The sequence below is a fragment of the Vipera berus genome, assembly GCF_964194415.1.
Source record: "Vipera berus genome assembly, chromosome: 1".
NCBI classification, from domain to species: domain Eukaryota; kingdom Metazoa; phylum Chordata; class Lepidosauria; order Squamata; family Viperidae; genus Vipera; species Vipera berus.
In genome coordinates, this window is record NC_138202.1 from 221,974,447 (window position 1) to 222,041,602 (window position 67,156).

General features: G+C 37.7%; 1 protein-coding gene and 1 long non-coding RNA gene across 2 annotated transcripts; both read right to left on the reverse strand.

Moving 5' to 3' along the window:
- Positions 1 to 7,445: 7,445 nt before the first annotated feature.
- LOC308659347 lies at positions 7,446 to 17,381 on the reverse strand. The gene is made up of 3 exons (XR_014024505.1): positions 17,242 to 17,381; positions 8,290 to 8,421; positions 7,446 to 7,631 (listed from the first exon to the last, which is right to left on the reverse strand). It is a non-coding gene; the product is annotated as an uncharacterized lncRNA (long non-coding RNA).
- A 14,839-nt stretch (positions 17,382 to 32,220) lies between these two features.
- Positions 32,221 to 54,893, reverse strand: DCDC2C (doublecortin domain containing 2C; the record flags this gene model as incomplete). Its single annotated transcript, XM_081345457.1, has 7 exons — positions 32,221 to 32,388; positions 34,426 to 34,474; positions 42,043 to 42,180; positions 44,844 to 44,975; positions 47,005 to 47,081; positions 48,651 to 48,702; positions 54,592 to 54,893. The coding sequence occupies 7 exons, from the start codon at positions 54,891 to 54,893 to the stop codon at positions 32,221 to 32,223; spliced, it is 918 nt and encodes a 305-aa protein (XP_081201583.1).
- Between the last annotated feature and the right edge of the window lie 12,263 nt (positions 54,894 to 67,156).

Here is a 67,156-nt window from a genome sequence, read left to right on the forward strand (position 1 = left end):
CTACAAGATAAGGGGTTAAGAGGAGAAGAATGGAGTCTCTTTTGTTTTTCAGCTGTAGGTGAGCACTGATTGGGATGTGATACTTTGAGCAGTTTGAGGTAAGTAGGAAATATTCTCAGAATGTATCTGTATTTGTGTGCCTGCAATTCCAAGATGTATATGTAGGTCTATAAAATCTGCCTCAAAGTAAGTAAAAAACAATGTGATCAGCAGGAGAGAGCATATAGTTGGACTTTATATATTCTAGTGCAGAGGGCCCCAACCTAAGGTCCGTGGCCCAGGATCAGGCTGTGGGCTCTTGGCCAGTGGGCCACAAAAATGGCTGGCCAGTGTGCGGACATGTGGGTGCGCATTTCCCCCCCACTCACGCTAGCGCCCGCAGCCCTTTTTGTGCATGCATGCACACACCAACAGGAATGCTAGCGCGGGGCGGGTCTCACAGCCCATTTGCACATGCACTGCTAGCCCAGGTGGTTTGTGCAGCCCATTTGAAACATGTGCAAACAGGCCGCTAGCTGCTGTGGGAATGCACGGTGCCAGCATATGCCACATGCACAAACAGGGCTGCTAATGCCACACCAGTGTGTGTGGCCCTGTGTGCGCACGCACACACACACAACAATTTTGAAGCTGCTCTCCTTCCCTCCGGTCCTCAAGCCCAGAAAGGTTGAAGATCTCTGTTCTAGTGGGTTACACTGTCTGTAAGTAGGCTAATTTTTCCTCTGCAAACTGCCAATCCAATTGCAGAATCAAAATTAAATTAAAAGCAGAACAGTTCCTTGAAAACTAGAAATGAATTAGCACCAAACTTTGATTAAAAAAAAATCAACGGAGAGAAAAGCTGAGCTACCTGGCTAGAAGAAAAAGAAAATTTAGTTAAGACAGATCCAGTAGTGCAAGCACTAATGTTATTTCGATTTGTGAATGCTGTATACTTAATAAACTGTCTCTGAAGTAAAGCACATATAAACACGTTTGTTGATGTACCTAGACTTGTTTCCCTTCTAAATGCAACTCAGAAGATCTCCACGCTAAAAATTATCCTTCTGTAGAAATAATGCCTCATATTTTATGTATGTAAAATGCACTGTTATTTCTATATTTCTCAAGGGAGGACCGTATTTCTGGTACGTTATTTGACCTGACATCATCCTTTTAAAAAAAAGTAGTATTTGAAATTTCCCCATCACTGAGCAAGTAAATTTTTAGTACACTTGGCAAAACCCAGAAACCTCACACCAAACAAGTCTGTATTCCCCCAAACTTGTAACATTTTATTTTTAGCAGTATCCTCCTGCTGTTTATTTCTTTTCTCTGTAGATAACATTTTGGTTTAGACTTATCCAGACTTATTTGTCTGGAAGGGAGCTAGATGACTTGACATTAAGCATGTGATGATGTAACTGGTTTTAATCACAAACTGACAGTGTTATCAGTCACCCAGCAGCCAGCAGTTTGAACTGGATAGGAATGAAAGACACACACCTCATTGAGAAACGATTGTTATGCCTTACAATTTAGCAGTTTTATCATCAAGACTAATTGACCATTTGCTGAAGGTGCAATAAAAAAATGAAAATAGATCCTGCTTCCCTTTCTACTATGACATGAGTATTCCTACTGGGTTACTGGTGACTCATGTTTATTTGGCCCCTCACTAATATTATCCGAATGTATGACCTATACAATAAGTTATGAGCAATGCTCTGTTTTATCACATCTTCTCAAGGGAAGTTCCAGAAATTGCAAAATAAAAAAGACATTTCAATCTTTCTCTTCAAGAATCACAACACAGAGTGGGCTGGCTCAATCAAGAATAGAAAGATTCGCTGGGAAAGTATCATTCAGAATAAATGAGGGGAAAAAACTAAGACATTTAATTTGTCACCAAACGAGGGCCCAATCTTTGGAAAATTCCCCCATCCCCAATCATTCTGAGACAGCCTGGGGGAGGGCTGCAAAAAGGATCAAGGAAAACACATTTTGCATTCCTGAGATAGAGCATCAATCTCAGAATGGAAGATTGCAAGGAAGTTTTAATGTATGTTTTTGCAGCCTGTGAAACTGCCAACCAGCCTTTATCTTTCCCACCCATTTTTAATACAGTGCTTAGCATAGCTCTCAGGCGTTTGGAATGCTAGCGGCTACTTGGAGCTGTCTGGTACAGGACTGCATTCATACATGTGTAAACATGTATTTACAGTATGCACAAACTTCAACCCATGGGCAATTACTGCATATGGCTGAAAAGACGGCCTCCTATTCCTAGAGAAAGAGAGATCCGGGATTGCTGACTGTTAACACAAAAACCAGCAGCCTGGTAGCACCTTTTCAGATTAACACATTTTATTAAAAAGGCATAAGGTTTGTGATCTGCAACTTACTTTATCAGATTAACTAGTCCAGGCTAGTCTAGAGAAAAGAAGCACTAGGGGTGACATGATAGCAGTATTGCAGTATTTGAGGGGCTACCACAAAGAAGAGGGGGTCGACTTATTTCCTAAAGCACCAGAAGGCAGGACAAGAAACAATGGATGGAAACTAATCAAGGAGAGAAGCAACCTGGAATTAGGGAGAAACTTCCTTACAGTGAGGACAATTAACCAGTGAAACCGCTTGCCTTCAGAAGTTGTGGGTGCTTCATCACTGGAGGTTTTTAAGAAGAGACTGGACAGCCAATTGTCTGAAGTGGTATAGGGTGTCCTGCTTGAGGAGGGGGTTGGACTAGAACACGGGTCAGCACCCCGCGGCTCTGGAGCCACATGTGGCTCTTTCAGCCTTCTCCTATGGCTCCCAGTCGTCCTCTGCCATTTGCAGAGAGACGAGACAGAGAGAGAGACTTGCACTTCCCCTCTCTCTCTCTCTCTCTCTCTCTCTCTCTCTCTCTCTCTCTCTCTCTCACACACACACACACACACACACACACACACACACACTGAGTGGGGGAAGAGGACTGGCAGACCAAGGGCAGGAGAGCCAGCCCAATAAGAATGTGTGTCAGCTTGTCGGAGAAGAGAATGAAGCCAGCTTGCCAGGTGAGCAAAAGATTGGAGAGAAGGAGGGAGGGAGAGAGGGAAGGAAAGAGAGGGAGGGAGGGAGAGAGAGAGAGAGAACTCATGCACAGCAGCCTCTATTTCTTTTTAATTAAACTCTTCAATCAAGTTCCCCCCTCGCGCATGCACGTGGGTTTTGTGGCTCTCAGTGTTTTCTTTTCTCTGGGAAAAGGGTCCAAGTGGCTCTTTGAGTGTTTAAGGTTGCCGACCCCTGGACTAGAAGACCTACAAAGTCTCTATTCTGATTGACTGATTGAAAGATTGAACTGGATTACTAAGTAATCCACCTGACCAATCCACTCTAACAGACAGTATTAGCTCTGTTAGAAAAGGTATGAGATTAAAAAGGATAATGCGTTTAAAAGAAAGGGGTTCTAGAGATGACATAGGAAGGTGAATGATAAGGGAGCTGAAAGAACTATCTCTCTATTGATTAGTGATCTTCCTAAAGTTAATTTCTTACTGTTATTTTTGGCAGTTATAACAATGCTTCAAAAGATTAGGCTGCTGAAAAACAATGACAGAACATTAGAAATTTCCAAATATTTCAAGAGGTCAGCAGCAAAGCTAGAAAAAAATTAGATCAGCCTGTCTCTCATTCACATATATTTTATCTTCTTTTTTAAAAGGAAGCACACTGACCTTTCATTACAGTTCAGTTTTACACATATCAATATTTCAAAATGCTTTAATTTGCCAGTGAACCATAATTTCAAAAATCCATTTCAGAAATGACTGGGAGCTATCTTGATAGTCATTCCTCAGAAACCAGATGTCCTTGTCCTGTTTCTCTGGATCTGTCAGCAGTTACTTCGTCAAAGCAAAAACGCATCAGGCTAGACCAAAGATTGCTCGCTTATTGCTAAATATATTTTCAACAGTCACGGGGAATAAGGGATATCAACACAGCATGGCAGAAGCTATCCTGTAGTTTGTAATATGTATATGTAGGATTCCAGCCTTAATCTTTTCACAGGTTGCCATATGCAATACTTGATAAGGAAATAGAAATTTTGATGCAACTGGAAAAACTGACAGATCAATGAAAGATGATACATGAAAGGAGAGCTATAAAGGTTTATGGGATATTTAAGGAGCAGAACATTTCAAGTCTATTATTTTTCACCACTGTATTTTTAACTCAGAATTTATTCCGCTGTTCATAAACAGCTCTGTGGCTTATTTCTGTCTATAGTACTTACGCAAATCTTTAGTTCTTTTACTCATGTTCAAACTTTAGCCCGTGCAAGTGAAACTGTCAATGTATTGACCCAATGACTGGAGGCTGTTTGCATATGGATGGGAAGAAACAGATTTTGGCTCAATCCTCACAAGACTGAGTGATGGTGGCTCAGTGATATTTGGCTCCCCAGGAGATATTCCTACCACTGATCTTGGATGGGATAGCATCCCCCCACATTCAAGACCGGTATGCATACTTGTGGGAACTTCTGGACTCACAGCTATTGCTTGAAGATCTGGTTCCAGGCATGACCTGAGGGTTCATTTATTGCACCAGATGCGCCCTTTCCTAGGAGATCTGTCAGGCATTCACTCATGCTCTAGTCTAGTCACTCAGGTATCCCTTAGTATTACCTTGGCTGTGGTCCCTTCTCTTCCTCTTCAAGACCATTGCCCACCTTCTCCTAAACTTTTGGACGCTTCCTTTAAAATATCCTAGATCCCCTAAACTAGCCCTCCAACTCATGTAGATGATACAATTTTATTGCCAATGTTAATGCAACAAGTTCACCAGCTGACTTCCTGTTGCTGCCCAGCCTAAAGAAAAATTGGGTGGGACAGCCAATATCCTGGAAGACAAAAATAACACTGACAACATTCCCAACTAGTGAGCAAAGTAGGCTGAAAGTAACATAATATAACTGTTAGAGGTGTGCTAAGCACATTGATTTGTGCTTCTTAGATTGTAAGCCGCCCTGAGTCTTCGGAGAAGGGTGGGATATAAATAGGATTAAAAAAAAACATTTAGGAAACATAAAGCAGGCCAATAGGGGAGGTAACGTGCTTGGCAGTTGTACTTGTCACAAAAATCTTGAAATCACCATTTGACAGTAAACTGGATGTGAGCTAGAAATGTGATATGGCTGCTGAAGAGGCAAATACAATTTTAACCTGAATCCAACAAAATGTAATTTTCAAGACATTGGGAAGAAATGATTATACTGTGTTCTGCTTTGTGCCAAAACCACAGCTACATCTTAAAAGATTCAGGGGAATTAGAACATGTTTGGAGAAGACCAACAAGGATGACTGAGGGTTCAGATAAGAGATTAAGCCTTGGAAAGGCCACGGAATATGCGAATATGTGTAGCCTCATGAAAAGATTACTCAGATGCCAGCATTCTTCAACTATCTGAAAGGCTGTCACACAGAAAGTCAAGAGCAGGCTCTCTGGCAATTCCAAGGTTCAAAACCACAAAAGTTAAGATTTAAATTTCAGAAAGGCAAATTCCATTTGAGCATTAGGACAAAAAATAAATAACATCCTTGTAGTAAGAGGATTTGAGCATCTAGTAGAAACATCTACACACATAGGTGGCTGTTCCCTTTCATCAAATGTGTTCCAAGGAAGACAGAGTCATCGGCTGGAAGGACTGGAATGCTTCAATTTAGTGCTTTTAATCACCAGCCAGCATTAAAGCACTGCTTTAATTTGAATGCCTGTGAAGAACAGAGGCCACATGACAGAGAGTCAGGTTCTGGTCTGCCCCAGACAAGGACGCTTTAAGAAATCTACTCATTTGGATCAGGCACACACTCTTAGCCCAGCCCACATCACAGGACTGTTATTATAGATCAAACTAGGAGGAAGTAGTTCCATGTGCGCCACCTTGAATCTTTGAAAGACATGATATAAACTGAATTCATCCATCCACTCACCCACCCACCCACCCACTTAACCATCTGATATGATAACTTCAACATGTCCAATCTTTTCACCTGGGTTATCAAAAAGCCACTCCCTCCACACATGCTCATGTTTCGTGGGACTTTGCCTTGCTTTTGGGCCTCATATACCATATATGAGATGTTTGCAGCCTTCAAACACAAATATATTTAGGGATGGCGCCAAAAAAAACCCTGGAAGAGTATAGAGACATAAGTTAAGTAAGGCAACTTGACTATTTGTGACATATCTGAAAAAAGGTGATGTTCAGTCATTAATAATTCCATACTCTGCCAAGTTTATCAGAGATAAATCTTTAATTTTGTTGGACGGTCAAATAAGCATACATGGGCAGTACAAAGTATATATAAAGAGTGCTTTTCTTCAAACTATCACAGGGGGTACAGAAAGAACATGAGATCCTCCCCATACTCCTCCCTCAAATTTCTTGGCTTTGGCAATAATAAATGTTCCTCCCATAATTATAATATTCATGAAAAAGTACACTCAATTGTGATTTAAATGCTATATTTATAAATTGGGGGGGAAAGGCAGAGGAAGGTGTGTTGAATATGTTCACAGCCTTGAGTTACTTGTAAAAATAATAAAGGCAGGATATAAATAGAATAGAAATAAATAAACGAATAACTGAACCAGGGTAAGAGTAGATGTTTTCAAAAATATTCTAACAATGAATAGCTCCAAAAGTTGCCCCATGTTGCTAACTTAAGCTGTCTTAATTGGATTTGGATGGTTGTACAAGTATTTGTAATTTATGAGAGAACAGCTATGGGTTCAAAAAACAATGTAATATGTTAAAACGCAATAGAAAGAAAAATACCAACAGCTATTACTGGAAAAAAACTGTGATTAAGATCTGCTTTTCAGGGAGAGAGGGAGGGAGGGAAGAAGGAAAGAAGGAAGGAAAAGAAAAATGATTCTGTATAAATACTTATATAGAAGTCTGTTTTTTTTCTGATATGAATTGGCAGGGTATAATTACATTTCAGATACAATTTTGGAATTAGATTTAACAGGATATCTTTCCTTATTAGAACTGTATTTTGTTTCTTAACATTTTGTGAATATTTTTTAGCCCCCTATCAAGACTGGTATCATTATTTTTAGTGATGTGAAATTTATTTATTCTTCTAAGAATATAGCTTTTAAAAATTCAGATGTTATAAATTGCATCAAACTAGAGTACTCCTAAAACATTGATGTGTTCTTTAGAAAAATCCTCAAATCACAGGAAAAAAGAACAGCATGGTATTCTGTTTGGATATTTGAATGTTTTTTTTTTGTCAATCTATCAGATTTAATAATGAAGTTTATTCATTTCATGAAGTGGTAATTCTCTTTCAAGTGCAATTATATTACACAGCAGGCTTGCTGATTATGGAAACATAGATAGTTCATCAGGAAATTACAAAAGAATTAATCATCAGCAACTTGGATAGTGAAAATCACTGTATGTTGCAGTTTTGTTTAAGTATTTTACATCCCATTCTTACCAAACCTTTATGCAGAAATGCACCAAAAAATATAAACCCATTGCTAAATTTACATCTTTAATTGTGTTTGAAAGATGAAATAGTTAAAACTTTTAAATGAAGGTGTAGAATATATCATCAATAAACATGATTTTCAAGGGTTGTAAGATTAGAAACCTAAAAAAAGAAAAGAATGAATTATTAGTTCATAATATTGTGATAGTAAATACAAAGTCAACTGTCGTGTAATATTTCCTGTCATATTTATTACTTACAGCCTAATGAATATGCTTCAGCGACAAGAATGATCAGGTTAATTTTGAATAATGCACTAATAATTTTAACCTAAAAGAATATGCAAGTGCAAACTAATTAGCGTTAAAAATATTGCACTATCCTTTAATACCAACAGGGCAATCTTATATGCTATTATTTCAGAATAAGTCCTCATTAATGAAATGTGCTTATTCTGGCTGATTATTATAGCTCTCTAATTCTACAGCTACTTAACTTGCAGTGAGTCCCATGAAACTTTTAAAAATATAACCTAACATAACATATATAGGAATGTACTACCTACTACTAATATCAAACCTAATTTCTATTTTTATTAAAGATTAAAGTTTTATCTAGATCATTTTCTCAGGTATGTGCTAAGCATGTATGAAAAGAGTACCAGACTTGAGTTGCAAAAAGTCTGTTGACTAGAACATAGCAGTAGAGTTTTCCACATCTCACTGCTATCTTGTTAATAATCAGGACTTCTGAGGGCAAATCTGACAGACTTAGTACACAAGAAAATATGTGTCAAGTATCTTGACACCTAAAAGAATACCTTTATAAGGACAGGTGGCAAGATGTTTAACATAGTTTCTTCAGTCATAACCATAGGCATCCCAGTATTCATTTTCTGGAGGGTAATCCTTCATTTCTTTCTTTCTATCTTGTTCATCATTTTCCTTTATATCTAAAAATTGTGTGCACGTTACTTCAATAGTAAAGCAAATTCTATTCATTTATATGGCAAGACACTGTTTCTCTTATGTGAAGAAACAATCAGCACAATTGTGAAATTGTTCACTGCTCTTAAAATGTTTTACATTTATCAATAAGAATGAAAAATAAAATATGGCACAACACAATACCTCTCAGTAAAAGCGCGTCATAATTTCATGAAATAGCACGGCCAATACACATTCAACACTGTCTGTTGGAGGTACACAGAATTTTGGGATTTTTTCAGTCTTCTATGACTGAATCACTGGAAGTAAGTATTATCACTCCCATTTCAGAGGTGCTTACTTAACTGTTGTAGAAAGCTATGGGGGGGTAGTGGAAAAAATGCTTGGGAGTATGTAATAGGCAATAATAGATAATCAATATGATTTCAACATCTAGATTTAGGAATATTCAATGTTGCAAGAGAATCAAGCCTACAGGAAGCCAAAACACCCAGAGAAAAACTTGAAATATAATCCTCCTATATTGTGCACATGCTCTGGAATGTTTATTTAGCCGATAATCTCAAGACCACATGCCCTTCTTCCAAGAAAGTTAATGGAATTGAATGTGGAATTATCCCATTTTAGCCTTGAAACTATGTTGTGGACACGGTAGTCTAGAAACATTTCCAGGTTAAAAGTCATCACTAAGATTAGAATTAATGTTTCAAGCAGGATGATCAGGTTTTGTGAAAGAGTCTGCTGCCAGAAATGTCAGCTGCCTGTCTGGTTCTCTCTTTAATGTCTAACACTACCTACTATCTGCTGTGACATCATAAGATTCCTGCCCCTTCTCTGCTTATTACCTAATACTAGGAAATGAGAAAAAAATGCTACAGGTAGTCCTCAACTTATGAACACAACCTCTGTTGCAAAATGAGACATTTGTTAAGTGAGTTTTGCCCCATTTTACGACTTTTGCCACAGTCATTAAGTGAATCACTGCAGTTGTTAAATTAGTAACACAGTTGTTAAGTGAATATGGCTTCCCCATTGACTTTGCTTGTCAGAAAGTTGCAAAAAGTGATCACATGACATCCAGGACACCACAACAGTCATACATATGAGACAGTTGTCAAGCATCCAAATATAAATCATGTGATCACTGGGATCATGCAATGGTCACAAGTGTGAAAAATGGTCATAAGCCACATTTTTCAGGGCCGTTGTAACTTCAAACGGTCACTAAGCAAACTATTGTAAGTCAAGGACTATCTATATACGAATACTGAGGCACTGGCTAAGCTGAACTGCAAGATAACACACCCCAAAAATTGTCAGTGGCAACCCACTGCATTTTTAAGGCCTTTAGGACTAAATGAAAAAGCCTGGATTTCTGTCTCCAGTTTTCTAGACTGACTACCAAAATAGCTTTAGAAGAAACATTTTAATACAGTTCTGCATGATTGCATTATCACTGATTTACACGTAGTAGAAATTTTTCTGACCACAGTCTCCTTCTTCATTTCCTACAAACCTTTTACCAAAATAAGCAAACGAGGCAGAATCCTACATCTGACAGCTCATGACAAAATTCTATTTTATTCCCAGGCTCTTGTTTCCATAGTTTGCTGAGTATCTCAGCGCTCCATGTAGCACAAGCAAACATGTGATATCATAATTAAATACATTTTTACCATACATAGAGCAAGAAAATATGTAACCCCTTAAAGATGGCATGCATTTCTAGTACCAATTTATGCTTACAAATAGATATTCTGATTTCCAAATAGGGTTTCCTTATAGCTAAATACTGCACAATTTTAGAATTTAGGGTTTATTCTGCAGTAAGTATGCACCTTTTGTATATATTGGCACAAGAAGCAGGATATAATAAAATCCTCTTTATAAAAAGGCAGAAACCCGCATCCTAGAGATTGCACAGAACAGGAAATTAAATGAAATCAATTAACAACCCTGATCTGGTATACAGAAGTCTTAAATCTACATAAAAGAAGGCATTTGGCCTATCAAGACAAATGGGATTTTGCGTATTATCACTTCCCTGGAAATGGCATGCCCATTAATCGCTGAATATTTGCAGCCTGAGGCAAATCTGAAGTATTTCCACAATATGGCAATGGAAATAAAAACAGGATATTTTAATCGGCAGTGTTAGGCAATTATATTGACACAATGTACTACTACATCTGCAACAGAAATGAAATAATAATACTTAGGACTTAGCGTGTATAATTATATCTTTTCACCAAGAAAAGTAATTGAGAGTGCAAAATATTTTTCTCATTACATTTATGATAATCAGTTATTTACCTAAACCTAATCAACCAAGAAATGAAACCTTATGTAAAAGAAAGAGTAAATAGGCTGTTGTTATTACTGTATGAATTTTAACATAAAGTCCTGAATGTCATAGCATTAACTTCAGGGTATTTAATATCTATGTCTCTGTATATAGGGACCTAATGCAGAGACATTTCAAAGAATTAATTATGTGAGAAAGAGGGTTAGAAAACATTATATGGAAAGCAGGAAAAACATATATAGTGTACATGAAACTGGTATATTTATCTGACTTTCATTCAATTAAATATAGTAGACCAAAAAATGGGAAAATTAGATATATTTAATAAATATGCTGTCTGATAAGTTATTACTGTCGTCAGTATTCTAGAAATAGGCAGTATTACCAGTATCATTGAGTCTGATCAAGTACACTAATTATTTTACAATCAACAGAATTATAAAGGAGATTCTTCTCAAAGGCAGAATAAAAATTGAAAATAGATATAATGCAAAGTAAATATTATATGCTTAGTAATACTGGGCAACTTCATGAACTTGATATGCAAAACAAATATCTTATTTCTTATTGAAGAAAGTAAAATATAAAATGAATATGTAAATTAAAGGGGAAAGAAATGAAAAAAAGAAATGAAACTATATTCAACCATATGCAAAATTTTTACATAGAACAATACTTGTACAGATCAAAAGTAATTTTCCATACTTTTAAGTTACTAACACAGCTACTAAAAATCATATGTATAGAAAAAATGTCTCCTTTTTTCTTTTGTTACTAAGTTATTTAATTTTGTGATCTCTTTTTTTTACTGTTAGCATTTTAGTCTCTTACATATGTCATCTTCCTCTGACATTTTTGCTTTAAGAACCTTGCCTTTGGTATATAAATTACACAAAAACTTACATACCAAAGGGAATTAAGCCCTATGATAAAAATACTTCTGTATTAGATTCTATGGATAAAAAAACCTATGCACTAGTAAAATCTACGTTTTCTCAACTTCAGCCTATTAAACTTTTGCAATTGGAAATCTGCAGCTGCATATTCATAATGCTGGTTATTGAATTTAACAGTAAGACATTTGTGACTTTTTTTAAAAAAAAGAGAACCCCATTTAGCCTCTCCAATGACAAAAACAATAGCCACGATAGGAACAAAGATAATAATACTCAAAAAGAAATGAAACAGCTGATGTAAGCAATATGTGGATTAGGTTACAAGTTTAATATCCACTTAATATTGGAAACGATTTCAGAAGAAATAACAAAGAATATTGTCTAAAACTATCCCTCAAATTCGCCGCGTCACGGATGTCAAATTCGCTGCGTCACGGGCCTTGTCACAACGTATCGTGACTTTTTTCGCATTTCCAGAGCTGGGGTGTGTGGCCACCGCATGATGCAACTGGCCCCGTGGGCTGGCAGTTTTAACACCCCTGGTCTAAAACAACAGAGCCTCATTCATAACAGAGTTTAGTTCATAAAGCCACGTCCATTTGAAAAGAAAAGAAAAAGCTTTGAAGTTCTTGAATTACAGAATGGGAGGATTGATGCTGCAAGGGTTTTTTTGCCTCTTTCACTGTGAAGAAAAACTTCTTTGAATCATTAACTGAATTATTTAAGGCTCTTTACTACTTAATGTTCATGCCTAGTTTTCTCTCTGCTGTAACTTTGGAATGATCGTAAGCTCTGAATTCACTGTAAGGGAGCAAATCTGTGGTTTCTACTGCATACATACACATACATACAATCACCGTAAGATGTCATAATCATCAACAAAGGCAAGCTTGATGGCAGACCTGAAATGTCAGACTAAGCATTAATTAAATATTGATATTCTGGAAATTAGGAAAATTAATGGATCTAATTGATCATATTAGAGATTTGGAGGCCTCCCAACCTGATGAAGTTCAGGAAGCTATTAAAGAGCAGACTATTCTCCTTGGTTTTGGGGCAGACTGAAGCTTGAGCCCCTGCTGGAGTGGGGTTCTAGTTATATATTGCTTTTAGTCTTGTCATTTTTTCTACTTTTTTCTTACTTTTTAACTGTAAGCCACCCAGAGTCATTGGGAATTGGGCCCTATACATTGTATAAATGAATAATATTAGAGGAGCACCTTCTATCTCAAACAAGAAAATCATAGATGAAATTGAGCAATCAGCAATATTGGTGATGCAACCCAAAAATAATACAATGATCTCAATTTGAATTAAATCTTTCAGACTGGGGACGCTCCATGAATACTCTCCAAGCACTAATTCAGGATAAATAGATACTGAAAGTTCAAATTTTTTTCAATACAACACCAAAAATGCTAAAGTTGAAGGTAAAACAATATATGAAATAAACTGAGAATTTGTTTTCATCGTACAAAATGAAGCATAAGGACTTCCAGGGAAGAAATGCTAACTGAACACAGCTCTGTTAAAAGGGACTATATGGATTTGCTTGTAGATGACTATAGATCAGGGGTGTCAAACTGGCGGCCCATGGGCCAGATGCGTCATGCACAGGCCACGCCCACCCAGCTCCACAAAGGCAAAAAAATGTCACGATACGTCCCATGATACCCATGCTATAGATATATAGTTCATTTGCGGTATTTTAACAGAAGGTGATGAGTTACTAAAAAATTATACTTGGGAGAAAAGTAAATTTTATTTTGCTTTATTATGTTTATTTTTTATTTTTTAATATTTTTTATTGATTTTTTACAACAACAATTTTAGTGCTTAGTAAACAGCATATTGTCTGGGTTCATATATTTAAAAAAACAATCAATAATCAACTTCTATAATTCCATAATCAATATATTAATGATATATTTCCTTGATCTTCTCTTCTTCCAGTAGTATTCTCCTTTTGTTAACATTAAGCAAATATACTTTTGATACATACAAGGTTGGAAATAAACATTTTTCTTGTGTTTGTACAAATAACAGTAACATCAGCATATAATATCTTTTCTAATCAGCTTATGTTTCAATTGTATTTATAAAAGTCATCTTATTAAGTCACTATATGTCCTGTTTTCAAGATTCTTATTTAAGCTTAATTTCCCCTCTGTATTCAAACCATTCTTATCAGTTATAATTTTCTCAAAGTTAATTATCTTTAAATATCCAAACTTTTCATTCACATACACCATCCCAATATTTTTACATTTCATATACAGTATTATAAAAAGTACTATACTGCTTGTATATCTTGTCCCTCTTACTGTAGGGCCTCTTCATAATTTATCTATTCTTTTAACCATATTCAAACATGTGTTTAATCATATAGTGCTCCATCTGGTAAGTCGAATCAAATCTCTTGGATCTAACTCTAGCCTTCTTCTTTTGCCAAGTAGCTTTCCAAGTCAGTGTGTTCAGCTTGCCAGGGGATTCTTCCTGTATTTTTGTGAGTGTAGTTGGGAATAGGAAAGACAAGTTAGGTAGGATGTGCATTTTTTGTCTCCCAAACTCTAATGATACTCTTGGCTGCTCTAAATTCATTTTGTTAGAACTTCTTTCCTATCTTCAAGTTTATTTTGAAGCCCTGAAAAGTAAAATATCTTTTCCATTTCCATTGTTGTGGCAAAATCTTGCAAGTTTTCTTTTGATTGTATTAAGCTGTGGTTCTCTTCATTTGTAGCTTCCCTCTTTGGTTCACTGTCCTCTGGTTTGTGTTCTTCTGTCTGGTTTGTTCATTCTTTGTCGTTGTTTTTTGAGTTTTTTAATTGTAAGTTTAGGTTAAAGATGTGCTCATTTATATTGTTTTTAATCTCATCTTGGTTTGAAACCATTGTCATTTGAATCTGTCACAGCACTGCATACATTTCCTCCTTGAAACTATTTGCCTTGTCTTGGAGTATTGCTCCTGCAGATCTCTGATGTTCCAGGCTGGGGCATTCAGAAGGAGATATTAGGTGTGGTTTCCTGCCACTTTCAGATAGGTATGCAACATCCATTTTGTCTCCCCGCTCCAGATAATCTTTCACCAGTACCATATTGTCTGTGATTAGCCTTGTCAAACCAACCAATCTTAAAGTCCAAACAACTGGATCTTGTATAGTTCTTATCTTTATATATGGTTTTTATAATCCAATGTGTTTCCAATTGCTAAAGCACCACTAAAAGCAGTATTTTATAACAATTCTTCTATTCAGGGGTCTTACAATTATCAGCCAGCCAAAACTGCAGTCCAGAATTTTTAACCACTTAACAGCTTTCCATTAAATTCCCCCCCTAGAAGATTAGCCAAAAGTCAAGGTTTTTCTTTCTCTGCAAGCAATTCTTGAGCTTAGAGATCACAACTCAGTGTTTATAATCCCAGAAGGTCAGCAGTTTTTTAAAAACAAATATAGTTCTCACTCTGTAGTACAGGTGGCCCAGTGTATTTTCTTTCCTCTGTTCCCAGATGTTCTAGCTAGAAGTCACTGAGGATCAAAGGAACAAGTTGTTCTTTATTTCTGGGTATATTGCCAATTTCTGAGTCAATGCAGCTAGATGTCAGTAGCTATTCATTTTCCAACTTTTAAAACAAAGAATTATTTTCTTGTAGTTTCATCAATACTCTTTCAGATGTGAAATCTTAACAGTTTTAATAATTTTCAGATTTATCCAGACTGTAGTATTATTAACTTCATTTCAATATATTTCTGTCCCACATAAAAATTAAATTGCCGCTTCTGTCTATGGAAGGGTGGGGGTGTGGTCCCCTCCCTTCTTACTTTCGGAGGATTTTTTGCTTCTTCGGGATCTTTTCCAGGAAATCAGTTACAAAATAGAAGAGAGAAGATCGATATTCTCACCCAGTTCAAAGCATGCTGTTCACCATTGTTGTGGTTAGTGCTTTTAGACTTCGGCTGCCAGTAGCTTGGGCTAGCCTTTCTCCTGTCGGTTTAGAGGGCTTCCCCCAGATCAAATGGATTGACAGCCATTGTTCTGCAATCATCGGGGGGCCCTCCTTCGCCACCTCTCTGGGTTAACTTTAGACCAGTTTAGGGTCCTCTGGCAGGGCAAAGCCAAGCATGGGGTGCGGAGCCCTGCCATCCCTCGGCTGCATCACTATGACACAGGACCGGAAATCCTTATTTTTTTCTTTCTTTTCTCTTTCTCTTTCTATTTTTTCTCTTCTTTCCTGCACCTTTTATTTTTTTTTTACTTCATTTTAGTTTTTACTGTTGCAACTTCTAACTTTTAACAAAATTACTATCAAAAAATATATTGCAATCAACAAACCTGTAGGAATTGATGAAATACAGCAAAACTGTTCAAAATCTTTTGAGATGATGCAGTTAAAGTGATACATGTACAGAAAACACAGCAGAGGCCACGAAACTGGAAAGCATTTAATTTATTCCAGGACTTAGAACATTCTAATGACAACTGAACTGATATCACATTATAGCACAGTAATACTCAAGCTGTCTAACCCACATTTTTCTATCTTATCAAGTAGTAGGTTGTGATCTACTTTATCAAATGCCTTACTGAATTCCAAGTAAATTATATCCACAGCATTCCTCTGATCCACTAATTTTGTCACTTGGTCAAAGAATGCAATAAGAATACTAATATTCAATGGATAATGGAAAATGCAAAAGACTGCCAAAAAGATGTCAATTTTTGTTTAATGACTTTTGACTGTATAAACCATATGTAATTATGAATAGCTATGGATAGGAATGGATTGACAATAATGTTCTAACTATATATGAGTCAAATCATGTATGATCTTAATTTTTAAAATTTGTGATTAACAATGCCCATAAAACTTGACAAAGAACAAGACCGATAATTCCAGATCACTTTAAAGATTATGCTTCTTAACATCCAGCACTGTTTTACAATACTAGCATCACCCATCCTTCCTTGAATTCAGAATAACATGTTCCCAGAAGGTATCAATATTTTAATGGAAAGGAATGAGGCAAGAATGTGAAGTTTTTTGTTTTTGATCTCTTGCAGACGGGCAAATGGGACAAGATAAAAGAAATCCTTCTCTCTCTCTCTCCCTCCCTCCCTCTCCAACTAAAACCATCACAGGATATTGAATCAAAACTGAAGCAAAAAAAATATATACAAGTAGTCCACGACTCACAACTATTTGTTTAGTGACTGTTATAACAGCATTGAAAAAACTGACTTATGGCTATTTTTCACATTTACAACCACTGCAGCATCCCTGCAGTCACATGATCAAAATTTAGACATTAGGCAACTGACTCATATTTATGACGGTGTACCGGGGTCACGTGATCACATTTTGTGAACTTCTGACAAGCAAAGTCAATGGGGAAGCCAGATTCACTCAATAACTGTGTTACTAACTTAACAACTGCAATGATTCACTTCACAACTGTGGCAAGGTTGTAAAATGGGGCAAAACTCACTTAACATCTAACCTTGCTTAGCAATGGAAATCTGGGGCTCAAATTCTGGTCATAGGTCGATTTAATTTAATTTACCTGTAAATTAAGTTAAGGTGATGGAGGTTGCCTGAGAGGTAGGCCAGTGAGCAACCAGATACTTACCGCCAGTCATTACCCCTTGGGCAGAAGTGCCATTCCAGTGCTGGATCCAATGGTCCCCCGCAGTAATTTCTTCCTCTGTGTGGCTCATTCTCCAATCAGTCTCCAGAGACAGAACCACAATAGCTTCCCACCAAATGCCTTGCCCCAGAACTCAACTCAGATCACCCCTCCCCCACCAACCTCTGTGAATAGTAGGAGAAACACAAATGGTCTCTTTACTATGGCTTTGCTACACTCTTTACTAGACAAGAGAAGTAAGGCTACTACTTCCATTCACAACAACAGCTAAAAGAAAAGTGGAACTTTTCTACCCAGAACTGAATTTTGATTCCCATCTGCAGCAAAACATTTAAACTCACATGTATTCAGGGCTTTTTTTGTCATAGAACGCTCAGAACGGAGTTCCGGCACCTTTTTTGGATGGAACTTGTAGGGTAGGCAAGGCGGGTTGTATGACATGTATGGGTTCCGGCACCTTTTTCTTTTACAAAAAAAAAGCACTGCTGCTATCCATGTAGTCTTCATATACAGTATAAACCTACTGGGTCTATCTAAGGAATTGGTACTACCTTTGTATTTATTAGTGTAATTTCTAATCTTAGCAAATGTTATAATTGATCATTGCAGAGTTAACTGGATTTTTTACACTCTGTTTTGGTATCATCCTTTGCTAGTTTATAAGTGTATCAAAAAAGCACACTTTGTATATGTTCTACATAAAACTCAGGCCAGCTATGTTTACAATATTCATATGGGGTTATGCCCAACCAATTCAAATCATTAAGAGAAATTTAGGAAGACTTAATCCTTCCTCTAAGTCAACTCTAAACTGATGACTTCCAAATTTAGTGGACCTCTTCTCTCCACTTTCTAATGCAGAGTAGGGTCTTCTGCTGTGACTCTACCCAGGTTCTCACAAGTCGTCTTACTTAATCTGATGCAGTTTTATCACACTGGATTTCAGCTAACAGCCATGCTGCACGGAGCCCTACAGCGCTACTATATGTATGAGAAACCACTTACCAATTTTCAAAATGGCTAAAGTATGTGTTCTCTTATTTAATTAAACATTTAAACTCTGCTTTTTCTGTCTTACTGAGATAACTGAGATGTCTAGTGACCCCCTGAAAATAAAAAACCAGGGCTTTTTTTCTCATAGAATGCTCAGAACGGAATTCCGGCACCTTTTTTGAATGGAACCTTGTAGAGTAGGCAAGGCAGGTTGTATGACATGTGTGAGTTCCGGCACCTTTTTCTTTTACAAAAAAAGCACTGCATGTATTAGAACCCCAAACTATTTGCTGCACATGTCAAAATATTCATATATGGAATATTTTGCATAACCCACATAGCAGTGACTGCTAGCATCTACATGGTCACTACTCTATTGTTCTCTATGGTATATTTAAATTCTGGGATTTTAAACTGTTTTTTCCCAACTGTATTTTCCAAGACACAAGGTTTACCCCGCCTTCCGTAACCAGATGACCACGAGGCCATTTTTTGTGTGACTTTTTTTACCTATGGGTCAAACAAGCATTGTGCAAACTACCAAAGGGGGCAGTAGACAACTCTTCTGCATTTCATACTATTCACTTTTCGATACAAACCTAAGAAAATCCTTACATGGCATGGGTCCGGAATACCTCGGGGACCACCTGCTGCCGGCGTCAACTCCCCTCCGCCCCGTGCGTTCCCACAGAGAGGGCCTCCTCAGGGTGCCTCCAGTCAGAGAATGTCGGCTGGTGGCCCCCAGGGGGAGGGCCTTCTCTGTGGGCGCTCCGGCTTTGTGGAACCAGCTGCCGGTTGAGCTCCGGATGGCACCGGATCTCCGCTCCTTCCGGCGCGGGTTAAAGACCCATTTATTTGAACAAGCTGGCCTGGCCTGATGGGGAATCACTTAGGGTTTTAATATTTATATATATATATTATTGTTTTTATTGTGGGCAATAATTTAATTCTTTTTTAACTTTTGTACTTTGGTAGTTTTAAGATATGCCCTGTTCACCGCCCTGAGTCCTTCGGGAGAAGGGCGGTATAAAAATTTAATTAAATAAATAAATAAAATAAAATAAAATGTTAAATGCATCCACAAAAATATAAAGCATTAATGTAATAGATACATATGTATCAAAGATCTTAAACTGACTGCTAAGGCATGCCAGTGCTCTAAGGAAGATGTGACATAGCTAAATATTAAAAGGGAATAAGAAATATATATTTCATAAAAATAAAAAAGTACTCTTTCAAAGAAAGGCTCAGATAGTACAGTGAAGGCCACACTGATCTGCCTCATCTTACAAAATATCCACAAGTAAAGACTTATTAAAGGATGCTGAGATGACTACAGGTATAAACCTCTTACTAATTATAACAGCCAAGAGCTAAGATGTGAAAAGCTGTATGGATCAGACCAAGGGCCCAGAAAATCCACAATTCTGTTCTCCCTGTTGAACAGCCTATGAGCTGGATAAGATCAGGCATCACACGTGCTGCAAGTGGTACAAAAGATATACTGTCCCACAAAAGGGAGGTAGGAAGGAAGGAAGATCAGTGACTGACAGCCTTACTTTCTTTCAGTATGTCTACTTCTAGTTAAGTCCACACAAAGTTTTGGCCATCACTAAATTTTTAAACAGCAAATTCCACAAAATATGCTATATCAAAAAGCACTGAATCTGTCCTCGATCTCAAAATACTTAACTTTGAAATCAGCCAAGAGAAAATAACTTCTTTCCTATCTGTGAAATTTTCCTAAGGATCTATCATACTGTCCATTGTTGATGTTAAGAATGCAGTAATAATACCTGATCAGTTGTATGTGAAGTTGTATATCTGAAGGCATTTACGATGTTGAAACAGTAAATACGACATACCTTTTCTCCTTGATCTACTGAAAAAGAATCCAAACATTCTTTTGAAAGCACCTTTTCTCTCCTGTAACAGAAATCAGTCATTAGAGATCATGAAAATCCTAACTATGGAATAGCAATTTAGATAGATAGATAGATAGATAGATAGATAGATAGATAGATAGATAGATAGATAGACAGACAGACAGATAATGTGTTTGTATGTGTATATATAATCTTATTTAATCCTCTTAATTTTAATCACTTTATATTATCTTTTTAATATATTGTAAGTAGCCAAGAATCACTAGTGAGAAGGGCAGCATACAAATTTTATGAATGAATGAATGAATGAATGGTGTGTATGTGCATGTGTGTACACACACACATATATAGTATATACATAAATACACATATAAAGGTAAGGGTAAAAGTTTCCTGGTCCAGTTGACTCTAGGCCAGGGCATGGTGCACATTTCCATTTCTTAGCCAAAGGACCCAGCTTTGTCCAAAAACGTTTTCCGTGGTCATGTGGGCAGCATGATTATAGGTCGAGGAGCACAGAACACTGTTACCTTCCCACTAAAGTGGTTCCTATTTATCTACTCCCATTTGCTTGCTTTCAAACTGCTAGTGGGTAGGAGTTGGGGCAAGGATGAGATTTCAAGCCATCACACAGTGGTCAGCTCTTGAACACAGATGGTCAGCTTTCCAGCTGACAAGTTCAGCGTCTTTAACCACTAAGTAATCACGCCCCCCTACACATACACACACACACACTATTAAAATATTATGGAAATATATTACAATAGAATTATTATATTAAGATTAGGTATTAATGTGATATATAAAATATATGTGTCATTAATATTATATAATGCCATAAAGGTAAAGGTAAAGGTTCCCCCGCACATGCGTGCTAGTCATTTCCAACTCTAGGGGCCGGTGCTCATCTCCGTTTCAAAGCCGAAGAGCCAGCGCTTGTCCGAGGACGTCTCTGTGGTCATGTGGCCGGCATGACTAGACGCCAAAGGCGCACGGAACGCTGTTACCTTCCCACCGTAGTGGTCCCTATTTTTCTACTTGCATTTTTACGTGCTTTTGAACTGCTAGGTTGGCAGAAGCTGGGACGAGTAACAGGCGCTCACTCTGTTACGCGGCACTTGGGATTCAACCCGCCAAACCGCCGACCTTCTGATCGACAAGATCAGCGTCCTAACCCACTGAGCAACCGCGTCCCTATAATGCCATATTAAATATATAAATATTCACACACACACACAAACACACACACACCAATACACGCACTCAAAAAACAGACACAGTTGGAGCTTGGCTTTCCTGGCCCTTTCCTCTTTTCTTTCCTGCTGAAACTTCTGCAGCCACTGTTCCTGAGAAGTGGCAGATTTTCCAGAAGAATATAGTAAGGAGTGCTGGGTCAACCGGTAATAAACATATGATTTTTCTTTCACTTCACATAGATCCCAGTCTTTCCAATAATGTAGAAAATATTTTGAATTTGCACCATTTTGAACTCATAAGTTTTGAGACAGAAATTTAAGTGAAAAATAATTTTGATTTATAGTAGTGCTAACTTTACCAAGGCCTTCTTATGTCACCCAGCAGAGACTTATTATATAATAAGTCCGTATTCTTCACAATCAAATGACTAATGCAAAAAATTGAAATATATCGAGTGGGATTGCAAAGACTGACTAGGGTACAGGATGGGATTGTTTGAGAACAATAATAAGTTGTACATTAAATGTAGAATAAAAGAATGATATTCTTTAAAACCAAGGAAATAGAAACTTTAAAAAATGTATTGATTATATTTTTCTTCATCAGCAGAATTAAATGTAGGATTCAACCAATTTTCTTTTGATCGTGTACACTAAAAATCCTACTCTAAGATCTTTGGGAATATTTATATCTAGACATAGTTTATATTCAGCATAAATATTTCTCAAGCATATTAACTATTCAGGGTGTTACAATATTCTACATACAATTGTTACAGTAATGGGCATGTGTAAAATTGTGCCAAAATTCTTATTGTATGCAGAGCTGCAGCCTAGATTAAAAACTTTAATTGCAAGTTATTTCTACACATGACTTTCAGGTTTCAGATGATGCATAACAACTCCAGTGAATTAATATCAGATAATCTTTGGTAGCAATTCTAAAATATATAACTGCAGGCACTAAGCTGTGTTCTGAAAATAAGCAGCAATATTCACTTAAAAGGATTTGTGGGTAGAGCATGGAAAACCAATTAGAAAATCAATATAGATTTAATTTTTAAAGTCACAGAATTTCAGTGGGAGACAAAATGCTTCATCAAGCAATATGCAGTTTATTGGCAGATTTGGCATTATTAATTAAAAGATACTCTTTCACTGATAGTGGATTGCTGAAGTAATCAATAGTAATAAATTATTCCTATGGATTTTATCAAGTATTTAAACCACATTCCTTGCTTAATCCAATAGAAGCAAATGTTTTGTTAACTGTTGCCAAAGCAAATATTTTACAGATATATAATGCTATATATAATTTAGGAAAATTTAGGCACTTAGACCCATCGAAAAGACCTATATCTTTAAGTGCTTAATAGTTTATTTTAAAACTGAATCTTAACAGAAGGAAAATAATTTTACCAGAGAATGAAATCATTAGTTATCTTTTAGACAATATCATTGAGTTAGGATTTTAAAAGAAACCTTCTGCTTATTCAAAATTATGAAAAATATGTTTTTGTTTATTCCAAATACCCTAATGGAAAGATCAAACTTGAGGCTGTGTAAAAATTGTAATTTTTAAAGAACCACGGAAAAGGCTTTCCTTTATTTGTAACACAGTACTAGCTTCAATTCGATATATTATACATATTTGATAAGAAAAACAAGGATTGCACCGTACTGTAGAAGCTAAAATTGGCAGACTACTTCCTCGATATCCTGTCAATGCTTCCCCTAATCTGATATATCAATTGTAATTGACCAAGCAAGATTGTAATTTATCTCTTCTATAGTCACATTTTCCCTATGAAATTAATCTGAGATCACAACTGAATATATGAAAAACTGAGATGTATAAGAGTCGATTCTCTCTGTTCTGTGGTGGAAACAATATGAAAGATGCTGTTTTATTTTCTGATTTAATAAACTAACTCACCTGAAGAAATGCTTACTGTAAACAAAAAAAATTACTGTCTCCTTTAAGTTGAACTAGACTCCTAGTGACATATCCATGTAATTTGGAGGGGAATAATTAGTTTAATAGCTTTCTTCTAAGATTTATTTTTACTTCCCACCTAGACTGATAGCTAAGGTAATCTCCTATCCATGTACTAATCAGAAGTGACCCTAATTAGCTTCCATGTCATTTTGGCCACCATAAAGAGACTATAAAGCAAAAGGAAGTCAATAATTTCCCAACCCAAGAATTTCAGATTTTGCTATTTCGTAAGTTTTAACAACTGGAAAAAAAAATATTTAACACTGACCTGCAGTTGCTCACCTTCTTTTGCCTACATGAAAAAAGCAGTAAGAATTAACCTTTCCACTTTTAAGTCTTTAAATCTAAGAAGTACATTTGCTACATCTTATCCACATCCATTATAGTTGAGTAGAGCTTTCTATTATATTGTAGGTTCTATAACGAACAATACCTAGCTTCTTCACTACATTCTGGGTCGCTATTTAAAAAATATCTTGCAATAAAAATGAATAGTACCTAGATGTATGTCAGAATAATAACAGGTTAGATGAAGCCTGTATAAAAGCTGAAACAATCTTGTGTCTTAAGCACTAGTGCTCATGTTTTATGGCCCAAAGCAGTCAGATATCAGTCCTATGGATGGTATATTGCTTACTGGTTTATTACTGTGTGCTGATTATAACCTTGAAAGTCTCACGTAGCTTGGAGCCTGCAACCACTTGCTCCAAACAGAGGTAGTCCTTGATTTATAACCGTTCATTCTGTAACCATTTGAAGTTGCAATGGCCGCTGAAAAAGTTTTCCACACTTATGACTCATTTCAAACTTATGAGCATATGTTTTTCACATTTATGACCTTTACAGCATCCCCATGGTCACTTGATCAAAATTTGGATGCTCGGCAACTGGCCTCTATGACTATTGCAGTGTCCCAGGGTCATGTGATCACCTTTTGTGACCATCTGACAAGCAAAGTCAATGGAGAAGCCCGATTCACTTAACAAACATATTACTAATTTAACAACTGCAATGGTTCACTTAACGACTGTGGCAAGAAAAGACTGTCTACTCTCCCCTATCTTCCATGATACTTGAGGAAGGTCAGAGAGACAATGGTCAAAATTGCTATGGATAGAATCATTTGGAGGGTAAGCACAATGTTTTCACTCTCCATAAGAGACTGCTTCTGTCCTCAGTGGATGACCATCTACCAGAGCTGAATTATTGTAGCCTTGTGCACCCATATAAGGAGAGTCAGACTGGTCAAAGCTGTGTTGTAATGTTGTGATGCAAGCCCTATCCCTGTTCCATGCAATGTTGCATGCATGTCCCAAATGGCTGAAACTTGAGAAGGGGGGGGGCGCTACACTATTTTTGTCATTGTGATTCAACAGCTTGTCCCAAAAATACTTTTCTAAAGAGCAACTGGACCTTCTTGGTTTTTTTCTCTGAAAACGTTTTGCTTTTCATCCAAGAAGCTTCTTCAGTTTTTGGATGAGAAATAAAACGTTTACAAAGGAAAAAAAACAACAAGAAAGTCCACTTGCTTTTTGGGAAAGCACCTTTGGGACAACCTTGACCCGGATGATTGAGAATCTCTATAGATTCAGCAGCTTTTTGCATAGACCAGACTGAGCTATTCTGTGTTTTTTAAAAAAGCTGTTGAATATATGTATACTGCTCAAAAAAATAAAGGGACCACTTAAACAACACAATGTACTTTATTTAATAGTAGGATGTCTTATCTTGTGTTCCCTTTATTTTTTTTTTGAGCAGTATATATATTTAAAGTTGCGAATGTGTGGAGTAAGGTAGAAATGAAACTGAAATTATACACAATGTATATACTATATATTTTTATGTTAAAAACTGAAAGAAAATTAAATAGAAATCATATAATTGTGCCCACTTGCTACATACGCCTAAACCATTGAACAGTGAATTATTAAGCACATAGAACTCAATCTTCCTGAAGCTATGCTACCCCCTTCAGCTGAAGTGATTGGCAAAATGTCTGTGCTGATTTTTTTTCAGCTGTTAATCAGATCAATGATCACATATCAGAAGTTCTGGTTATTTTACATTCATTTCTCTTTTTAACACACTAGGAAGCAAGCACTCAAAACTGAGATTTCATGTTAAATATCAAAGTTTGCTTTCTGGTATTATAAAAACACAAAAGTCAAACTGACCTGTTCCTCTATATTCTTAGCATCAATTGTCTGATCCTGAACAATCTCAGCTGGAGCCTTGGTAAGATAAATTCTAGTTATATTTGCATAAAAGATGGAAATAAATCAAAGTTTTCCTATATTATCATGAATTAAAGAAAGGTAACTGTTCTGTTATTTTTTATAAAAACCCATTACCTTTTGCCCTTCGTTAGCAACCCTGAAAGCCGCTTCTTATGAACAGCAAACGCAAATGACAAATGTCCTAAATGATTTAATTGCTAAGATTATTTTTGGTTTTAAAATGAAAAAGCGTTAAATCATAATCAGGATTTCTTTTCACATATCTAATATTATTCCCCATTGCTTTAAAAAAACAAAAAACAAACCTGCTCTTTTATACTCCCAGGATCTGCATAAATCTCCTCATCCTGGATGATCTCAGCTGGAACCTTGGATAACATAAATTCCAATTCAATGTTATATAAATAAAAGTAAACAACTTTCAGCTTTTTAAAACTATAGATTAGGGCGGAGGGGAAGTAGCCAGCTATTTTCCTTATTGAGGAATAAACCTTCTACATAGCAAACCTAAGACTCACTTCTTTTAAGTAACAATATAAACACAAAACCTATTGCAAATGTCATGATATTTTTTTAACAAACTGACAAACAAGGATTTATACCTGAGATTTCATTTGAAATAAACAATACCAATTCAAATGCTGTAAAAACAATTAACAAAAACTAACCTGTTCTTTTCTAATTCCAGGATGCAAATATCTTTTCTATCTTTCACTTTCAGCTACAGCCTTGGTTAGAAATAAAGTCTATTTAAGATTTGCATGAACACCATTCAGTAAAATGAAATTCACCCTATATTATTTTATCACAAATAAGGTAAAAAAAGACAAACAGTGATTTATTTCCATTAAAACCACTGGAGTTTAAATTCCTTATATTACTCTCCAGTGTTGCAAAAACAGTAAGGAAACTAGTATGTTTTATTGTAATCCAGGATATGAATAAATTTTCTTCTTCTGGAAAACCCCAGCTATAGACTTTATTAAAATAAAATCCAGTTATGATCTGCACGACCAGAAAAAAACAAAATATAAGCTTTCTGGCATAACTTTCTCACAATCAGAAAATAAGCCATGTTCTATTTACCTTTTAAAAACTGATTTCTATACTTTGTACAAGCAAATCAAATATCCAGTTCATGCTAATGATTGTGTTTGGTCAGAAAAAAGATTTTTGTTCTAATTCTATTCCTCTAACAATGGAAAATCAAAATCCAGAAAACAGACAACCAGTAGAAATTTTTTTAAATGATTAGAAAATATATTGTCTGCTGCTACCTCTTTGAAATAGAGGGCATAACCATACCTGGTCAGTAGAGGGCAGCAAAACTATGAACACCCCTCTTTGAAGATGGAATAGTTACATAGCATCTTTAGACTAGTAAGGAAAGTCATTCATCTGGAAATCATCTTAACTAAATAGGGCATGACTTTGAGTATTGTCTTATTACATAAGTCAGTGTTCAACAGTCTTGAACTGGAACTAGGTCAACATTCCAATAGGTATGCAATAATGACAAAATCAGAGATGAATCTACAAAATCAGAGACTTCTAAAAATTTTCACATCTGTAGTATTTTATTTCTGAAAGTATAGCATAGACTATTTTTTTGAGTATACATATTAATACTGGTGGCTGTATTTTTTCATCATTTATTTTCACTTAAAAAGATCACTCCCTCATTCAAAAAAAAAAGTTGTCTGCTACTTAAAATCTGAAATGGAGAAATAGTTGGCAAGATGTTAGGTCCTTTACAGAAATGTTTTGACTTTCTTAGTAGTCCTGAAAGAAAAACAAACATGGGCAGTTGGGAATCAAAGTTCTAATAGGTTCTTTCAGGAAAAATCTATTTTAAACTTACCTGATCAATGGGTATTTCCACTTTAACATCTTTGTCTTCTTGAATCTCATAAGCCCCTTCAATTTCTGTCGGGGATTTACGAGCTATATAGACACTATGCCCTGAAAATAAATAATTAAAAAAACTGTTTATCTTACTCTATGGAACTACTAACATAAACATTCTACACACACATATCTATAAATGAAAATTACAGCTACATTGTTTTTGCTAAGTGTTATTTGTAGCCAACAGAATTTTGAGCAACAGTTGTCGAATAATAATTATTAGTATTGTTTACATTAAGAATCATCCTTATTAGTAAATGAATAAGCAAAAGGAAAAAATATTCAGCTTTGCAAGCGTGAATTGATAAATAATAGAAATAATTAAATTCCTAAATGTTTAACCTTCTGCTACAAGCTGTTCACCTTTATTTTATATGTGTGGGCTCTATTAGTATTTGAAGGCAAATTGATCCAATATGGGCTGTGTAAACTCAGATGCACAAAAAAGGAACTACTGTAAGCCTTGAATTTTTGTAACTGTTTTTTAAAAACAAAGAACCAAAATAAGTATAATATAATGGCAACAAAAGTGCACACATTGGTGAAAGTGCATTTGTCCATTGCAATAAAACGGCTCCTATTAGAAAAGTACATACTGTCTTTTAAATGGTTATTAATTTTTTAATATTGCGATACTATATTAGTAGAATACAGTATTTTAGGGGGCATCATCGTATACATTTAAGCACAAAAATACTTCAGCATTATCCACTTTGCTGTTCCATTACAACTACATTTATTTTTGGTGCCTTTAAATCTGAAGCGTGATCCCTGCAGTTTTCTTGGCAAGGTTTTTTTCAGCAGTGGTTTGCCACTGACTCTTTCCCAGGTCTGAGAGAGACAGGGCCCAAGGCCACCCAGCAGAGCTCAGGGTCTCCCGATTCTAGCCTGACCTCTTAACCAAATTGGCTCTGTTCATGTGGATCTACTGAGACATAAACGGAACGAATGCATAACAAAGTCATCTAGTTGTATGATGTACCACTGAGAGCCACTGCCCCCTTAAGTTTTAGTTATTAGTTGTACCACTTTTAGCTTCAATAACTGCAGCCAAATGTTCAGTCCCTCACATCACTAAGTAGGAATGTTAGCTAATTTCTCTATGACAAACTGCTTCATTTCAGTAGCATTTGAATGTTTCCTAGCGTGACCCATATACTTCAGCGCCTGCTGTAACATTTGTGTGGTGTTTTATCACTTTGATATTTTTCATTCTAAAACAATTCATTTGGTTTTTCTTTATCCATGTTGTTGGGAGACCTTACCTGTATGTTTGGGATCACTACCTTGTATGTTTGCGATCACTACCTCATGTTTTCCACTTCATTTAGGAAACAGAAGATCTAATACTCTGCTGTAAAAAATCCTCTAAACAAACAGAATTCCCCTTCCTTTAAATAATGGCACATCCAGATTCTGAAGCAGCAAAGTGTCCCTTAAACTGTGACACTACCACCTCTATGTTTGACAGGTGGTATGAGATTCTTGTTATGGAAAACCATGCTTGGTTTCTAACAGCCATAACCTTCATGTAGCTTGAAAAGTTGCACATTGGATTCATTCAATGTCCACTGAACATTTCTTCACAAGTCTGGAGAGTCATCCAGATACTTTTCTTCCAAAATTGAGATGAGCATTAATATTCTTTTATGAGCCGTGACTTCTGTCTTGCTGTTCTCCCATGAATTTCACGTTTGCTCAGTTTGTTTTCTTTTCTTGATGTTGGAGTCCTATAAACTTATTTTAACAAAGGTCAGAGAAACCTATATGTCTCTGGATATTTTCTGGGGTCCTTTGTGATTTTCTGGACAATTTTATGATGTGCTCTTTGAGAAATTTTGACAATACAGCTGTTCCCTATTTTGTTCCAAAACGTTTCATTTTAAAATCATATCTCCAACTATAGATTGGTGCATTCCAAAGCTTCATATAAGATTTTGTAATTCTTCCAGAGAGACAGATATCAGTGTTATTTCTATGGAGGTCTTCAGAAATTTCTTTTGAGGAGGGCACAATGTGCCACTAAGAAAAATCAAAGTTTGTGTAAGATATATAGAGTAAAGCTGGATCAAATCAGCTGACAATTTATTGATGTACTTGTTGGTCCTATTTAACTCTTTAACTGCATCAACCAAATTGGAAGGAGAGGAATTAACTTTTTCACTCTGACAAATTACATGTCAGATGACTATTTATTTTAAAAAAAATAAACAAATTTGAAACCTTTGGGTGATTTCTTCACTCAAATTCCCTTTTCATGTGTAATTTTGATACAATCAGCGGCAGAGATATAAAAAATTCACAAAATCCAGAAAATAATATATACTTTTCCACATAATTGTAGTTTAAACACAAATACATAATCATCAGATAGGGTTATCCCAGAGAAGAAATGAAAGCATTTTAAAATACATACAATTCCAAATGTAATTTTAATGTTAATGTAATTCATCTTTGAATCTTAAAATGGATATTTTTCATTTGTCAGCTTCCTGTTCCTAACCTCAGCTCTGAAGTAACTGAACATGGGATGTAAGCCATTGACAAGTGAAATTTGGCAATGGGTTTTACTGCCAAATGTCAATGGCAAATGAAAAGGATCTGAAGGACTGTCTACCTATGTTGTGCAAAATATAATAAGAATCTTTTGCCACGCAATTTCTTAAAGAGTGACTATATTACATATTTGGGGGGGGGTTAAAGTATAATTAAATCAACCTAGTCTGTAGCTCTAAGTAGCTGCTTAAGCTCTTCAAGAGGTGCCTACGCTAAGTGTAAATTTTGAGGCTTTTTCTTTGCACAGCTGATTTTAAGGCAAATAATTTAAAGAGGAATGAACAAGAATTAATATTCTTGAAGAGCAAATTCTTCTGTTGAGCTTACAAAGCTAACTGTGAAGTGTTTAACAAGAAATTTGCATTTGGAGACAATTGTTTTGCAATTACTGTCATGTATAATTTAACCAAAATTGTTTGATGTAAGCACCAATTATGTTCATTTCTCAAGCACAGGAAGAATATACAAGTACAATTACAAAGGGCCTTTTCCCACTGCTGTCCATCCATCCCTTCAGAAAGAATATCGTGTGAAAGTTGCTGTTTTCACTGGCAGTCCTTATCTTATATCTATTGTCTCTGTTCCTAATCATTGCTGACATCTGACTTTTCTCCAAAGCAGTGTTTCTCAACCTCAGCAGTGTTAAGGTGTGTGGACTCCAGTTTATTTATATTTTATTTATTTATTTATTTATAAAATTTATTGGCCACCCAGCTTACCATAAGGTAACTCTGGATGGCTTACAGACATAAAAAATATATATCTGCATTAAACAAGAATAAATTAAAACCAAGATTAAAATCAAGGACACATGGGGAGGGCCGAGGTGGAATGGGGAGAGGTGGAATCTGTTGTTACTTGATCAACACCTTCACTGTGCTGTTCCCCCCAGGCCAACCGGCAGAGCCAGGTCTTTAGGCCCTTATGAAAAGGATAGGAGGGTTGGGGCCAACCTCACACGGGGGCGGGAGATGTTCCAGAGGGCAGAAGGAACAGCAGAGAACGCCCTCCTCCAGGACCCTGCCAGCTGGAATAATCAGACTGATGGAATCCGCAGCATGCCTCCTCTGCCAGCAAGAGTGGGATGGGCCAATCGCAGTGGGGTGAGATGGTCCCTCAAGCAATCTGGATCTATACCATAAAGGGCTTTAAAGGTAATCACCAACACCTTGAATTACACTCAGAAGCAGACCAGCAATCAATGCAACTTGTGGAGCAGTGGTGTTATAGGAGCCATTCTTGGGGCCCCAAAAACTGCCCGTGCCACTGTACTCTGTACCAGTTGTAGCCTTCAAATGCTCTTCAAGGGTAGCCCCATGTAGAGCACATTACAATAGTCCAATCATGGGATGACTAGGAACTGAACAACTGAGCACAGGGAAACCTGATCCAGGAAAGGCCGCAACTGGCGCACAACACAAAGTTGTACAAAAGTTCTCCTTGCTGTGACAGCCACCTACTCCTTGAGCAGGAGTCACAAGTCCAGGAGAATCCCAAGTTGCAGACCAGATCTGACTGAGGCAGTGCCACCCCATCTAGAGTCAAAGATGACAAAGTCCCAGATCCTGGAGTTTCAGGTACCCAAAGCCATTCAGTCTTGCCAAGGTTCAGTCGAAGTCTGTTTTCCCCCATCCAGGCACCCACAGGCTCCAGGCACAGTGAGAGGGCAACTATAGCATCACTTGGGTCACCAGGAATAGAGATATAGAGTTGGGCGTCATCAGCATATTGTAGATACCACAACCTGTGGTGATGATCTTGCCCAGTGATTTCATACAGATGTTGCAAAGGAGAGGAGAGAGTACTGAGCTCTGCAGCACGCCACAAAATAGCAGCGTGACCAATACCCAGAATTCCCCAGCCAACCATGCTGGTTAAGGGATTCTGTGAGCTGAGTCCACACAGCTTAAAGCTACTGTGGTTGACAAAACACTGCTCCAAAATAAAGATGACAAAGCTCAATAGTTTTTATACATCTTCAAGGTGGAGTAAGGAGAAAAACATGATTTTAATGCTAGTATAGTGAAAGATGACTTCACTCTGTCTTATTTGTGGCATAGAAGCATGATTAACAAAACAGCCTGGAACACAGCAAAAAATGACATTGCCAAATCAAATATGTGCCACAATTATGTGCAAGTAGGAAAAGACCCAATGTCATTCTGAAATCTTAGGCACCAGCTACATTATGTCATGTTACCATCATTGGGAGACACAGGTCTAGGAGCCTGTCTTTCTTGACTTGCTTTCTCAGGTTTGGCATAATAAACAGAGATCCTATCTCCTCCTCCTTGTCTTGATACTTCTATGGGAGTCACAATACGATCTCTTTGCTTAGGTGTTTCTATAGGAGGCTGCAACAGATACAACAAATCCCAAAATGATGGATTTATTTCTTTGGTGTTCAGAATTCTTTCTCTCCTTCTCTCTCTGCACTGGAGTGCCAGTGTGGTATAGAGCAGAGGTCCCCAACCTTTTGGGCACCAGGGACCGGTTCCGTGGAGAAAGGTTTTTCCATAGACCGGAGAATGCGTGGTTTTGTGTGCTGCCTACATCCCATGGATGGGGCTTTGCTTGTTTGTGCGGACCGGTTGCTGGCATGCTGCGGCCTAGTATTGGTCCACGGATCGGGGATAGGGGACCCCTAGTATAGAGGGTATGGTGTTGATTTGCAAGTGGGAAGACCCAGCATTAGTTCTCTCTTAGGCACAGAGGTCCTGCCTTGGGTACAAAGCCAACTGGGTGACATTGGGCCAATCACTCTTGCCCTACAGAGGAGAAAAGGGCAAACCACTTCCAAAACCTTGCCAAGAAAACACAGGGAGTCAAGGCAATCGCCAAGAGTCAACACTGACCTGAAGGCAAAATAAGTAAAATGAAAAAAATAAAATGAGTAAAAAGTAAGAGTAAAAAGTAAAGTAAAACCATATAGTACATCAGCTCACAGTCCAGTGGTAATGAAGAGAAATGGACTGGAGAATCAGAACATATGGCACAGCAGTTTCCTTTGTTAGAAAGTATCCATTTTTAATGACCTTTTCTTCAGCAATTGTTCAAAGGTACAAGGGACTGAATTATTTTTATGCCCTGTCCTCAAACTTTGGGCTGTTAGTGTAGCTCAGAAGTCACATGATTTCCAACCCCGTCTAAGAGGCTGCCACAAAGAAGAGGGAGTCAATCTATTCTTCAAAGCATCTGAAAGCACAACAAGAAGCAACGGATGGAAACTAATCAAGGAGAGAACCAACCTAGAACTCAGGAGAAATTTCCTGACAGTGAGAACAATTAATCAGTGGAACAACTTGCTCCAGAAGTTGCAGGTGCTCCAACACTGGAAATTTTCAAGAAGAGAACGAACAACCATTTGTCTGAAATGGTATAGGGCAGACATGTCAAACACAAGGCCTGGGGGCCGGATCCGGCCCGCGAAGTGGTTTCATGTGGCCCACAAAGCCATCCTGGAAACAGTGAGGGAACGGCCCCCACTGCCTTGGTCCTGGCCCAGAGACCCTCCTTCTGCCAGAGACCCTCAGATCTGTCCCACTCCTGCCCAGGCCCCCATAGGCACCCTTCATGCGAACGATGTAGAGCTGGCCATGCCCACCTAGTAGGCCTTATGCACTCTGGCCACGCCCACCCTGGCCACGCCCCCCGAGGGCAACCGCAATGCTGATGCAGCCCTCAATGAAATTGAGTTTGACACCCCTGGTATAGGGTTTCCTGCTTGAGCAAGGGGTTGGACTAGATAGAAGACCCCCAAGGTCCCGTTTCCCTTCCAACTCTGTAATTCTGTTCTGTTCTGTTTCCCAGCACTCTGCAGCCCCTACTATCCTGCCTTCTGCCAGCACCTAGCTTAATGCAGTAATGAGGAGGAGAGCCCAACACCCTGTATTCTGTACGTATGGTAAGGAAGAAAGATAGGGTGTTAGATCAGCAAAGTAAAACTAAGAGGGGACACAGAGTAAATCCTTAACTCTGTATCCAGACCCTACTATCCATGGTAGTCAATTGGTCATATGATGTTGAAGAATTAGTGCCATTAGATTTGGACAAGCAGCCAATTCCAGGAATGATACTCTTCCTTGTATAAGCTGCACTTATATAACAAATTGGCTGCCAGTGAGTTGATATATTTGACTATTGTATTTTGGGGATATACCAAGATTTTGCTTTTTGCACTGCCTTAAGGGAAGAATAACATTTGTGCTGTGATGGTATTCTATTTTGCAATACATTATATGCAAAAATAGTAGAGTACTAACTAAAAATCATTTAGACTGAGAAGTTCCCCATATAAATTTAGCTCCATTAGACTTAGAGCTCAAGCAGTATTCAGAGTTAATGTTATATATGCACTGCATATTTCATAGTATTTTAAAACAAACTCTTACCTGTTTCAAATGGGGCTTTTCTGGAGGCTCTGGTGAATTCAAAAAATTCCTAAAATGCAAAGGACAATTTACCTAAACAATTATTTATAAATGTAACTGTAAATATTATTACTGTAATTATCTTTATTTAATGGAGTCAGAACTACCATTCAGATTCATAAGTAACTTTCAGATTAGTTGGTCACAGAGTACAGTACTATAATCTCAGTAGTTCATGTGAGAACATTTTTTGAAGAAGTAGAAAGGTGAGAGAATAGAAAACCTTTCAGAGGATTTAAGAATTTGCAGTAGTATGCAATCTTTTATGAGCCTGGGATAAGGACAAAAAAAATAAACTCAGGATAAAAACTAAATTTGTTCAAATTTAGTTTAATTAAATTTAATTAATATAATTATTGATCATATTCCCTAGACCAGGGGTGTTAAACTGCTGGCCCGTGGGCCGGATGCGTCACGCCAAAACCGCGCCCACCCCATTGCCGGCAATGGGAAAAAAGTCACGATACGTCACAACACATCACGTGACGTCGCGAGTTTGACACCCATGCCCTAGACATTTATCAGTAGGTTACACTCAAACTTTCAATATGCTGACATATTTTGGCAGAACTCTGGAGCTGCACCATAAACATTTCAGTACTAGACGTCAACCCCCATGCACTCGCTGGCCTCTGTGTGCGGAGGGGCGATGGTGTCAGGCAGCAGCCAACCCGGCCCCTGCCTTGCCCCATGGCAATGGCACCCCCACCCTGGACCCTGCCTCCTGCCCACTGCCCCACCTGCCAGAGACCCCCTGGATCTCCCCCAACCCTGTCCAGCCCACACAGGCACCCCTCCCATGAGCAACATCATGGCCATGCCCACCCTGGCCATGCCCACCCAGTCTGCATGACCATCACATCCATGCCCACCCAGTGGGCCACACCCACCCCGCTGCCCCCCCGAGGACACCACAATGCTGATGCGGCCTGGTACTTTGCGATAAATAAGTGGGTTTGGGGTTGCAGTTTGGGCACTCAGTCTCTAAAAGGTTCACCATCACTGGAATAGAACATTTCAGATCCCATAAAGTTCTGAATGAAACAGGCCTGTTTCAGAGCCAGACCACTCCCAGGACCTTGCAAACCAGCTCCAGATTGCAATTTGGCAATTACTTCAAGAAATTGTCAAGTTGCCCACAAAACATCATGTCTTAGAGAAGACTGGCAATGTCTGGAAGGGAAGGGAACATTCTGGAATGTTCTGAAGCAGTTCATTGCTGAATTACTAAGTTTAACACACCCTAGTTACTATTATTACAGTTCATCCATAATTTTATTTCTGGAAGTTCTCTTCATATGGCCAGAGGCACCATTTTCCCTAGACACTTCCTTTGTTACCCCTTTGTTATCTCACCTGATTTTTTTTAGTTTCTTTTAATAAATACACAAACTGGCATGCTGTGAAGTAAAATTATCATTTGCTAATCTCATCTTTACTTACAGCTAAGTATTTCAGCTCCATAAAATTTTCACTGAGAATGCATAAATTATCTTGTAGAATTAGTTCATCTTATTGATATTTTATTTTTGTGCATGCCTAGGAATCCTAGTCTATACCTGAAAAATACTGAGCCAAACCAATTAAAATATTTTAGGTTGGATATACAGTACTTGTAATTTAGTCTTCCTAACAGATTTCTAACTACGTCATTAAATAACTACAGCCTTATCTCCACCCCTCTTGGTTTCAATTGATTAATGTGCACACATTTCGAGGCTATAAACTGACATTTAAAATTTGTATTTGTTTGGCTATTTTTATCAACTTCATTCTTCTTGGAAAAATATGATATGATGATACTGAGAAGCATGAAAATATTTGTATTATCACCAGCTTATAAAGAAATATCCACTTGCCACATTCTTTCCTCAAGTTACAAATGTCACTTGATATTCAAATAGTCACTTATATAAACTGCTATTTTCTTAAACAATTTCCACTATTTCCTAGTATTATCTGTATAGTGATGTTAAGGATCTAGATTCTAGAAGGAAACATGCTTGCATACTTTTTAATCCTGTATTATTTTTAGTGGGCAAATAGTCTTCATCTGAAGAAAGGAAATTTTAGGATGACATCAAGTAGTATCTAAACAACAAAGAATCTGGTAGCATCATAAAAACAATCCATTTACATTTTCATGGGCTTTTACTTCATACGGATCACCTTATTCAACTCCATATTTTACGGTGGTTTCCTATTGCAGGTACATTTTACCAACTGCAGCAAAGTTGCAAATGACAAATCTATGAATTTTTTCCCCTCCAAAATGAATCAACTTTGCTGCACTGGTTTTTTTTTTAAAAAAATGTTGCCTGTTATGTAATCTCTTCTGCTTCTTATTACTTGAATTTCAAAGCTTAATAGATGGGGGCATACTAAATATGGTATGTAGGGATAATAGGGAACAATTTGGGTGGTTTTTAGTTTTCTGCAAACATCAAAGATTCTGTACTGAAGGGGGGGGGAATTCATTGGTGGTTAAATCAGAGTGCTACAGTGGTTTTCAAGTCTATTGCTTTTTGACTTACTCCCCACAAAAGTGGGAAGAACAAGTGTGAAGAATAATTACATGAATGTACTGCATGATCTTCACTGAGACAAAGAAACCCAGTTTGTGTTTATCCTAAGTTTACTTTTGCAATGCTAAAGGTAAAGTAAAGGTAAAGTTTCCCCCGCACATGCGTGCTAGTCGTTTCCAACTCTAGGGGCCGGTGCTCATCTCCGTTTCAAAGCCGAAGAGCCAGTGCTTGTCCAAGGACGTCTCTGTGGTCATGTGGCCGGCATGACTAGACACCAAAGGCGCACAGAACGCTGTTACATTCCCACCGTAATGGTCCCTATTTTTCTACTTGCATTTTTACGTGCTTTCGAACTGCTAGGTTGGCAGAAGCTGGGACGAGTAACAGGCGCTCCCTCTGTTACGCGGCACTCAGGATTTGACCCGCCAAACTGCCGACCTTCTGATCGACAAGCTCAGCGTCCTAACCCACTGAGCCACCGCGTCCCTTTTTTTGCAATGCTACCACTTAGCAAAACAGGGTTCTGTAAGACAATGTACTATATAATAACTGTTAACAAAAGAAAATGCTCAAGGATGAACATGCCATCACCAAGGTCTGGAGGATTCCTAATGCAGCTCTGTGAATCATAAAGACCATGATAAAGAATAGACGTTTTTGAAACTGAATCTCCAGCAATGAACTGAACTGAATGCACTGCAAATAATTACCTGTGAATCTCTGGCTAATTTTTAGTGGATTATAAAGTGTGGTTTTTTTTCTCACTAGATCTGAACACATTTGCTTTACTAAGGTAAAAGGTAAAGGTTCCCCCGCACATGCATGCTAGTCGTTTCCGACTCTAGGGGCCGGTGCTCATCTCCGTTTCAAAGCCGAAGAGCCAGTGCTTGTCCAAGGACGTCTCTGTGGTCATGTGGCCGGCATGACTAGACACCAAAGGCGCACAGAACGCTGTTACATTCCCACCGTAATGGTCCCTATTTTTCTACTTGCATTTTTACGTGCTTTCGAACTGCTAGGTTGGCAGAAGCTGGGACGAGTAACAGGCGCTCCCTCTGTTACGCGGCACTCAGGATTTGACCCGCCAAACTGCCGACCTTCTGATCGACAAGCTCAGCGTCCTAACCCACTGAGCCACCGCGTCCCTTTTTTTGCAATGCTACCACTTAGCAAAACAGGGTTCTGTAAGACAATGTACTATATAATAACTGTTAACAAAAGAAAATGCTCAAGGATGAACATGCCATCACCAAGGTCTGGAGGATTCCTAATGCAGCTCTGTGAATCATAAAGACCATGATAAAGAATAGACGTTTTTGAAACTGAATCTCCAGCAATGAACTGAACTGAATGCACTGCAAATAATTACCTGTGAATCTCTGGCTAATTTTTAGTGGATTATAAAGTGTGGTTTTTTTCTCACTAGATCTGAACACATTTGCTTTACTAAGGTAAAAGGTAAAGGTTCCCCCGCACATGCATGCTAGTCGTTTCCGACTCTAGGGGCCGGTGCTCATCTCCGTTTCAAAGCCGAAGAGCCAGCGATTGTTCGAGGACGTCTCCGTGGTCATGTGGCCGGCACGACTAGATGCCAAAGGCGCACGGAACGCTGTTACCTTCCCACCGTAGCGGTCCCTATTTTTCTACTTGCATTTTTACGTGCTTTCGAACTGCTAGGTTGGCAGAAGCTGGGACGAGTAACAGGTGCTCACTCTGTTACGCGGCACTCGGGATTCGACCCACCAAATTGCCAACCTTCTGATCGACAAGCTCAGCATCCTAACTGCGTCCCTCTTTGCTTTACTACAGCTTATCAAATCAAAATGATTTGATCTTGATTATAGAAAGGTAGAATGCAGCTGGGATGGTTCAATCCCATGAGATAAAAACAAGAGTTAAAAAAAAGAGACACCAGAAGAAATATTACAGAAAATATGATATTAAAACAAGCCTTATTTAGTTTGAATTTCCACATCTTTAAAAGCTGCTCAATTCTATTTAGAGTACTCTCTCTATTGTTACCCAGTAGGTTCAGTCTAGTTTTTTCATGGAGGACAAAGAACATTTTAAAGATGACAGATGGACTCCCTGCTACCTATTTAATAGAAATATATTATTTAGAATACAATAGATATAGAGTGGTATTTTTTCATTTCCCTATAGTAATCATCTCCAAATCTATGCATTGTGGAATGTATGAACATTAAAAATGGTTTATACTGTACATTGTGGAATGGCAGGGGAATTAGAAGTTAATTTATAATATTTTACATATCTAATATATGGAACAAAATAATAAAATCAGTGACTAATATATTAATTAGAAGCATGCCTTCAATAATTAAAAAATAAAGGAACAGCAACCAAGAGCTAGATACCATTGTTTTAAAAATATTTGAATGTTTTAACAATATTATTTTTTTAATACAAGTTTTATTGATTTTTTAATATTTACATATACATGTATTTGTGAAGCAATATGGTGGTTGGGTAGTCAAAATAACAAATAACAAGTTGTAAATAGTTCAGGTTACATCAACAGGGATTCCTTCTCTGATTCCCTTAGTTATCACATAGTCAAAATAGTCAAGTTAATACACTTCTAGTTGTACCTAGTCAATTAATAAAATTTTCAATATATTTTCACTAACACATATCAATATCCTGTTTTTAAATTTTATCTAATTGCAATAAAATATTCTAGATTAGCCTATAGTATACAAAAGAAAGCTTAATTTTTGGGTAACCCACAATTCCCTATTTCAATAAAGAATAATTCTCTTGTCTACAAAACTTACATTGTTCGTTACAAAACATTCTTATGTTTTACCATTAAAGTCTAGTTTTCATCTTAACAAATCACCAATTATTAGAAGTATATTTTTATCTTAACCATTCAACAATTATTAAAATACTATCTTTTATATATAAAATTCTAGATTCTATAATATAGTTCAAAAGTAACAACTAATATATTCTATAAGTCATCTTAACCGTACATCAATTGTTAAAATACTATCTTTTGATATATCATTCCAATTTCTATAATATAGTTCAAAATTATATTCTAAGAGCTTACTTTTGTTTTCCCTTACAGATCTAAAAGCTAAATGTAGAATCAGTTATATTTTTTAGAGATTCCCCTTAATCCATTGAAAGGTATTTTTATCTTTAGGAATCCCAAAAAAGAAACAAGTTCAGTTTTTTAAATCTAACTCTTGCTTCCTTTTGTGCCAATCAGGCTTCCCTCTTGGCATCTTTAAATTCTCAAATGTATCTTCCTTTCTTCCTACAGCCCTTATTTGAATCCAGGGAACGTACCGGTATCCAAATGTCAATTTTGCAAGGAAAATGTCCCCTTTGTAGCCATTGTAGTTTTGCTTTGATAGTTCAGTTTTTGATGATTGATGTAATATAGTTGTCATTAGATCAGTCAAGTCTTTTTGTTCTTCCAATTCTATCTTGGTTAGATAGAAAGTAGTAGCTGGTATTATGGCTGTCATTTGATTACTTGAATTCTCAATATAACGTATTTGAAAGCCTTTAGTGTCTTCACTTTTAGTATTGCTTTCTTCAGGTGCTGTTGCTTTTTAAGTTGTAAGTTTTGTAGTTGCCATTAAAGTTTGGATTTTAAGGTTTTCTATAGGTTGCTTTTGTTGTTCTTTGAAATCTCCTATTTTAGTGTTAGTTTCCACTTCTTCTATTTGGTTTTGGGTTATCTTTTCCTCATTTAAAGTCAGAATTTGATTTGGTGGCTTTGAGTTGTCAGATTTTTCTTGCAGTTTGGCTTTAATTTGCTCTGTCATTACCAAAATCGTGTTCAGTATCAGTTTATAGTCAAGTGGTGGGATATATTCATCCATTTCATTATTGTTTGCAGCTAAGTCTTCCATGGAGGCCATTTTAATAAGAAGCAAGGATTATCCACCTCCAAAAGAGTTGTTTTCAGTGCCAGGTGTTCCCACACTTATCTTTAAGAATAATGTCAAGGACAGCTCTGTTATTCAGTCAGCTCTCACAACAGAAAAAAGAAATTTAGTTGCTGTACCACGTTTCGCCACAAGATGTCATCAATAACATACAAAATGCAATGTAAAACTTTCTTTTCTTTGTTTTTTTCCCAAATTAATATAGAACTTTTGTAACATTAGTCCAATTTTTTTCCTTAATTCACAGCTTAGAGAGAAAATAAAATAGTGGATCCCCAGAAAAAAATAGGAGATTTTTAGTAAATACAGATGAAATTGCTTAGATTCTTTGCTGAATTAATTAAATTTCTTTTAAAGCTTTAAGGCTTTAAGATTTGTTCCCAGAGTAGATATTCGCTGTTTTTTCAAAAGATAGGGAAAGAAATTTTCAGTAAAGTCCCACAGGAAGATAGTTAAGGGAATAGGAAAGGTAAAGGCTCACCCAGGTCCTCCAGATTGCTTCTTAGTGCTGGGTAGTGCTTTTAGCTTTCGGCAAGGAGCGGCTTAGTGATCGGCTTAGTGATCGGCCATCTTTATGGCCGGTCTCTTTTTCTTCAGGCCGAAGGAGATTGTCCCGGATTCAAGCGGAGGGCTGCCACCCTTCCGCGATTGCAGGGAAGTCCTCCTTTCAGTAATCGCCCCTCCAGGGTGATTTTTTTACCCTTTTCAGGGTCTCCAAAAAAGAAAGAAACGGACGGCAGGAAGCGAATTGTTCCTAAGCGTCCAGAAGCGCCGTGCGCGCGAACCAGAAGCCTTAACTCAATATTATTGACATATTAACAATTAAGCTCTCATATATTAAATAGGTACTTTATTATTCTAGCAAACTAATATTAAACAAATTAGAAGTAATAGAGACAAATGAGTGTATTTAAAAAGCTTTGGGTTAAAGGAGAATTTAAATCTGCAGATCAACTTCACATTTTTCATTTCAGAAAACAAATAACTCCTGCAAAATACATGCAATCCAAATAATCATTTATCTTTATCTTAACTCTAGGAAAAAAATAAGGTTTTTGGTTTAGCTAGAGCTTTGTTTTCATCAACTAGCGACATAAGATCAGTTTAGATAAGACCACACTTACCGACGAATATTTTCTGGAACCTTAGGATGTTGCCAGTATGGCAAATGCTGAAATCTTTCTTTGCCACATGCAATATAAAATTGGTTATCTTCTAATTTATCAGGTCCATGTACAGGCTGACCATTTAAAGTAAACAATCTACAAAGGAGAGGAAATTAATATGGGTATAGGTATACCTAAATGACATTATAAACTTTACTTAAACTTTATTTTTATATTTTGAATTCTATCTTAGACATTCAAATATGTAAAACCAAAACAGAGAAAAGTACTGGTACAAGCAACAGTACAATAATGAAATTACTATAAAAGGAGAATTAAGATACAATGACTATGAAAATATTCAGAAACAATGACCAATGGAGAGATAATTTTCTGGTTCTAATATTGAGAAAATTAGTAATCATTTAATTCCAAATATTAGGCTGGGTAGAAAAAAGCAATACACATTAAAATACCTTTCAATGTAAATGAGGATTAGATCTTTACTGCAAGTTACAGGCAAGTACAGAGCAAAAGAGCTTACCTGAAGCCTACAGTTATATCCACTGGCAACGCTGCAAAGAAATGTGGTTACTTAAGTTGTAAGACAAATCATGCACCCCGGATGCATGTAGAAATCTCATGTTCCTTCAATTTGCATGCAAACTGACAGGAGTTTTAAATATTCCAAGAGCAAAAACAAATTGAACAATGGATTCTTCCAAACTATGGTTTACAGATCTGAAAGGGTCTCAGAATAACAGAATAGTTATTCTATCCAATCCCCTGCTCAGGCAGGAAACCCTATACCAGGGGTAGGCAACCTTGGCTCTTTTATGACTCATGGACTTCAACTCCCAGAATTCCTGAGCCAGCCATGCTGAGGGGAAAGGGAGAGGTTTCCAAGCTGAGCCATGCTGGCTCAGGAATTCTGCGAGTTGAAGTCCATAAGTCATAAAAGAGCCAAGGTTGCCTACCCCTGTCCTATACCATTTCAGACAAATGGTTGTCCAATCCAGTGTTACAGCATCCACAAGTCGTTCCATTGATCAATTGTTCTAACTGTCAGGAAATTTCTCCTGAATTCTAGGTTGCTTTTCTCCTTAGTTTCTATCCATTGCTTCTTGTCCTGCCCTCTAGTGCTTTGGAGAATAGCTTGACTCCCTCTTCTTTGTGGCAACCCCTGAGATACTGGAACACCTAGTTCTTCTTTCATTAAAGTAGACATACCCAATTCCAGCAACCATTCTTTACTATATGTTTTAGCCTCTGGTCCCATAATCATCATTGTTGCTTTTCTCTGCACTCTAGTGTCCCAACATCTTTTTCACATCGTGGCAACCAAAACTGGATGCAGTATTCCATGTATGGTTTTACCAAGGCATTGTAGAGTAGTATTAACACTTCATATGATCTTGGTTCTATCCCTGTTAATGTAGCCTAGGACTGCATTGGCTTTTTTGGCAGCTGCAGCACACTGCTGGCTCATATTTAAGTGATTGTCCACTAGGACTCCGAGATCCTTCTCACAATTACTACCAATGAACCAGGTACCACCTATCCTATACCTGTACATTTGGTTTTTCTTGTCTAAATATAGAACTTTACTTTTCCTTTCTTCCTTTGTCAACAATAACCACAGTTTGAAGTTTTAACTCAACAATAGAAGTTTCACTATAAAGCATGTTTATTTTGTAAGTCCTAAATTAAAGTATAGTTTAGGAGAGAGGGGATTCCCAGCAGTGGATGTCAGTTATTTGGCTCTCTGGAAAACAGTAATCTGGCCAAAAATGAAAATTTAAGAAATGTGGAATTTTTACTAGGGAAGTCAGCCACCACAATAGGGTGTTTAGTATTTAGCCACTCTGCAAAGCACTTTTATACATTTGATTCAGCAGCAAGGTTCTTCTGAAGTATTAGTGCCTTTGGTGGTAAAGAATAGGGCTTCAAAAAATTCAAAACTACTTCAGAACTTGTATAAGCACAAGCACAGATTGTGTGCAAGCCTGAGAAAAAGATAATTCTGTTTTAAGAGTTTCATTAATCATGCAACTTTATCTTTCTTTTTAAGCTCATATGGAAGCCTGCAAAAAAGCAGATCACTTTAATGAATAACAGACTGACAGCACTGTCTTTAATTTCTTTAAACTAATATTTTGATTATTACTGTTGCCTTAAAGTTCTAATTTAACTGTGGTTTTAGGAAGGGGAAAAAGTAATATATTAAGTCCACTCCTATAAGAAGGTTACTATTTATTATTATTTAGCATATGGCATCAGAGGTCATGCAATCCCTGATATACACATTTACTTTAAATAAAGCATCAGCATACACATACACATGCGTATAAAAGATACAAAATAGGAGATAAAATGTTAAATTAAGATAAAACCATAATAAAATTATGACCCATAAAATTCCAATGGGATAGATGTTATAATTTGATATCTAAGGAAACTAACCATCTAACTGCTTCTGGTGTGATTGCAACGAAATCAACCCAGGTGCTTTGAAATTTCCTGAGGAGGCATTTTTGAGCTATATGTGTTATAGTTTGTTCCGGTGCAGCAGTCACATTGTGGCTTCTCGGCCATTCCCCACTTAAAGTTTTGCCTTAGTTCTGGCATAGTCTGTCCTGATTGTATTCAAGCGGCTCCATATTTTTATTTTTTTATTTTGGGGGGGGGGGGGCAATTGCATTCTTGGAAGTGGTTTTGTTGGATCTGTGTGATCTGTTTTGTTATAGTTATTAAAAGTTGCCTATCTTAATCGCCTTTCTTCATTCTTCTTATAGAAGGTTACTATAAAATGATCTTACCTATGAATACCCCCACAGCGAGGAATTACTTTTTCATTTACAAGTGCAAGGACACCATTCCAGTTATTTAGTGTAAATCTAGGTATAAGGATTTTCATGGGTGGTATCAAGATATCTCCATTTGTGAAAACACTGTCAAAAACAAACATATATGAACCTAATTTTAATAAGACACATTAGCAATTCACATTGATATTTCATTAAGGATCCACCCAGATTCAGCAATACATTTTAAATCTTAATTTACTGAATAAATTCTAAACTCTTTAGGTTGTTAATGTTCATATTTCAAAAATATAAATGTGTCTGGTTGAAGAACTCAAGAAAGATTCGGCCTTTGAAAATTTAATTATTTTCTCTCTATGCCAACTGAAGATGCCCTCAACAATTCCCAGAGGAAATAAAGTACACTCCTTTTAAAAAGCTAATAAAATCAATTGATTTTTCTACTGAGGCCTGTATTAGAAAATGTTTCTTCCTCAACCTGTAATGATATACAGAATTATTATGGGACTATAGTATACTGATCCAGTTATTGTTAAAATGAAATCAATGGGACTTACAGTATGCTTCTAAGCAACTATGTTTAAGATGTAGATACAAAAATCTTTAAAACGAGTGAATTTGGATAATTTATCAGATATAGATAGATAGACAGACAGACAGACAGAGGAGGGAGAGAGAGAGAAAGAGAGAGAAGATAAATATATATAAGTATAGATCTTCCATTCCTCCACTTTTTCTTTTCAAGCATACATGTGTATAAGGAGAGGGAATTTCTAACAAGTTTTGCTACTGGTATGCAAAGGATTGTTCTCAATACTGCTGTTAACTCCCTTAAACATTTTACTTAAGTGTGTTTCTGTTCCATTACATGAAAAATATTAAATACATCTAACCTCAAGGGTTAAAGAATACTGTGATACCAATGTATATATAGCTCTGGAAAATTCATCTAATTTCAGTTTCACATCCTACTTCTTTATCTATAACGATATATCATTGAAACTATTTGCAGCAATTGTAGACTGTTGCTTTAAGTATTATTAAAACTGTTGCATATTATCTAGGAAAAACATTCCAATATCGTTCTTAGTACAGCAACATACCAAAATTACAATGTGTTCACTAACCATCTAAATCAATTATGTAAATCTGGTTTCAGGCCAAATATTTGTGTCCAACTGATTCTTTAAAACAGGATTCTAAAGCAATGGAAGTTGCATTTATAAGATACTTGGGGCCATCTAGTGGAACTCTCATTCTACACATATTAAAGTTCCTTTGTTGAAATAAATTTTAGTGGCACTTATACAGTATAATACATTTAAGGAAAGTTCCATCTCCAATCATAATAAAGGCATAGTCAAGCCCATTTCTAAACATTGTAAAACATCGTCCCTTCCTTTTCTTTTTTATATATCTCAGAAGTCTGAAAAAGTAAGATTGATATTAGTGCTAACTTTATCAACGTAGCATCATTCTTGTAATTCCAGGAAAGTGAGATGGATAAATTACTCAAATGTCAATACTGAAAACATGAGTTTCTCAGGATCTTCTATATAAAAAAGAATTTGTTGTCTGCTATAGTGGTCCAGTTGGAGTCAAGATCTTGTTGCAACAAAAAACAAGAAAAATTACTATCTGCTTGGTCCTGCATAAACCAAACTGACCTCTTTTATTTGCTTGCAAGCCTTTTGCCCATCAAATAAACAAATATGCCTGGAAGATACCAGATTGGAGAAAACTGACTTATGATTTTTTTTGTTTGTTTGTTTGATCCCACACCTGCTCCAAAGGGTCCAGAGCAGCATGCAAAATTGTCTTCCCCTATGCCCAGAAAAGCCCTGTGAGGCAAGTAAGAAAGAAGCACAATTAGGCCCAAACTTACTTCTTTGATTGTTGTGAACTACCCAGAGTCATTTTAGAGTCCGGTAGCCCAAAAGTTTAAAAAGTTATTATGGTTGGTCATATAGTCATCCAGATACTTATAATGAATTTGGCATTTTTATTCATCTTATTATTCTATATTGAACAGGGACTTGAATTCTAGCCCAACTCTCAAGCCATCTTCATATATGCTTTTTCAGTTGGACGTAAATGGCAGCGTAAGAACTCTTACAAACTTACAGTCTTAACAAATTTAAAAGTAAATACTCACTTAATATTTCTTGGTTTATTACAAATTGATTGCCATTTGGAAGGAACTTTTATATTACTATGGACTACTGGTCGAATCTGCAAGAGACAGAAAGACTCCAAAATCTTAAAAGCCAGCTCATGTTTTTCCCACACATCTGCAGACAGGGTCAGATTTGATTATTTAAAACTAATTATTCAAATTCTGACCAGAACGTATTGCAAAAAAACATTCCCTTAGAATTCAAGAAATCTTATCCAAGAATTTATTTTGATTATCCAGACTGAATGACTCTCATAATTCTTACACATTAAAGGTCCCTGTCTTGTTGTTTTATAAATTGCAATTACCTTCAATTTTTAAAACACTCTTTTCCATTGGAAACCAGGGTTCCATTCTTGCTATTACTGGCAGCAGTGATTAGATGAAGACAGAATTGGGGTGGAGGGGGAACGCGGCTAAGAAAAAAAGAGCAATTTCTTGTAGGGAGGATGCTCAGTGATAAATGCTGCTACGCACGTCTTTGCTGAGCTCCAGTCACTGATTCAATCAGATAGATACTGTTATTTGCATTCAGAAACAATTCCAGATGCTGGTAGTTGCTGAATGCAGGAACATTCATTACGTGTAGACTATGTGTAGGAAAAGGGGGGGGGGAAATCAAGTTGGGGGAGAAGTGCATTTTTGTAACTTCTGTTTGCAAGCTGTGTCAAAATGAACCTCATTTACTATTGTTCTTTTTCTATGCTGTTCTTTCTTGGTTTCGTGGCTGTCTGTATAGGCGTAAAATCTTTCCTTTGGCCATTTTTCTGTACATATCATAGGTAACAGTCAGCATGAACCTCATCTTATCTACTTCTGTGGTGAAAAACAAGGGAGCAAGCAAGGGACATGTTTTTCCCTAGTGTTTTTATTTTAAAAGGTTAGAAATATTTTGAATTGTGCTGTGCAGGGAATGTTGAATCCATTGCAACGTTTGCTCCACTGGAAGTTTCTGAGTAAGTTTTGTAGATTCTCCAGCTTCATGTAAGGTGCTGATATGATATTTCCAATTCCACAATTCTATGATTGGTGTCGTATATTATACCAAGCCACAGATTGAATATCCTTGGGTTGTTGAATAAAATACAATGTTTAGGATCTTACAACAGGTTGTGTCACATTACAGCTTAATGGGCACCTCTAGAGATGTCACTGTCATGTTCTTTCTTTGGCCCTCAGAGATGCTGAAGGAGGAGGAGGAGTGTTTTTCCATTACATAGCATAGTTTTAAACTATTAATAGGCCTGCAATTCCTGTGAAGCATGAAGGTATTTTCATAATTATACAAATCACTAGATTATATACGTACATGGGCTCTGTAGTTCAAGGATCAAATTGTTTTCTTCTTCCAAAGACTGCAACTTATTGTATGTGTATTCATTCATATTTATGGTTTATCAACCAATTATAGAATTTATTTTTACTGTGCTGCATTGTAATCAAAGGTGGGCTAAATATGTGAACTCTCTATGACATATAAAGTAGTAAAATAAATTCAGGATATCTATATTTTACTAAACCATAACATAGTGAATTAAATTAAGTTGGTACATGATAAAATTGATAAAATGAAGTCACTGTTTCCTTCAGAAAATTATTGAACATGGCACTGATGAGATACTCACCACCTCATCCCTCTTCTTTCTTTCAGGTTTCTTTGTCCCTATATCAGAGTAACTGCGGAAAAGTATAATACATCACATTCTCATTAATTTGTCAATCAACTTGTAAATAAGATCCAAAAGAGAAATCTGGTCCAATAGAGTAATCTTGCCTTATGCAGAAGCTCAATCTACTCAGATTCTCCTCAATCAAATGCCAGAACTAAGTTATGCCACTACTAGAGAAAAAATGTATGTAGTAAGGAACACTAGAAGAACAGGAATAATAGGGAAATACATAGGTCTCACTCAGATTATAAATCTTTATATATTAAAAAGGTAAAGGTTCCCCCGCACATGCGTGCTAGTCGTTTCCGACTCTAGGGGCCGGTGCTCATCTCCGTTTCAAAGCCGAAGAGCCAGCGATTGTCCAAGGACGTCTCCGTGGTCATGTGGCCGGCATGACTAGATGCCAAAGGCGCACGGAACGCTGTTACCTTCCCACCGTAGTGGTACCTATTTTTCTACTTGCATTTTTACATGCTTTCAAACTGCTAGGTTGGCAGAAGCTGGGACAAGTAACAGGCGCTCACTCTGTTACGCGGCACTCGGAATTCGACCTGCCAAACTGCCAACCTTCTGATCGACAAGCTCAGCGTCCTAACCCACTGAGCCACCGCGTCCCAGATAGATAGATAGATAGATAGATAGATAGATAGATAGATAGATAGATATAGATATAGATATAGATATATAGATATAGATATAGATATAGATATATAGATATAGATATAGATATATAATTATCTAATCCTAACCCTAAATCTATATCAGTTTCTAATAACTGACTCACTACAGTATGCACAGATTTTGCTATTTACTAGTCCACTAAAATCCACGCACCATACTACTAGGGTTCTCACCATAGATATTTCATAGAAAATACCACTGCAACAACAACAACAACAAAGCTAAAGTAACAATACCACATTAATAAACAATTTGGACTGAAGTGTTGGCTTACTTCAAATGTCATTATTTACAAATGTTAGTTCAAGAAAAATAATTTGACTGCTCATATCTTTACATACAATTGAGAAATTTATAAGCCACAGAATTTCAATATCATTTATCCCCAAAAGGATGAACAATATAAGCATGCGAAATGAATTTGACCTAAAGGCTAAACAGATGATAAACTCCCATTTAAGTCTATTTTACAGGATCAGTTTTTATTATTAATCATTCTTTGTATACATTTCTAACAAAGCTTTTTTACTTTTGGTGACCCTCTGTGGAGGAGATAGAAGGTACACAGAGAGACAAACAACTCAAGAATTGAAGTCCCAACAGAAGCTCAGAAATAAACTCTCAGATAAATAGTTTGTATGACTTGATGGGATTTAGATGACTATGGGAAATTACTTTTTGTACAACTGAGCCAATTTTTTTATTAAATCCAACTTCCTTAAGGACACTTGCCAAGAGACCCTTTGTTATTCTCAGGACACACAAAACCTTCAACTCCCTTTTCAAGTTAAACATGCCATGGGAATTGAGCCACCATATATTTTTGTGGCTCTGCCTAGAGCTAAATAACAGTATATAAAGCAATGGAGATTAATCACTTTTTCCTTCCTTCCTTCCTTCCTTCCTTCCTTCCTTCCTTCCTTCCTTCCTTCCTTCCTTCCTTCCATCCATCTTATTCGTATCATACTGTATAACTCTAATCAGAACCCAAAATTAACATTTCATTTCTTTCAATTTCTCACAAAAATCCCAAAAGTGGTTTCCAAGTAGAATTAAGTCAGTGTTTTCTTTAGTCAAAAGCTGTCAATTTCACCATCTCCATCAATTCCATCAGCTTCACCATCCATTCTTCCATTATAGGTATTTTAACTCTTTCCACCTTTGTGCATACAAAAGTGTCAATGCTGTTATCATATATAAAAACAAAGTTCCATAAGACAATTTTTATTTGCATGTCAATTGAATCCAAAAGAAAAGTCTCTGGTTTCAATTGTACATTAACTTTTAAAATCTTCTGCATTAGAATATATGCTTGATCCCAATATTTCCTAGCTTTCTTACATGTCCACCAAAGATAAAAAATGTACCCTCAGTTTGATTACATTTTATTTGAAAATCCCCTATATATTTTTGACAGCCTATCTGGTGTCATATACCAGTAATACATATTTTATAAAAAAATTCTCTTTTTTTACACTGAATTATAATCTTAAATTCACCCCCCTCTTCCACATATTCTCCCATTTATTCAAATGTATATTATATACAAAAATCCCCATTTTATCATACAGATTTTAATTTGTTCTATTTCCTTTTCAATAAAAGTGGATACAGAAATAATATGATCTTTTGTACACAACTACACATCAAATTTAGTCTTACCATATTCAAATTCCTAATTCTTAACAAGCTTAAATCTTCTCATTAACTGAGCATAGGGAAACCAATGGCATATAAAACCTTCCAACTCAGCAGATCAGCATAAGTTAACCATTTTTGTTTAAATATCATTTCCCTTCTCAAAAAATCTCCTTGGAGTGACAATGGATTTTAGGGGACAATTTTGCTTTATATCTATTCCAAATTCTCAATATGGCATATCTAATAAAATGATTTTTTAAATCTATATTCACCTTAACTTTATTGTACCATAAATAGCTGTATCAGCCAAATCTTAAATTATGTCCTTCCAATTCCAATAACGGCCTATTTCCTAGAGATACCCACACTTTCATCCATACTTTAAAAAAAAAGCTGCAAAATACAGTTTCAAATTTGATAGTCCTAACCCTCTTCTTTCCTTAGTATCTTGCAGCATTTGGTATTTAATTCTTGTTTTCTTGCCTTGCCAAACAAATTTGGAAATATCTTTTTGCCACTGCTTAAATGCTACATCAATCAATGTTTTTCTGGAAGAAAAATAACATCCTAGGTAAAATATTTATCTTAATCAAAGTTCCCAACTGCAATTTTTTTGTATCTCAACATATCCTTTTTAACTTTATTCCATACTTTGACATAGTTAATTTTGACAACATACAATTCATATTAGTCAAGACAATATCTAATCATTTTCTCAATTTTAAAACCAGATATTTTTTATCAGAACGTCTTGATCTTGTGTAGTCATATTTTTACCAAGACCTTGTTTTTTGTTAATTAAGCTTTAAAATGCTAATGCCAAAATCTTACAATTTTTTTTAAAATCAAAAATTCACTGCAACGGTCATAAATATGAACCAGTTGCCAAGGGTCTGAATTTTGATCACATGATCATGGGGATACTGAAAAGGTTGTGACTGGGAAAAACAGTCATACGTCACTCTTCAGTGCTGTTGTAACTTTGAACAGTCAATAATGTGTGAGTTTCAATGATTCTAATGAGTCTTAATTATGAATAATTTTGCATATAGACAAAAGACTTTTGAGAACAAGTTTAGAATACTGTGTAGAATATATTGGAAGTCATTTCCAGTTTTTTAATACTAATATATTTTAACTCAGTGAACAATGAAATATTATCATAAAAATGAATCTTATGTTCTTTCAATACAATGTAGGCAATTGTTAAATTGATGGATTCCTGGTAAGCAAATGATTTTACCAGCTGGACACTATTTTACAGACAATCCAATCACTACAACTTCCCCTAAAATTAGCTATTATTTAAGCCAAATCAGACTTTTTAATCACTCTCTACTGTTTTAAGAATAAACAGAAAGTATGTGACCCAAGGTAGAGATCCACTTATTGGCCTATACTAGACATGTCAAACACAAGGCCCGGGGGCCAGATCCGGCCCGCAAAGTGGTTTCATGTGGCCCGCGAAGCCATCCTGGAAACAATGACAGAACGGCCCCCACTGCCTTGGCACTGGCCCAGGCTAGCTGGGAGCCAATGTACAATTTCGTGGTGGTCATCTATGCTGAAATACATTCAGTCTTAGCTCCACAAGGCCGTCTGGAAACAGTGAGGGACCGGCCCATGCCGCGTCGGCACTGTCCCCTGGGCGCACGCTGGGGAGGTATCACCCTTTGTGAGAAATTAAGAAATGCACAATCGCCTGGAAGTGGCCAGCATATGACCCTGCCTACTTTGGGCAGGCTAGGGCCTGGGCAGCGTTGCGCTTCTCTTCAGATTCGTGCCATCCGGCTCAGCCTCTCGGTACTGTCAGGAAAGTGCCCCACTGCCTGCCAAAACCGGGCAGACTGGGGGCTGGGCAGCATTGGGCAGGTAACATCAACTCTCATGCTGCTCATTGCATCCCCTCTCCCAGCGCCCACCAAGCCGGATATGTGAAGTAGGCAAGGGCCATGTGCTGGCCACTTCCAGGCGATGGTGCATTTCTTCATTCCTCACGAAGGATGACACTTCCCCAGCTGCGTTTCTTGCCTGTTTTTCTCCCTCCCTCATCTCAAATATTTTCCTACCACTCTGTTCTTGGAAGAAAGGAAGGAAGGAAGGAGAGGGAGGGTCTGAGGGAAGTCCTGCCTTAGTCCTGCCCTGCTGCCCTTTCACCATCCCCTTTGCCCCCTCCTCCTGGCCTATCCTGGGGGGTCTCCCATCCTATTGCTAAGGAAGCTTTGGATACAAAGCCAGGTCTCCTCACATGGAGAGGGAGTGGGCCTCCCTCTTGACTTTGCCCTTGTACCCATCATGAGCAACCTGGTTAAGGAGAGCAAGCACAGCAGCAGCAGCCTTGAGGAGGAGGTAAGTGCAGCTGGGCGCCACCTTGGGGAAGTGGGGCTGGGCTTAGTGCCGTGGGTGCTTGTTGGCTGGGCTGGGCATTTGACCTCCGCGCCACCATCCAACCCCCCCCCCAAGGCCTGAGAGGAACAGTGAGGCTCCTCCAGTGGACTATGCCTTGGCACTTGCCCCGGTCCCATCTTCTTCTGCCAGAGACCCTCAGATCTGTCCCACTCCTGCCCAGGTCCCCATTGGCACCCTTGATGCGAATGATGTAGAGCTGGCAACGCCCACCCAGTAGGCCACACCCACCCGGCCCACCAAGGGCAACTGCAATGCTGATGTGGCCCTCAATGAAATTGAGTTTGACACCCCTGGACTATACTGTAGTAGTACCTCTGTTCTTAACTTCCTTGCTCCAGAAAAAAAGCATATAAAAGCTCTCTACTCATTAGCTATATTCACAAAACACATCGCTTGGTTAGCAAATTACCCATTTTTCTCCATAGCTTGGGATCACACAACAATCAATGGCAAAAACTCTGGCCAAAGATAAAATTGAGGGGTCCTTGGTGCTCTTTGGCAAGGGAAAGAGAGCAGACTGAATTTCATATTACACTTGAGCCTTAAATAATTAAGATAAATCCAAGGCAGAGAAAGGAATAATTAGCAAATTGGGTTGTCTTGGTGCAGGATAATTATATACTTCCAAAGATGGACTGCCTATCAAAACACAGTGCAAAAAGCAAAATATAAAGAAGTTAATATTTCTTACATAATAATTCTAGATTATCTAACAATTTGAGACATTTTCTATTTTGTGGGATTTTTAAAACCATTATTTGCTGCATTTAATCCCTAGTATGTATCAGGCAAACTATAAATCCACTGATTTATATCAGTTTCTAATGCAGATTATGAATACTGCAAAGGCAAATGCATTCACCTAGCTGCACAAAGATGCAGGGGGGGAAAAATCTTTGCAAGAAGGACTTTTGAATTTTCCATTAATATTTTCAGGTTTATGCTAAACTCTGCTACCAGCATCTCTTTTTTTTCCCCTTTGGCAGTACTGGATAAAGGTTTAAAATTAGATTTTCTTTTGAAATTTGAACTACCTGGATTGTTATCTAGCAAAAACTGAAGAGGAAGGAGAGAAAAAGAAAAGCCTGCACCTTGGGATAACCTGAGCAAAACTTGTTAAGATCCAAAAAAAAAGACTGCAACGGGTCCGGCTCTTCATACTTACTTTAGCTTCCTAAACTTCTCCCTGCCAGCCACCACATATCTGCCTCCCTGCTGCAATTCCGGTAGGTCTGTAATCATATGCCCTTGACTGGGGGTGTAGAGCTTCCGCACCCCAAAGGGTGTGGGCACACCTTCATTCAGCTGGATCATGAAGGCTTCAAAGGTGGGCACGTATCGAGGGTTGATTATAAATTTCCTCCCCAAGTAGAACGGATCCCCGTTACGGTAGACCCAAATTGTCCGGGCAGGAGTAGAATCTGTTAAGGCGTGCACGGCCCGAGACTGGGCTGTTGTCCCAACCATACTGCTGAATCTACTACTACTTTACACAGAGGGTTGGGGAAGAGAAGAAAATACCGCGGGACATCTAAACGAAAACAACTATACCAGGCGCCTTATCTACCCCCAAAAGCAAAGTAAGGGGGGGGCAAAAAAAAAGAGAGCTTCAGAGACTGCCCAAGCCCCTCGTTTAAAACGATCCTGCTTCAGCAACCTCCTACCTCATAGTGTCATCAACACTGATTGCCCCCACCCCACCCCCAAGCCCTCCCCTCCCCGACAAGTCCTCCGATGGGCAGCTTTGTCTCCCCCTCCCCTGAACCTCAAACCCACCGGGCTGGACGTCACGGCGAGGAGGAGGATTGTGACTCACAGATTACACCAAGTATCCTGCAAGGGAGAAAAGGTGGTTGCGGTTGCCTCGAAACCTTGCTGACCCGGGATGGGGGGGGGGAGGTGGGGAGACGACGAGAAGGAACCTCTCTGCCAGCACTGAGCTTTTTTTTGCTCAGGCTGCATGGAGGAGCTGGAGAGGGCTCTGCAGATCGGCCAGACGGCTGAGGTCCGGGCTCTGCTGTCGCCTTTCGCCCGCGGGTAGACGTCTCCGAGAAAGATTGTTGAATGGGTGCCGAGTCGGCCATGGTTGTGTTCTTCGCTCTCCCGGCAACAAAGAGAAACTTTGCCCTCAGTCCAGGATGGAAGACAAGGGAATTGAAGGACTTGCAGCAAAGGGAGAATGACGACCATTCGGTCAGGAAGGGTTCCCTTATTAGTGCAGCGTGCCACCCTTGCAAGGCGAGTTTAGATTATGGGGGATTGTTTAGGCCAGGGGTAGGCAACTTTGGCTCTTTTATGACTCGTGGACTTCAACTCCCAGAATTCCTGAGCCAGCCATGCTGGCTCAGGAATTCTGGGAGTTGAAGTCCACGAGTCATAAAAGAGCCAAAGTTGCCTACCCCTGGTTTAGGCAAAAAGAGAAACTCCCAATAGAAGAACTGAAGAAACTGTTTTACTTGCAATAATGATTAAAATGACCCCAAACAGGTAGGAGATTTAAAAAATACGCAAGTAACAATTAGTAGCTGGCGGGGAAAAAGCGGGGGAGGAGAAAGAGGGAAGGGCTGCCAGATCTCCCTTTTTATTATTTTGCAAAGATCCTTTTTGTTTTGCTTTTTTATTTTTATTTTTTTTTAAAAAAAATATGTACGCGTATATGTATCTGGCTTTTTTGTTTTCGTGCCTTAGCAGACAAGAAATAGATGTTTAAAACAACAAAAAATTCAACACATCGTTAGATCCTCCTTTTCAATTCCCCCACGCAATCTAGAAAACTTAGTTTACATGATGCAATTTTAGTGTACGGCCATCTATGAATTATTTTGTTAATCAGCTACTGCAATCATCATAAATATGAGTCGGTTACCAAGCATCCAATTTTTGATCACATGACCATGGGGATGCTGCAATGGTTGCAAGTGTGAAAAATGGTTATAAGTCACTTTTTTCAGTGCTGTTGTAACTGAACAGTCACTAAACACATTGTTGTAAGTTGAGAACTACCTGTACTTCAGGGAAAAATCCATTGGCCTCCCTGTGATTTGCCTGTAGGATGTACATAGGACTTTTACACTTAGCAAAGTATGATGTACATCAAATGTATTCCAGTATATAAAATCATTAATCAAAGTCATTTATTGGTCTTGTAGAAGACTTACTCCAGGTGGCAGACTTGTGCTGTTTTTTCCTCAGACTTCCAAATGTTCTTTTTTGTGTGTGCAGGAGATAATTATTGGGATGGGACAAATTCTTGGGGTGGCACATGTGAAATTAAACAAAATAATAAATCCAGTACTTGAATATGCACATTTATAATGAATGTGGTAAGCAATCCACTCCATCCTAGAAGGTTAAATAATCACTATTCCGTTATACAGTATATCAGTGACCATATTATCTACCAATTTGCTATAGTTAATGATATGGCCTTAGGTTTTGCATTCCTGAGCTGATCTAACAAACACTTCTTGGGATAGGCTGTATTTTTTATATAAAAACAAATAGTTATAAATCTTATACCTTCATATTTCAGTATTTATTACTTTCCTGAACATCATAAGCATTGGCTGAGGAATTGCTCACTAGACACTGTTTCGTTTTATATCCTCCAGGAAGGATCGATCTAGAAACATTTGCCTGTGAAGCTTGTTCTTGGCATAACAATATCAGGATCACACATCATGGGAAATCTGGTCTGGAGGCAGAATTGTTGATAGGGTGGAAAAGGTGGATTCATCGCTCATTCTATTCCTTCTTTCCTTCCAGTGTTTCCCCTTGAGGGGTTAATGTACATATTATATAGCATAGATATATGCATCTGCATACGCAATCTGGCTCCTAATCTCACAACAGATGTAGCCCATGGAGTCAAAAGGTCATGACTTAGATAAATCAGGATACAGTAATACATATACAATGTCAAGGCCCATGGTCACAATATATGCAGTGTGTGTGTGAGTGTGTGTGTGTGTATGCATATGGCTTCTATCAGTTAGTGATAAAATTAAGGAATTTGTGCTTTGCTTCCTTGCCACTTCTGCACTATTACAATTAAAAATTACATTTTACATAGAGTGATAAATTATCATTCAGTCTGCAAGTCCACAAAACCTGGTGTATCAGCAACTATAATTTTTAATATCAGATCAGTAAAGGTAAATGTTTCTCATTTCCAGTTGAGTCCAACTCTAGGAGGCGATGCTCATCTCTGTTTGTTAGCCGAGGGACCCAGCATTGTCCAAAGATATTTCCCATGGTTGTGTGGCTAGTACGACTATACGCAGAGGTGCACGGAGCACTGTTACCTTCCCATCAAAATAGTACCTATTCGTCTACTCGCATTTGCATGCTTTCAAACTGCTAGCTGACCAGGAGCTAAAGCAAGCAATGGGAGCTCACCCCATCGTGTAGCACTTGGGTCTCGAACCCAAGCTGTCAGCTTTTCAGCTGACAAGTTCAGAGTCTTTAACCCCTGAGCCATCACATCCCCCTGACCAGGTCAGTACAAAGTATTAAAACCTATTGGGGGTCTTATTAACACTACTGAGTTTAATTTAAATTAAATCAAAATTTAATTTTTGTTCTGATCTTATTTGGCTTTTGGCTGGTTGCATATAGAATATAGAGTGTATGCCCTCTGTGAAGAGAAATGTCCACCATGCATGAAAATACAAGAGCTGACACCTTTCAATTCTTTTTAATTACAATTTCTAATTTAGGGATGGACCAGTCCTTTTCTAGGTCACCTGTGAAGGAGTCAAACAACAGTTAAAAAGAACAAGATGGCTGCAGCTAACATGTCTTGCAGATCATGGGACCAGACGGAAGGAATAGACTGTATACTGTCTGACCAACCGGAGCCAAGCAGTAATTGTCCCCAACTATGTTGCCACATGCCTTTTCCTCCAATTGCCATAAATTGTCTGAATAGGAGGTCTTGAGCTGGGATAAGAGGAGGAAGAGAACCTTCCAACACCTAAAACCATTTTCAGGCTGCCAGCTATACAATGGTCATTGCATTTCTATTTGGATGGGAATCTCCATCCAAATAGAATACTAAGAATACTAGGGCTTTGGGCTGAGTTAGGGAGTCAAAAACATTTAAAAGAAAACATTTATCAGTTGCTGACATGCATTGTCATAAAACTAATGGAACCATGCATCCATCTGATCACCAGAGAGCCTGGTTTATATCATATATAGATATAGATATAGATATTGATATAGATATAGATATAGATAGATGATAGATAGATAGATAGATAGATAGATAGATAGATAGATGCACATATATATACACACGCACACACAAATATATATATATACATATACACACATATATATACATCCTGTGTGTGTATATATATATATATATATATATATATATATATATATATATATACTGTATATAAGTATATATATACTGTGTATATATATACTGTATGTATATATATATATGTGTGTGTGTGTATATGTATATGTGTGTGTATATATATATGTATATATATGTGTGTATGTACATACACATCTGATTCTTTTGTGAGTGGAATTTGATCAAGCACCAGAACACATTAATTAAATTGCCATCTTTCTAATAGATAAAACTCCAAAAGCAAATGCACTTTGAATTTTAATTAGTAGGTTTGATAGATGTTCCAACCAATTAATACATTAGAGATTAATGCACTTGCCTCTAGCTTTCATGTTCTTTACACAATTTTACCACCTGACTTGCTCAAGGTCATCTAAGAAGCCAATAGGCTATAATTCCACTCTAAATATTTTAGAAGTATTGGCAGAAATGATTTTTTTAAAAAGTCCCTAAGACAAATCACTATGCCTTGAAAGAGCCACATACGTCATACATCCAGAAAAAAACTATTCACAGACCAGAATCTCTATTAACAATGCCCTCCTGAAATCCCTAAAGACTTTTGCTTTTCTCTTTCTGTACATCTGCAAATCAGCCTCTTCTGCTTCTGTTTTAGCACAATGGTAAACCAATCCATATCTTCAAAAAAAATCTTCAAATATAGTAGTGCCCAAATAACAAGTGTAAAATCTCAACTCTAACTTCAGAAACGCCCTAAGGCATTCCAACAGCAATCTATGTATTTGGGCTTATTTTTTTCTTGCTTCCATATTTTTTGTAATGACTCAAAACAGGATTAACCATCTCACATGGAAAATGTAAGAATGCAATACAGGCTTACTTTACCAATTGAAGACATTTTGCTGCTTGAAGGAATGTCTGAGTGTACCTTTCTATCCAGCTGGATCATGAAATTGACTATTAGAAAGAGTTTGCAAGGGTGCTGCTAAAGATAGTTTGTATAGTCCTACTATCCTTTGCACCATAAGCCAAATTATGGCTAAAAATAAATGCAGCTTTTGGAAGGACAGATGGGGAAGATAATAGAAAGGAAAACGAGCTAAGTGAATTAAATACACCGTTGAAGATGTGGCCATAATTCAGTAATCATTCTTAAAACCTTCATTAGGAGCTAGGTTTTCATAGAAAAAAAATGTTTGAATACTGCTCAGTTTTCTGCCATAGAAATGTGCAATCCTATTGGGTAAAAAGGGTTTTATTATGCATCTATGCTATTGTCCTTTGTTTTTAAGCATGTTTCTGATATAACTTTTGGTAGCAGTGTGGATGTTTTTAAACAAATAGGATTGAGAAAGTACTTACAATGACTGCAAAACCAATCTTCTCATAGCATGTTTTAAAAACCAGGCTGTCTGTACATGTTTTATATTTCTTCAGAACTACAGGCAAGCTGCAGGATGTTCTATTGTAGCCAGTGATGTCAAAGGTGACACACCACAACTTTTTAGAAGAGCTGTTAAAGTTAAGAAGGATGCTAATGTGTACATCAGGGAATGAAATATGCAACATTGCTCTAAAAATTATCTTAAGTGTTGATATGTCTATAGTTGTGTCTGCAACAGGTGGCATACCCAATATGGGTTGGGGGGGAGGTCAGATTTGTGAAATTGTTTCTGGAAGCTATTTAGATATCCAGTTGTGCCACTTCACTGTATAATCCATTATCTACCAGGGGGTGTTGTGTGCTGGGGCAGTATTCAGAGAATGACAAAGTTGAAATGACAATTGTTACAAAAACAGTGAATTTATAACAGCTTCTTGACCCCCTCACGAGAGAATTTTTTGCATTATTGCAGGAGGTTGAATCAATTTACAGCAGACTACTGCTGCTGCACAACAATGTGATGTGATTGAGCTAGGGAAAAGTCCTCAAAGGTTTTGTGGAGTGCTATGAACAAATTAAATTACATTTTGAGAATAAAAATTTGGAATAGTTTCCTCAGCTCAGTAATTGTATATGGATCAGCACACTGGTATTTTCTTTAAAAAGATAGATACAATCTGGCAAAATTATATAGTCTATGAAAATCTGCTATTTTTCTCTGTCTCCCAGACACCAGCACATTAAATGAATAAATAAATAAAATCCCAAGCAAATCCAGATTTAGCTCCTGTTGTATCAGCCTGATTTAAAGTTTACCAAAAAAAACCCCCAATCTATTATGTGCTATTTGCTGCAGAGACAGAGCTGGTAAAAATGAATTATTTTCTGTAACTTACATCCAAGCAATTTTTATTGACCTGAACTGTGACTATTTTCAAATACCAACCTATCCAAAAATTTAGTATTTAAAATTTAAATAAACATTTAATATAGTTCTTCCAGATTATAGTTTTGAGATACCGTAGTTTCATATAATTATATGCATTATGTAAAAGGTTAATATTATTTAAAAATCTGTTTAGAGGAGGGGTGTCACACTGCCGGCCCACAGGCTGGATACGTCATGTGGAAGCCGCACCCACCCCATTGCCTGCAATGGCAAAGCCATCCCGATACGTTGCGTGACATCATGTGATGTCGCGAGTTTGACATGTCTGGTTTAGAGCATACGATTAAATTTTTATTCTTTTCAGATTTTTTACAAATAAAGGGAAAGGTAGCAAAGTAATTATTCTCAACAGATTCATTTGTAATAAGCCTGTTTAAGGATTGCGGCTAAAAATCTAAATTCACTATAATTTGTCCGAACTCAAAATATCATTTACTTAAGGCATGTACAGATTCAATAGAAAACTAGTACATGAAGCTGCTATAATGTAAGATAGATAATAGCTTGATATAGTTAACTTCTTTTTCAAAATGTGGCTTTATAGTCAAAACATTTTGCCACAACTACTGTTAAGTACTTTGGAGCAAATAGGCAGACTGCTGCAAGCACATTGCGATTGGATATGACTCCAGCCAGAAATAAAGCTCTCTCCCTCATTACATCTCCTTCTGCCATATTTCTATGAAGATGTGTTAAAAGATAGGTTTGTGTAACTTGGAGGATTAGGGATAGACATGACAGCTGGCTTCCACAAAGCAAATTCTTTAATTACAAAGTCTATGTTGTTCTGAGGCTTCAAGGGCTCCATCACAGTCTCAGCCAACTGACTATCTCTTTGTCATGGCCAGATCAGTTTCTTCGAAGATGGAGAGGAGTTACAGGAGCATCCTTAGCCTGATGGGATTCAGCTAAAAAAAATGGTGTCAGTGAAAGCAGTGTTGCCTAGCAACCAGAAGAGGCTGCTATGGTTGTTCGCAGAAGTCATAGAGGCAGACCTAACACCTCCCCCACCAATGCAAGGGCGCACTGCAAAAAAGAGGAACACTCAACAAAGGTGCTCAGCAAGATTATTGGCCAGGAAGCATCCCTCCCTGGCAAATCAGGGTCACACTGTCCCTATATAAAGAAAGTTGTGTCCCTCACAGACTCTTTAGCAACAGCTCTCTTATCTACCTCACCACAAAGTTCCTCAGACCCTTAGTCTGTCATCTCTGCCCTCAATTTGTAGTTACATTTCTACCAATAATTGAAAATTAGATAAAACTGAGTAACATTAATTCAGCTAATCAGTTTTCCTTTGAGGTCATGCTTCATAATAATGCTGATGGGTGCATGACCTCACAAAGGAAAAGGAAAGAAAACTGGTTGCTTGACTGAATAAAAGCTGCTCACACAGAGTTTATCTCTGGTTGTGCTGAGTGTACCTCTCCTTTATATTCAAGGACTGGTAGCTTGGATTTAAAGGGTTTTTTTTAAAAAAAATTATGTAGTGCGGGGGTGAGTTGAAGCTGCAGTGGCGACGCTGGAGCTCTGCAGATGTAGCAAGTGCAAATCTGGACTCCAGTGGCCTCTGCTGTCACCGGCAGCAGTATGTGCAAGTCTGGAGCTCTGGCAGCCTCCGCTGTTGCCGGCAGCAGCGCACAGGCCTTCAGGGCTGTCAGCCGGAGCTACGGGGCTGCCGGGGCTCTGCTGAAGCCCCGGGATCGGCATGTGTGGCTCCAGCTGATCGACACTTCCGGCAGCCTCTGCTATCACTGGTAGCAGCACACAGGCCTCAGGGGAGTCAGCTGGAATTATGGTGTTGCTAAAGCTCTGCTGTGGCCCCGGGATCAGCCTGGGTGTCTACAACTGATCGGCGCTGTGTGCAATGGCCAGCCAGGCAGCGGGTGGCCACATGGGAGGGGTGAGCTGCCTCTAGGGAGGAGACTGCACGAGTGACAGGCGGGAATGACCAGAAAGCATAATCCAGTTGACCCAGGCAAGTAGAGGTGCCTGAGCACAGGACCAGTATGGACTGGCAGCTGTAACAATGGACTAACGGGAAGGCACCTGGTTGGTTAGAAAAGAGGGCCAGGAAAACCAGACTCCAGTGACCCTTACAGAAGCAATGTTACATTTACAAAAGTTATTGCCCACCTATTTTACCTAAGGGTAACTCTGTATGGCTTATAATCATAGAAATAAAAATTGTAGAAGGATGAAAACATAAATAAGATACAACACATGGTTAAAGCTTTTTGTCCAGGACCAATTGTTTTGCAGAACATTTTAGTTCTGCCATTATAAGTTTATCAACCCAATCTATCATTAGATTCAAGGACTAGTATATAATTTCTACATTCTGTATGAGCCTTAAGACACATATACAAGGCAGATACACTGCTACTGGGAAGAAGAGATGCATTGTTTTAATTTTTATTTATTTTTTATTTTATTTTAATTCCATTTATATCCCGCCCTTCTCCGAAGACTCAGGGCAGCTTACAAGCTTAGCAGTAGCCTTCATTCTATGTATATGCCTGCTTATTAGGGCTTTCACACACACCCCAAGCGGCATTATTACAAAGTCAACTTAATTGCCCCCAACAATCTGGGTCCTCATTTTAATTATTTTGTTATTTATTGACAGAGCTTTCCCTCCTGAATAAAGAGAAGAATGATACTGAATTGCTAAAGACTCAATATGAGAAAAATCTGGCTTATGAAAAAAAAACACTTGTAACATATAAATGAGGTGATGAGAAAGTGACTATAGTTACCTCTGAAATATTATACATAAGGAAGGGTCCTCACTTATTCATTTCTCTAACATGTCCTATCATCATCTTTGCATGTGAAATCCAGCTCCTCCTGACGAACACTCCTGGTTGGAAGCCAAAACATCAAAATATCTCTAGAACAGGGATGTCTGACTTGCAGATCTCTTGAAACAAAAATCTGTTTAAAAACTGGGAAAAAAATCTCTTGACTTTTTGTTCCACAAAGGCTCACAACAAAGATCAAAATGATGGGGAGTCATGAATAATCTATCCTTGCAGAGAAACGCTTTTTGCAGAGAAACGCTACCAGCAACTTTGACAAAAGAAAGCAATGAATGAGAGAGAGTCATATCAAAGAACTCTAGCTTTTGCCAACCAGGCTTCCATACCAATGCTTTTAACTCATCAAATAGATCTCCCTTCATTCTTGTATATGTTACTTGGATTGCCAGTGACCATCTAATTGCCAATTTTCTGAAAGATCTGGCCCATTTATAATCATTAGGTTGTCGCCCTGATAATCCAGATCCCTGTGTTTGTTCTGGTATAATTGTCTTCAATTCGATCTGGTCGTCTTTCTCAAATTTCATCTGGTTTGTATAGAAAGTCATTTCCAGTTTTAAGGTTATTGTTTTGTTGTCTGGATTTTCAGTAAACTGTGCTTGTTGATCTGTAAAGCCCTCTGTCCTGGTATTCACTTCTTCCACTCCTGTTTTTTTTTTTTTTGAATTAGTAATTCTTTAGCTGCAATCAAGGTTTTGCTTGGTGGCTCTAGGCTGGCACCTTTGTTTTTCAGGGTACCTTTGAGTATCTCAATGTTTGAAGCATACTTTCAAGTAAGGATTTTAACATAGCCAAGGTTTTTTTTGCTGATCCTCCATTTCAGACATAGTTATAAACAGTCTTCCTAGTGAAGGCTATTTATTAAACAAAAGTCAATAAATGTTCACCTCCACCATTCCTAGAAACCAATTTCACTGCTCAGCTGCTCTCTCAGAGTTAAATCTCTCACAGAAGATACCAAGGTCAGGTCTGGGCTGTCAGCAAGTCTCTTTGTCAGAAGCAATAAACTGCTGTACCAAGCTTCGCCACAAGATGTCCCCGTTAGCATTTAGAGTCTTTCAGATCCCAGGCTAGGTTCTTATCTGATTTAGGTTCTTTTTTGCAAATAAAATAAAATAGCAGGTTCCAGTAAGAATAGGAACTTTTTGGGTCCCCAAATTCCCCTAAAAAATAAATATCCAATTATATTAAGTTGATCTTTTCAATGCTTTGTTTCCCCTCGGTGATCAGATGCCTCCATTTTAGAGGGTGGGGGAAAAAATCCCTTCCCTCCTTACAAGGGAAAAATTTTTCAAGAAGCTTTTAACAGGAAAAGTACTTGGGGTACAGAGAAGGTAAGATCTCACCCAATTCCTCCACGTTGCTTTCAAGGTGCTTGTAAGTAGATTTGGCCTCAGCTGTCAGCAGCTTGATGATGGGCCATAATAGTGGCCGATCTTTTCCCCGCCAGTTTGAAGAGCTGCCCCGGATCAAACGGGAGGGCTGCCGCCCTTCCGCGATCACTTGGGGGTCCTCTTCATGTTCGTCGCCCCTACAGGGCGACTTCCGACCCTCTTCAGTATCCCCTGGCAGGAGAAAACCAAACAGTGGAGAGTGCGATCGCCCGACACATCCTCCAGGAAGCCACAACCTGTTTTCTTTATTACCTTCTGGGAGGAAGCTTCATGGTATCCGAAACAGAACATCCAGATTCAGTCACAGTTTTGATCCATACAGTATTAAACTTGTGAACTCCAAAGCTTCCTCCTTCCGTTATGTATTGATGGACAGTGATTAATATTTATATGTAAGGGTGAGGTCTATGGATAAGTTGTATATAGTATGTTTAAATGTGTGTTACATGTGTATACACTGAGAACAAGCAACTAAATTTCATTTTTAATGTGTGACATTGTGCCCACAGTAAAAAATGACAATAAAGGTTATCTCTTCCTCCCTCCCTCCCTCCCTCCCTCTCTCTCCCCCTATGTACCTACCTACCTACCTTAACCTCCACCTTATGGTGGTTTGCTCAATAGCAAAAAAATCACACATGGTTTAATCATCTTATTACTGAGTATTCTGTTTGTGAGTTGGATGAGCTCAGTCTGATCCAGCTCTTTTTTTTAATACTTAGGCTGGGGATGGAATGTCTGTCGTCCACGGAGTTTCAAGTGTTCTTTCCAGGAAGCTCTTCTGCTTTGATGGCAAACAAACCTTTTTGTAACAAGTCATTACCTACTAGCTATTTTGTTAGCAAGAAAATATTCAGCATTTTAGGTATCTTGCATGTTCGAAATCGGGTGTCGCCAACCCCCGATCCATGGACTGGTACCAGACCGCAGCACATCAGAAACCAGGCTGCGCAAACAAGCAAAGCCCCATCTGCGGGATGCAGGCAGCATGCTAAACAACCCCATCCTCCGGTCTTCGGAAAAACCTCCCTCCATAGAATGACCCCTGGTGCCCAAAAGATTGGGGGGAGCGCTATTCTAAATGTCATGATCAGCTAAAAAGCATGCCTCACTTATCCCAATTTTAGTAATGCTTATCATATTTGTTTTCTATCAGAAGACTTAAGGGGAAATACTTCCTAAATACTCGTTGACAGTTAGTCCCTTAAGAGATTAAGCTTCTGTTAATAGTCTCTATGTACTCTTAAAAAGCAGTAAGGGAGGTCCATGCATTTATTTTGCAGTTGTAAAAGGCACAAAACGAGTACCAAAGTAAAATGACAAAACTAAGTTTTCAATTCATTTTTTTGAAATAAGTTGAAACAATACTCTAATAAGATATCTTTTTTTTTCAAATAAGATAGATAATGTTCTAATGCTTAACATAACAGAGAATAACAGAATAATAGAGTTGGAAGGTACCTTGGAGGTTTTTTATTTCAACCCCCTGTTCAGGTAGGAGACCCTATACCAGTGGTCCCCAAGTTTTTGCGCACCAGGGACCAGTTCCATGGAGAGAGGTTTTTTCCGTGGACCGGAAGGGGCGTGGTTTCATGTGCTGCCTGTATGCCACGAATGGGGCTTTGCTTGTTAGCGTGGACTAGTTTCTGGCATGCCGTGGACCGGTGACGGTCCGAGGACCGGGGGGTTGTGGACCCCGGCCCTATACCATTGGCTGACAAACGGCTGTCCAATTTCTTCTAAAAAAATCTCCAGCGATGGAGCACCCACAACTTCTGTAGGAAACTGTTCCACTGGTTAATTGTTCAGGAAATTTCTCCTTAGTTCTAGTTTGGTTCTCCCCTTTGAT